Here is a 72,089-nt window from a genome sequence, read left to right on the forward strand (position 1 = left end):
AAAATCAGGTTGAGAGTGTGACCCGGCCCATGAGTCGGGCCCTGAATTACTTGGGTCAGGTCCATGGCTGTCATGGAAGCCATGAACTCCCGAGCTAACTCTGATGACTCTCCCAGGGAAGGCAGGTTGAAGAATTATAAGTCTGGGAAACTCCACCGTCAACCCTGAGAGGGTGTCAAGCAGCTCGGGCAGGGCCGTTGCCACACAGCTGGGTGCCAGGTATGTGAGCAACAGGCCCAACTGAGCCCGAGGGCCACATCTCATGAGGAGGGACTCACTCCCGCCTATCTAGACAATGGTGGTCTCCCGCGGACATAAGGTCTCCCGTATAACCACCGCCACCCCACCGCCCCTGCCCTGAGCCCGAGGCTGGTGTAACCCGGAGGGCACAATTCAACCAGAGGGACACCGCCCTCTGGGCCCAACCAGGTCTCCGTAATGCGTGCCAGATCCGCGTGTTCCTTTTGGGCTTTGCCAGTTACTACAAAGGCTTTATCGCTCAATTTGCCATGATCACTGTGCCTCTAGTCAACCTCCTAAGGTGGAACAGGAAGCTTTAGACACCCTAAAAGTAGTGTTTGCTTTGGAAGCTATCCTAAGACACACTGACCCAACACGACCACTGTTGAGACAGACATCTCAGATGTCACAGTGTCTTGCTGCAAACTACTACACTGTCCAGAACTTTATTGCCATGTTCCTATTACTCTTGCAAATTGAATCCTGTAGAGAAGCACTTAATGATCTGGGATAAAGAGTTTCTGGTGGTGAAAGTGGCTTTCAAAGTATGGAAGCATTTCCTTGAAGAGGCTTGGTACCAAACTGAAGTCCTAACAGACCACAGAAACTTGGAACATTTAAAGACAGCTAGAAAACTTAATCAACAGAACATCCAGTAGTCCCTGTTTTTTGTCTCTTTCAATTTTAAAGTGACTTATATTCTGAGTGGGCACAACCAGCAAGCAGGTGCAATGTTCCATAAGTTGGAATACACCCATGTGCAAGATAAACCATTGTCTTGGTTGGTAATCCCTCCTGAAAAATTTGCAGCTATTCAAGAGCCTGTGGACTTGAAAACACACAATTGGGAAGAGCAACAACGTAACCTGTTGATGGTGACACGGCGTGGCAAATTAAACTAAGGAACCAGAAGACCTCCAAGTGCTTGGTCCTGGAAGGACAATATACTCCTTTTCTGAGGGTGCTATTATGTCCCTATCAGTCCATTACAGGGGCTCATCCTATGACAATATGATGGCAACCTGGCAGCTGGCCACTTTGAGTTCTTTAAAACACTCCACTTGGTTTCATGGACTTTTTGGTGGCCTTGATGCTTCATGATGTGCTAGGGTATGTGGCTTCTTGTGCAAAGTGTCAGCAGGCCAAGAATGCCACAAGTGCCCTTCCCAGACTGTTACAGTCCACCCTTCAAAATCCCCAGGGTGCTGTGTTGTTGAATTTCCTCATAGATTTATCAGATTCCAAGGGAGTTACAACCATCTTGGCTAATTTCATTCCCTGTGCAGGGTTCTGACAGCATGAACACAAAAGAGTTCGTACAACATATATCCTGGTTGCATGGATTACCCAAGAAACTCATGACAGATTGTGGGGTTCACAACCCAGTTCTGGAAGATGCTTCTTCAGAAGGTGAATGTCCAGATGTGCCTGTTCTTTGCCCATTATCCTTGACACAGAGACATGGAAAATTTGAATGCCATCTGGGAACAATAACTCCAGTATTTCATGAACTTCCAGCAGGACAACTGGTCAGTCTTTGTGGTAGTGGCTGAATTTGCCTATAAAAATCTTTACACCTTAGGTGGAATGGCCCTTTCCAAGTGCTATTGACCACCTGCACATCAATACAGATAGAGGAAATCAAACCTGGATCCACAATACTCAAGTGAAAAGATCCAATCCAGCCCCTATAAAAGAAGACAACATTGATTTAAGGGAGCCAAAGTGGACTGTGGAACTGGCTGACCCTTTAAATAATCTAAAATTGTTTAAAAAGACAAAATAAGAATTGTTATAGAAACAGGCCTGTGTTAATAACAGAAAGCCATGGTAAAACAACAGTTTTCTGATATTTGTTTCGTGGGAATCTTGTTTTCTTGTATTGCTGTCAAATGCTACTCCTTACAGTGAAGGATCTGTTTTTCCTCTAGGAAATGTGAGGGAGAAAGGACTCCCATGAACATCCAATACTATTATTCTTTCAAAAATTGTGCAAAGCTTAATATTTTGGGAACCTTAGAAATTAATGCCAATGTGACTGCAGATGCCCTGATTCTATTATAGGGTGAAGTAACTTCTGTATCTCAGATGACTATTCAAATTGAACAACTTTGGATTTCCTATTGGCCAATCAAGGTGGCATATGTGCTCTGCTAATTTAAACTGTTGTACCTATGCTGACTAGGGTGTCAGGTCCTTACAGATGTCTGGACCATTTTATGACAATCCTCCTAACTTCTATGACATAGCCCAGACACGTTCTTCCATACCCTCACTTTTTAGAAGGCTAGTATTAAAAAACATTTTTGTTGCTGTCCCTAGAAACGAGGGATAAGCTGACAAAGATTTGGGGAAGATTTCAACATGGAGAAAGAGAAAATGCCTGAAGCCAGCACCCCGGCAGCAGCTGCTACCCCAAGGGGGGGGGATGACAGCCAGCGTGCCAGTGGAGAGGGAGTCTGAAGCCTCCCAGCTGGGGGCAAAACTAAAGCTAGGACAGGTGATCTGGTCATCGAAATGAGCCCTGCCCAGTGGAGACTCCAGAAGCCTTGAGATGGCCTTGCCACCCTCAAGTGCTTCAAAGTCAGACGAGGTTGAGCTACCGCGAAGGGATTCCCGCATATCATGTTCCCCAGACCAGTGGAGAGTTACCAGATCATCAGCCACTGAGTACTCATGTGAGTGGAAGTATCTGACTGCAGCTCGTAGTCAGTCAGTGGAGAAGTTGGTGGAAAAATTTGAGGGGCTAGAAATGAAAAGCGGAGAGCAACCTTCCCATTCCCCACATGCCAATGATCAGGATGATTGACGAGGCAGCCATCAATTCCTGCCAAGAGGAACACCCAGCCCCTCCTTGGCAGATCAGGTGAGCTTCCTGTCCCTGAAGCCCCCTACCAGGGCCTCCAACCCCACAGAGACAGCTCCAGTTGCTGCCCCTCCAGAAGCCCTGACTGCCACCAATGAGATGAGGGCCAGGGCAGTCACCGGGACAGCCAATCCCCAGACCGGTATCTATATCAATCACCCAGTCTGATAGGGAATGATAACTGTGAAGCTACCTATAGGGCCCAAGCCCCCCATTGGTTCAACAGACATTACAGGAGTGAGCACACATGGCTGCCTCATCACCACCAGGTGAGCCACTCGTCCCCAGCGAGTACAAGAACCTAGTGGAGGCATTTAGGGAGAAAGAATGTGATGCCCTGCCTCCTCACCGGCCCAATGATTGCTCCATCAAACTGTTGTCAGGGGCCAAACTCCCACAACCGAGAATGTACACTATGTGCCCCCACATAATGGAGGAGTGCAGTGATACATGGACAAAAATGTAGCAAGGGAATTCATTGAACAGGCCAAGTCTGCTATGAGAGCCCCTGTGTTGTTTAAAGAAAAAAAAGATGGGTCCCTTCATCTCTGCATGGACTATAAATCTCTGAACGCAGTGAGTGTGGAAAATAAATACCCCTCCCCCTCCTAAAGGACTTACTAACCCACCTAACTAAGGGGAGTGTCTTCACTAAATTAGACCTAAAAGAAGCATAAAGGAGAATAAAGGAGGGATATGAGTGGAAAACTGTCTTCAACTGCCCCTTGGGAAGCTACCAGTTCAAAGTCATGCCATTTGGGCTACAGGGGGCCCCAGCTGTATTCATGCAATTGATCATTTATACAAAGGGGTTCTGGTGTATCTTGATGACATCCTGATATACAACACGAATATGACTGATCATATAAAGCTGGTGAAAGAAGTGTTAAAGAAACTATTGAATCCCAAGCTTTATGTCAAATTGTCAATATGTGAATTTCACCAGACCCAATTAGATTATCTTGGCTATAGAATTTCCAACAAGGGCATTGAAATGGACCCAGCCAAAGTGAGATTTATAATTGAATGGCAGCCCCAAAAGACTCGCAAACAGCTCCAGAGCTTCTACTGTCAATTCATCCCCTCCTTAGCCAAGATTGCCCTATGCCTTACAGAACTACTCAAAACAGGCAAAGTGGGATAATAAATCAGATCCCCATGTTTGTTTTAGTATAGTTGTCATTGGTTCAGTCTTGTCTTCTTCCAGTCCCATCTGGCTTAGATAAGAGGTCATGTCCAGTGTTGTAGTTGTTGTTTGGCTGGCTGGATTCTTAATATAGTGTGCTTGGAGATCCTTAAGACTCTCCATCTTAGTGTTGCTTTCCTCAGCTTCTATTGTTTTTTGGATTGTAGGTTTTGTAACTGAGATCAAGGTTTGGGTGTCAAAGCTCTCAGTAGATTGTACTTGTTGTTCTTTAAGGTCCCCGGTTTTAATATTAGTTTCTTCCTCTTCTGTTGGTTTTTGGATTGTCAGTTCATCAATTGCAGTCAGGGCTTCATTTGGTAGGTTTAAGCTGGCATCTTTATCTTTCAGTCTGGAGTTCAATAATTCAATCACTTCAAGGATTTTTTCAAGTATAGGTTTATAGTTAAGTTGTGGATAGTATTCCTCCATTTCTATGGTGTTTACAGATAGGTCTTTGGTGCAGGCTATTTTGATAAGGGTCAGAAAATGTCCACCTCCACTATTCCTAGAAGTTGTTTTCGCTGCCAGGTGTTTCAAGTTCTTATCATTAAAAGTAATGCCAAGGACAAATCTGGGCTACAACCAGATCTCACAATAAAAGGAGTTTCCTTGCTATACCAGGCTTCGCCACAAGATGTCCACAATAATACGTAAAATCTTTTTCCAGACTCAAATAGAGCTTTTAACCAGTTTGGATTTTTCTGTTGTTGTTTTTTCTTTTCCAGCTTAAGGGGTAAATAGGGTAGTAGGTCTCCGTAGCAATAAGAACTTTTTGGTACCACAAATATTCCAAAGGTTGTTGTTTAGTTTAGTTATTTAGTTTAGTTTAATTATGTTTTTTAATTTCTTTTGAGGCTTAATTCCTCAAGTAAGCAGATGCCGCTCTTCCAAAAAAGGGGGCAGGGAGAAATTTTCAGAACACTCCCACGGGAAAGTAGTTAGGGAAATAAGAAAGGTAAGATCTCACCCAAAACCTCCTTGTTACTTTTGTTGTGCTTGGTAGTAATTTTGGTTTTTGGCAAGAAACGGCTTGATGATCGGCCATGTTAATGGCGGATCTTTTCTTTGACAGTCCAAAGGAGCTGCTCTGGATCAAATGGAGGGCTGCCACCCTTCCGCTATCACTCGGAGGGCCTCCTCCCAGTTTTCGCCCCTCCAGGGCAACTTTCAACCCTTTTCAGGGTCTCTCAATGGAGAAATACCAGATGGCAGAGAGAGTGCTCTCTCCCGCGTGTCCACCAGCGCTGTGAGCGCAAACCGGAAGCCCCATGGAATTACATATCTTGAAGTAATATACATATCTTGAAGTTTCTTGAAGTTCTTTAAAAAAGATGATGCAGCAAGTTGTGAGCATATTCCTTGTGAAACAGTCACTTGGATGTGCAGTTTTCTTGCTGGAGCAATAAAAGTTCAATTTAATTTTCTCTCATCCTGCATAGTAATTGGAGCCCCTCATAGCACATTCTTGAATCAGACTGGTTTTTTGGCTAACAATTTCAATGAAATGATCACTAAGTAAACCACAGGAGGGAGAAGGAGTGGGAGAGGAAGAGGGAGATGCTGCCAAAAATCACTGGTTGCTGCCATCACATTTCAATAAATTTACTTTGTAGCAAGGCAGCATTACTCTCACTCCAAGTGCATTATTGTCAGGACAGATATCTTGACATAAGGGTATACATTGGTCAGAAAATTATTTTTTTTAATATGGCTTTTTATCATGCATTTGTGAACAATCACTATCTGAAGCAATTGCTAAATGAGAACTACCTATAATTGTAGGGAAAAGGTTAAGCATACCATCTGCATCAGTTACCTTATCAATATTTTCTCTCCTAATTGTATCCTCATGGATCCATTTTACTCATCAAACACACTTTTACAAACTCATTTTTATTGTAGCTGCATTATAATGTTCAGTCTTTTTCTAATAAAAATATTTCATTTAATTGTCAATTTTTTATTTTAAGTTCAGGAGTTCAATGAGCATTAAAATGACCTTCCACAGAAACTTGCACCAAAACAAATGTTATCAATGTTATGGACTTTTTAAAAGAGCAAGAGGGAGGGGTATACCAACAATTCTTTTAAAAATTGTTATCAGTGAAGTTTTGTGTTTCCTTTTCTGAACTGCTAGGAACTTTTGCCCAAGCTGCTAACAAGGAAAGCTTGTAAAACATGGATGCTTTTCAAACTAGAAGGTCAACAAAACAATCAAAAAAGGTCAATGCTTTTTATGAGAACCATGCTAACCCAGGCTGCCTTGAGTAGATTTTTTAAAGCCTTGGGAATTGTTGGTCACTTTAAGACTGTTCCAATCAAAGGGCAGCACTAGCAAAGCTTAGCATTTACCAAAAAAAAAAGTACATTGCAAGCGGCTACATAACAGTGAAGCTTGAACCTGTATATACACTAGCAATTTTCTCCTTCCATACTTACAGTACATTGAATGTAGCTGCTGATATGAAAGGATAGACAATAATAACTTCTGTGATTATTATTACAATAATAATGCAACACTACAACACCACTGCAATTACCCTGAATAACCCAAAAATGAGATAAATAACCATGATTCATAGAATCATCTGTGCCTGGAGAAGAGTATTACATAAATGGATTCATAATGTTTCTGAATACCTTATGTTCAGAATGAAATAATACAAAAAACACAGCAAGGGAATTCAGTCTTACACTGTTCCTAATAGGGTTAAGAAAGGAAATGGAATTCCTCTTAAAAAGTTGGAAACAATCAAATGGGATTAAAATGAAACTGAACAGCTGTTTCAAATATGTTTATCTAAACTATGAAGGGAAATTTCTCAATTTTATTTTTTATTTTTATTTTTTTTAATATTTTTATTAGTTTTCCAATATTACAATATCTTTTAAAAGCAATGTGGTGTCCAGGTTACAATAGTTCCATTTCAGACAAATACATATTATTACAAATCTCCAAGTTATTATAACCAATACTTCCTCTCTCTTTTTTCCTTTGATATATACTATCTCTTATCTAAATTAACATATTTCTTATTGCTACCCATCAGTCATTTAATATATATTTATCAATCTTTTAGTATATTTCATATTTTAACATTCCATCTTTAAAACATCAAACACCTTATCTATTTTTCTAGCTTTAATTTTGCATTGATATTGAAATTAAAACGTTTAAGATTTCTCATTTTCATATTACTAAATAACCTCCTTTCCCTTTACACAATTCTCTTCAATACCTAGTAATGTAATCCAGTTCTTATTTATCTCATTTCCATATCCGTATCAATTATACAATATTTAAAATAGTAGTCATTAAAATACCAATCACAAGGAGGAGAAAAAAAGAAAAAAAAAGAAAAGAAGAAAAGAAAAAGGGAGGACAATATAATATTCTTGTTTCTCATTTATAGTTTCCATATGTTAAAAATTAACCAAAATTTATTCCATTCCAACATTTAATACATCCTTTCATGTCTCTACATCCAAGTATATTAGTTACATTCTATCATTTTTAGCATACCGTATATACTTGAGTATAAGCCGAATTTTTCAGCCCACTTTTTGGGCTGAAAAATTCCACTTCGGCTTATACTCCAGTCAACAAAAAAACTTACCGAGGACTTGTGCGCGGCCGAGGCTTTGGTGCTTCCGGGATCGCGCGCACCTCTCCCAAGCCACCGCCGTCCGGAGACCTGCCGAAGTTTGGGGAGGTTTGGGGAGGTGCGCGCCTCCCCAAACCTCCCCAAACGTCGGCAGGTCTCCGGACCTCCGCGCCCTGCCTGCCTGCTTCTTTCTGCTGCGGAAAGAAGCAGGCAGGCAGGGCGCGGAAGTCCGGAGACCTGCCGACGTTTGGGGAGGTTTGGGGAGGTGCCCAAACCTCCCCAAACGTCGGCAGGTCTCCGGACGGCGGTGGCTTGGGAGAGGTGCGCGCGATCCCGGAAGCACCAAAGCCTCGGCCGCGCACAAGTCCTCGGTAAGTTTTTTTGTTGACTGGAGTATAAGCCGAAGTGGAATTTTTCAGCCCAAAAAGTGGGCTGAAAAATTCGGCTTATACTCAAGTATATATGGTAATCAGTATTTTTATCTACTCATCAAAACACTCTCGTAATACCAATACAATCCTGTCTATTTTAATATTATTTATTTCAGACCTCTTATAAATGTTCATATTTCTTCAATCTTATTCTTGCTTTCTTCCTTTGCCATGTCATTTTACGCTTCTTTGCCTCAGGGTCATCAAAGCATTCTTGTATTACTATATCATATTAAAGTGGACCCCGTCTCCACCTTTGAAGGATTGAAGAATCTGCCAACAGTACCAAATCTTATTATTTTCACCTCTTGATACAATTCTCCTGGTCCAAATAAACTTCCTTCCATATTTTCTCCATTACAATTTTCAAAAACCTGTATTTGTTGAATATTTAATTCTTCTGCCAATGTATTTAATTGTTCAATTTCTTCTGTTCTGTCCCAGTAAAATATTAATTGTAGTCACAGTTTGAATTTGGGTTTGTTTCATCGAGATGCTTTCTAATTCTTTTCCAAAAGCTCTTATTTCATCGCCAGCTGTAGAAAGGAACTGATACGTTTGGTAAGATATTTCCCACAGAGCATGAATTTGTTTTTGAAACTCTTCCATCGTAAAATTTCACATCTGGTGTTCAAGGTTACTCTTATCTTGTTTTTCTTAAATATTTTCTTGTTTTTTTAAAAGAGACAATCAGAATTGCAATTTCAGGTTTAGCCACTGGGTGTCCCCCACGTACTTTGAGAATTATTTTCTTTTATTATTTCTTTCTTCAACATTTTTTTTCCAAAAAACACCCCTGGGCTTGTTCGCCACCTTCCGAAGGGAGAGTTAAATTTCCCCCTCCCTCTCCACAGGGGGGAAAGTACTTAGCAGCTTAATTAGGTGAAAAGATGATTAAGGTATAAGAGAGGAATCTTATGCCTGTTTCTTCTGCGCTGCTTTAATGTTGCCTGATGGTAAGTTTGACTTCGGCTGTCTGCAACCTAGTAACAGGCCATATTCCTATGGTCAGTCTTTCGTCCACCGGTACAAAGGGAATGCAGGCACGAATGGGGGGGTTGCTGCTCCACCGCATTTCTGCAAAAGCCCCTTCTGTCTGGACACCCCTCCAGGGCGACTCTTCGGTCCTTTTAGGACCCCCCAGCAATGCGAATCTGGACGTGAAAGACGGGAGCCATCCTCCAGACGTCCATTGTCGGCTGTTGGCAAACTGGAAGTCTTCTCAATTTTATTTTTCAGGTAGTCCAAAATACTTGAAGGTAAAATTCTAGTTGATTCCTCTAAGTCAGGGGTGTCAAACTCAATTTCATTGAGGGCCGCATCAGCATTGCGGTTGCCCTCAGGGGGCCGGGTGGGCATGGCCAGGGTGGGTGTGGCCTACTGTGTGGGCGTGGCTAGAGTGTGTATGGCCTACTGGGTGGGCGTGGCCAGCTCTACATCGTTCGCATCAAGGGTGCCTATGGGGGCCTGGGCAAGAGTGAGACAGATCTGAGGGTCTCTGGCAGAAGGAGGGTCTCTGGGCCAGGGCCAAGGCAGTGGGGACCGTTCCCTCACTGTTTCCAGATGGCTTCGCGGGCCACATGAAACCATTTCGTGGGCTGGATCCGGCCCCCGGGCCTTGTGTTTGACATGTCTGCTCTAAGTGATTTCTAAAAATGCCAATAAGTCTGCCATGAACCCAGAGATACTCTTATGAAATAATACAGGTATTTGAAGACTTCTCAAAACTCAAGATCACTAAAGATCCCAGGAACTGTAATTTGAAGGTCACATCCTACCTTTTTCTTTCCTTAATATTCTTGAGTAAATTAATTAAATAGTTTTGTGTTTTTTGTATTTTATGACTTGGCCAGGATAAAAAACCATGTTGTAATTATGTCTGTGGTGAAAGATAAAAGCTCCCTTGGCTCGAACTCCTTATGACTTTATGGACATTACCATACTTCTTTTATTTTAAAAAAAATACATGAGATTTAATTGCAATTGCCTTCTTCTACAGATGTTCATGAGATTTTTCTAAAAGTTCTATTATGCCCAATATCTTAAATGTCTAAATATATATATAAACTTTCTTTAGGGTTCTGCTCTACAAATCCACGTCCTAGGATAAAGTAATATTTTTCACTTTTTGAAGTTTTCTCCTACTAAATAGCTAAGGAAGAAGTAAATTACATGCTAATTGATTCATTAACCATTGTCTTATTTCTTTTAATGTTCAGATCTATCTTATTTATTTCAAAAGGGAAAAAATTCTCCCTAATAGACATAAAAATAAGAATTAACTTTGAAGTTGAACAAGAATCTTAATTTGTCAAATGTATGCAGTCAGTATTGGAAGGAAGAAATAGGAGATAGAGTAATCTGCTGGCAAATACTGTGGCTAGGATACAGCTGGAAAAGGTCACTCACTAAGGTTTCTCCATTCGTTCATAAACTATTTTTCTCCAGCCAAATGCAAAGAGATTTTACAGTATTTCATAATGACTAAACAGAACTAAAAGATCAGAATTGTGCATATAATGGTTTTCCTTGTGGTGATTTATGGAAGTGAAAGCTTCCATAAAGTATTAATGCTTTCAAACTCATAAGAATACCATTGATATATAAGAAAACATAAATAAATAAAATGGACCATTAAACAAATCAATCCAAAAATCTCACTCAAGGCACACAGTATTAGGTTCAAATTATTCTATTTCAGACACATTATGCAAAGACTAAGCTTTCTGGAAAAGCCCAAAAGGATGGAAAAAGTAGGAATAAGGAAGGAAGAGGATGACAAACAGCAAGATAAACAGCAACAGGTGCCCCATTGGAAGACCAAAAGTACTATTTTGGAAAGAAATCCTTCTGGAGAAGATCTATTTTTATAGTGGTTAAGAGTCTCTACAAACCGGATGGAACATATTTAATCAATCAATCAATCAAAATTAGTATTAAAACATACTTAATGCAGTGGACTGCTGAACTTAGACTTATTCTCAGAGTAAATATTCACACTTTAAAAAGTTAAAGATGCGGTTTGTGCACGCGGCACCAGCAGACATGCAAGAAGAGCCCTCTCCCCGCCGTCTGATCTTTCCTTGGAGGACCCTGAAAAGGGTCAAAAGTCACCTTGGAGGGGCGACCACCATGAGGAGACCCTCCTTGTGATCACGGAAGGGCAGCAGCCCTCCGTTTGATCCGGAGCAGCTCCTCTGGCCTGAAGAATAAGAGATCACAACTTGCTGCATCATTATTTTAAAGAACTTCAAGAAACTTCAAGATATATATATTACTTCAAGATATGTAATTCCATGGAGCTTCTGGTTTGCACTCGCAGCGCTAGTAGACACGCAGGAGAGAGCACTCTCCCTGCCATCCGGTTTTTCTCCGTTGAAAGACCCTGAAAAGGGTCAAAAGTCGCCGTAGAGGGGCGACGACCATTAGGAGGCTCTCCGAGTGACCGCAGAAGGATGGCAGCCCTCAATTTGATCCAGGGCAGCTCCTTTGGACCATTGAAGAAAAGATCCGCCATTAACATGGCCGATCATTAAGCCGTTCTCTGACAAAAGCCAAAAGCACCATCAAGCACAATGAAGCAATCTGGAGGATTTGAGTGAGATTTTACCTTTCTTATTCCCCTAACTACTTCCCTGTGGGACCTTTTTGAGAATCTCCTTCCCCTCTTTGAAAGATTGGCGACTGCTTACTTCGGGAACAAAAATTTTAAAGCCTTTAAAGAAACCAAATGACTAAGCTAAAAAATTAAGCAACCTTATTTGTACATTTGGAATTACTGGGCTATTAAAACGCTTTTATTTCTGCAGGGACCTAGTACCCAATTTTCTTTCTTTTTTTCAATATTTTATTACAATTTTTTAACATAACATAAGTCATTCAGTAATTTGTAAACAGTATGTTGTTTGGGTAACATTTATAAAACAGTCCTTAACAATTAGTTTCCATAATCTATATTCCATGTGTTAATTTCATTTGATTTCCCCTTTCCCCAAAGTATCTTTCTTTGCAAAACATTAGATTAAGACGATTCTCATTATTTTAATTAACAACAGTTAAGTATATAGTTTCAATAACTCATTTTAGTTGCCTTATCATAAATCCTGTTACCATGTTTATTTCAGTTTATTTCTCCCCCCAAATTCTAAATATCCTTACAAGTGGCGATCTTTTCAACATTTAACTATATTTACATTGGTAGATTTAATTCTATTTTTTCCATATAAACCCTCTCATGCTTTTATATTTCTTAATTGATAAGTGAAAAAGTAAAAAGAGAAAAGAAAAGAGAAAGAAAAAAAGAAGAAAAAGAAGAAAAAGGAAACAAAAAAAGAGACAAGAGCACTGAGATACAAAAAATAACATATAACTTAAAATATGTATCCCTCTTAATTTAATATATATTTATTCCCTCAATTTCATTATTCTTTTTAACCATAGCTAGGAATGTATTTAATCTATTTAAACTTTAAGCATTTCATTCAATAGTTCTAATCATCTAATCCTTTAACTCTCATTCAAAACACATTTTATGCTTTTCTTATCATCACATTTAAATAACTAAAACATTTGCTTTTGTTTAAATCATTTCAACTTTTTTCAGAAGGAAAAAAAACCAACACATATTATATTAGTTAAGGGGGAAAAATCATCCCTCTAAGAGTAGTATATTTCAAAGTTTTTCCATTTCTTTAGCCATATTCAAACAAATGTTTCTTTTTTAAGTATTCTCTCTGATAAGCTCCATCTTTTTTCCCCTGAAGTTCCATTTTAGTCTTTTTTCTCTGGCCATTGCCTTTCTTAATCAATATGTTTTGCTGCATCATTTGTTTCCCTGTAAGGAATTTTTTCTCATTCTTTTCCTTATCTTCAAAGTTGCTTAGACGTATTAAAATATTTCCCATTTGGATTAAATCATATTTTTTTTTATTTTATATGGTTCCATCTTCAAGTCTCTATTCTCAGAATTATGTTTAGTCATCTCTACTGTATTTTCCTGAAAAATTTCTTGGAGTGAAATTAAGTTGAAAATAAGTTGATTCATACTCTCAAGGTTGTTCTGCATTTCCTTGTAGTTTAAAGTCATTGTCCTTTGAAATTTTTGCCGCTTATCATATGTTTCCTTTTGTGAAGTGATCATTTTATATGGTTCCATCTTTAAGTCTCTATCCTCAGAATTTTGTTCAGTCATCTCTACTGTATTTCCCTGGGAAATTTCTTGAAGTGAAATTAAATTGGAAATAAGTTGATTCATGCTCTCATAGTTATTCTGGATTTCTATGTTATTTAAAATTATTGTCCTTTGAAATTGTTGTTGCTTATCATATGTTTCCTTTTGTGAAGTATTCATTGCTTCAGCTTTGTTATTCTCACTTTGTTTACACAGCTGCATTTTCTAAAAACTTTGAGGGTCAGAAAAAAAATCTTCATCCACCAGCAGGTGTCAGCATTTGCTCATTTTTCAGGTCTTTCTAGTCTTTTTTCTTTCTCTAAAGGGTAGGTTTCGCCGCTAACCAAAAGGGAGGGAGCAGAGTCCCCCTCCCCCTTTCCTTCTTTGGAGATCTCTTATTTTGGGGACTTTCTTTTTCAGGAAAATAGGTAGGATAGAGAAAATCAATATTCTTACCCAGATTCAAGCACGCTGTTTAAGATCCGCTTAGTTTAAAAGCTTATGACTTCTGTTTGTTTTCAGCTATGACTGGACATGAAGTTAGCCAGCCTTTTCTTCTGTTGGTTTCTGGGAGGCTTCTCCTGGACTGTTTGGAGAGACCGCCATCTCTCCTAAGTCCCTGGGATTTCCTTCCTTCATTCCACCCCTTCAGTGTGGGTTCTGGCCCCTTAGGGTCCCCAACAAAAAGAAATTTCAGCCGAAGGATTTGGCATTCTGAATCTTCCAACTGCTCCACTGAAAAACAGGAACTGGAAGTCCTAGTACCCTATTTTCTGCTTAAGCTGTGAAAGAAGAGGAAAAGAAAAAAATGATTAATTGGATAAAAGCCTCATATTTTACATCTTATTTTATATGCTTTTGATGACATCTTGTGGTGAAACCTGGTATAGCAAGTAAACCTTTTCTTTATTGTGAGAGCTGGCTGAAACACAGATTTGTCCTTGACACTATCTTTAAAGATAAGAATTGGGAACACCTGACATCAAAAACAATCTCTAGGAATAGTGGAGGTGGAGACTCACTGACTCTTATTAAAATAGCCTCCATGAAAGACCTACCTGTAAACATCAAAGAAATGGGGGATTATATTCCACCACTTAACTATAAACTGGTACTTGAAACAATTCTGGCACTGACTGAGCAAATGAAAGCCAGACTGCAAGATAAATCTGACAGCTTAAAACTACCAAATTAAACTTTGACTTTAAATGATGAATTGACAATCTAAAAACAAATAGAAGAAGAGGAAATTAGTATCAAAATAGGAGACCTTAAAGAACAACAAATACAATCTATTGAGAACCGTAATGCCCAAATCTCGATTTTAACTATAAAACCTACAACTGAAAAAACAATAGAAGCTGAAAAAAGAAACACTAAGATGGAAGATACCAAAGGCTCTCAAATACAGTACGTTGAGAACCTAGCCAACCAAATAATAACTATAACACTGGTCATCACCTCTTACCTAAGCCAGATGTAATTGGAAGAAGAAGAAGACCAGATTGAATTATAATGACAACTATACCATACCAAACATCGAGAATTGATCTATTAAAGCAGCATCTTAATGATTACAAAGGGGGCACTTTCTTTGCAAAACTGACAATTGGATGGTCTCCCTGGATTCAAACAATATGTGTAGGAAGAAAGGGAAACACATTTGAGAATCTAAAGGCACTGATATGGAAGCCTGATTGGCACAAAAAGAAGGCAAGAGTTAGATTTTAAAAATTGGATTTGTCTTTCTGTTTGGACTTGTAATGATAGAGCTTAAAATTTCTTTTAATGGGCTAAGGGGAATCTTTAAAAGATATAAACTGATTCTATACTTAAGTTTTAGATTTTTAAGGGAAAGCAAAATTAGCTTTGCTATCAGAACATAATTTTGAATTATATTATAGAATTTGGAATGATATAATAAAAAACATTAGTTTAATAATTGATGATCTATTAAGATTTTTTTTTCAATAATTGGTGAACTATTAAGATGATAAACAGAATATACTTGTATAAAATAATGCACTGAAATGAACAATGTATGTATTTTAGACAGGATAATTACTATATAATGAAATGGGGGAAATGGGGGTTACTCGAAAATTTAGTTTTCTTCTATATATTACAGGCTACTTTGAAATATTCTATTGCAATTAGATAAAAATTCAAAAACAAGACATGGATATGTATAAGTGAAAATATATTGAAAATTGTTCTAATTGATTGTGTCACAATTAGAAATGTATTAATTTGATTAATTTATGTTATCATAACTAAGGGAATCGGAGAGGGAATTCTTGTTGATGTAACTTGAGCTATCTACAAATGATTTTGTTATTTGCTATTGTTTACTTTTAACTATCCAACCACCGTATTGCTTCATAAATACCTAGATGTAAAATTAAAAAAATAATAAATCTTGTATTAAAAAAAAAAGTTAAAGATTTCCCCTGTCCAGTCGTATCAGACTCTAGGGGGAATTGGTCATTAATGTTTCTTAGCCAAGGGAGCCAGCATTGTCCGAAGACACTTCTGTGGTCATGTGGCAAGATGACTATATACCAAAGTACATGGAACACTTTTACCATTCCACTGAACTGTATCTATTTATCTACTTGCATTTGCATGGTTTCAAACTGCTAGATTGGCAGGAGCTGGGACAAGAACAGGAACTCATCATGTGGTCTCGAATTGCCAACCTTCCAGCTGACAAACCCAGCATCTTAACCACAAAGACGCTGCTTTGCTTTGCTTTATGTTGCCTATCAAGGACCATGCTATTCTCTGTTCATTTTTGTACCTTACTTTGTCTTTCCTGTTCCAGGCAGCTACCTTTCTCCCTTAACCCTTTTCAATTCTCTGCTTTTGCTATTTTTTATGGAAGAGAGAAGTGTGTATATTTGTAGGCATGTGTCTAAAAATGGTTGCATTTGAAAAAGATAAGTTTGTGAATCTATGCAGATGGTTGAATCAATTAATTTTATAAACACAATATCTTATTTCATAATCAGTTAATTTTAATCAGTGGCTCTTAATTCAATTAATATTAATTTATTTTATCCTGGCCCAACTCTTTCTTGAAAAGTGACTTCCGAAGTAGATCATATAGTAGGTCTTATTCTCAGATTTTGCTGTTATGACTCTTTCTAAGAATAATAGATCTAGTCTAAATGTTTTAAAATGTATTTAAACAGTTTGGGTATGATGTATTCCTTGCCTGGTGTTGTAAAATTGATCACCCTGTTTGATTCTGCCTTGTATAGAATATGCCTTATCTGTTTTCCCTTTCAAGTCACTAGAATTGGTTGGAATTAACATTTCTGATGCCCACCTTTCATTATTTAACTCAATATTGAATAAAGAAGCACTTCTGTTTATTGATCTTGAATTTCCCTATACTTATTTTCAAGAAGACAGAAAATTGGCTGTTAGTGATCACTTACTAATAAAGAAGAACAAGAAAAGAGAGAGGTATGGTGTAATGATTAAGGTGCTGGGAAGGAAGACCTAGGTTCATATCATTTTTGGTCATGGAAGCTTACTGAGTGAGAGTCATTCTTTGTCAGTTTAATTGTCTCACACTTTTGGAAGAAAAACTGTAAGAGGAGGTGCTATGTACCGTTTTGCTAGGCTCCTGGAAGAAAGGCAGAATATAAATCAAATGAATAAACAATAAAATAAACATATGTAACAATGGTGCCTTAGATCTGATTTTGTCCTGGAATTGAGCCAAAGTGAGTTTGACAAATGGTGGCTGTTTCTGTCTCTTTTACACTTTGATTCGCCTTGAGCAATATGGGAGTCTCATTCTAGTCCAGGTAAGACATACACTGACAGGAATCAAGCAGAAGCACACAGTTAGTATAAGCTTTTATTCCCTTTGAAAACTATTGATCTAATGTGCGGCTGGTTTTTCTCATCAGTTCTACATCTTCCGCTTACATGCCTGACATTTTAGTAGCTGCTGTTATTAGAGTCATGACATCCTAAATAGATTTGTTTGCATACTGTGCTATACTGCTCCCATGAAATGCAGAAAAGGGTTTGCAAATTGTGTTTCTAAGTGCAATATGCCATGAGATCCAAAGATGCTTTTCCTCCCAACACACTCAAAGAGAAATCATATATTTCATTAAATATGTCCTGACACAGTTTGATCAGCAGGCAAGCAAAAACAAACTTAAACAACAACCCACTTTAGTCCTGACCTCAGATCAATGACAGACCTGACATTCTGCTTCTCTGCTGGTAAAGTGCATTCTAAAACTGCAGGGAAAAGCAATGTGGTACAGTGATTTATAATCATAGTTCTGAACAAATTAAAGCCCACCACTTTTACACTCGAGTAAAAATTGGGCTGGGACAATGGGGAACCAAAAACTCATTTGGATACATGTGGAGCTCAAAAACACATCCCCTGGATCTTACAATCAATATGGTATCTAACTGGTAGGCAGTACAAAGATCTCTGTGCTAAAAGATGTGATGACCAGCTACTGTGCATACTTAAAATTACAGTAGTGAAATTACTCTCAATGCCATAGTCCTCAGGAGAGTGGGTCAACTGATACTTGCAAACTGTGAATTATAGTCATTCAAACAGTCACAACAGCAAGAATTAACATTTTGGTATCTCTGCAAGACAAAAGTCTCAAACTTGACACATTTCTAAGCTAATAACAGGACTTTTCTTCTCCTAGGATACACATGATCTTTAAAGAAAAGCCCTCAATTAAAGTTTACTCCAGAACAGATCCAGAATATAGCCAAAAGAGAGAGAGAGAGAGAGAGATGGAGATTTTCAAATAATATACTTGTAGCTTGGGTTTTAGATTTTGGCTGCGGTTTGTTCTCCAAGCTTGTTTCAATATAATTACTGAACATTTCATTACCAAACTAGATAACATCAGCAGCAGGATTTTCTTGTCCTATTCTCCTTAGCTTAAAAATGTCTTGATTGTTTGTTTGGAGCTATATTGGGGACTTTCTTTCTGATTAGCTGTAATCTCAGAATTTTTTTAACAATAAACATTTAATAAGATACATGCTTAAAGCAGTAAGAATAAATTTCGCTCAACACGGGAAGGAAGACACAATTCCAACAATATATAATTAGCAACAAAAAACTGAAAAATATGCAACAATGGAACCATATTTGTTCATATTTATACGTATAAGTTGGTATGTGTGTAAGTTGAGAGAAACAGAAAGGGAAAGAGAGAAATACAAGTTTAACTAAATTTAGGCAAGAATGTTTCCCATATATACAACACATCACACAGTACTTCAAATATACCGTAATCACTTCTAAAGGGGGACTCAGAAAGCCAATCGGGGTTTTTTTCTCTTTTTCTAATTTTTTTTGTATTTAATTATTGTTAAATATGCTTGATTTGTCTATTTTTTTCTTCCATTAACATGTGTGTGTGCCCAAATACACAAAATATATATTTTTATATTAAGTAATGTGTCAATATTAAATCGCTATGAGACCTGCTAACATTATTGCTAATCAACTTGCCATAGAAAAGCGGGGAGGGGTAGAAAACACAGGGAGGATACAGGATCCCAAGAAGCCATCTATGGACCGTGAGAGCTTGCAGGAATGCCAAGGTCACTAATGCAGGTGCCTGATGGAGAAGTGGGCCGTTCCCATAACAAGCTGAAATTCTATGATTGGACAATGGGAGCACTCGGTGGGTGGGAGCAGAGGAAGCTATTGTTTAACTAAGCAATCTTTTGCGTGGGGAAAACCAGAGCTGGTTTTGCTTCTTCGGTTCCGAGATGTGTATTCAATAAAGTTTTATCTTTTATGGCACTCCAAAGCCTTGAAGATTCCTTAATTTTGAATTCGCTAGTCAGACAATTGACATAATGTTTAAGATTGAAACTTCTATTATACAGCAGATATTTCAATGTGAGTAATACTGAACTTTTTTCAATTTTATACTCAATTTTTAATGATGAAGCCAAATAATTTTATTTTTGTAATAATAACATCCTAAATTGTAACTAGTATGGATATTTTTCTTTCTTTTCCTTGTTCTCAGTACTTTAAACTATCTGCATAATAGAATGTTAATAATATATAATCATATTATAAAAACACCACTGTATTGAAACAATACAATGTTTCAATACATTTCTAAGAGCATAATTATAATTTTAAAAAGCTGTTAAGGCTCATCTTTTCCTTTGCTGAGGCTATTTTCAGGTACAAAGAGCCTGAAGTAGCCAGTCTGCACAAGATAAGGGAACCAGATGCCACTACTACTTCTGTAGCAAAATAATTTTAACTATTATTTCTAGTACCAATGCCAACTTTTCCATTGAACTGTCCATATCTTTTCTTCCTTATCTGTCTCATCTACAATACCAAGACAAAAATATAGTAATCCAAAATTATAAAAAGCATGAAATGAAGGTTTCATTATTCACTATTTTTTCTAACAAAAGATAACAGCAATTAAATTATTCTGTGAAGTCTAGACAAAATGTCACCAGAAGAACAAATATTGAAGTGAATATTCCCTAAGCAAATCTGTATTTTGTCACTTTCTCAATCACATATACAAACTTACTAAAATGCATATACCTTTGCAGGACTGGGAAGATTTCATTAGGCAAGGAAAACAGACTTTTGACCTGAGTGCTCTTATATAGTAATTTATGGCAGAAACTATTTGCAAAATAAATTTATCTAGTCACATTTATTTGGCCCCAGTTTGCACACAAAAATCTCTCCTTCCTTCTAGCCAGGACAATGTGATCGGCGCTGATGAACAAAATGAGAAGCTGGGAAACGAGCTGCCAGAAAGGGTTTTTATTTTGCAAGCCAGAAAACTGTAGTGACAATATTGGGTTTGAGGCCAGCTGGCTGATTAGAAGGGTGAGTAGAATGACTGTTATACCCTTCTGGACCTTTGTAATTGAGATGCCAGATGGGGGATTTGATTAGTTTAATAATGTGTTTTTTGGTATTCTGATTGTCCCTATCTGGTTTTCTGGGTGGTGGACAGGGTCAAGTCTAGCCTTTGGGAAGGGAGGAGAATGAAAATCTAATGGATTTTTGTTTAATCTCTTCAATTCAGCCTGGCTCACTCTAAAGTGGGGAAGCCACTTCTGGTTACATTCTTGCAGTTTTGTTTCTAGTCACTGGATACAATGTATCCATTGGGTTGCCTGAGGCTATTCCACTTGGCTGGGAGGCAGGGCTTTTCTTAACCTTTGCAAATGGTTCTGTTCCCTTTTTATTTTCCTAGGACTATGAAATATGGGAGGGGGGTGTCTTAAAATTCTTTCTACACCACCACACCATACACCTTCTGCCTCTATATAACAAAATTGCTTTGAGGGAAGAACGAGTCTACGCTTGAATTTAATCTCATTATCATTATTATTATTAAAGGAAAGGCTAAAAACTTTCTCTCCTAATATCTTTATATTAAGGTAAAGGTTCCCCCGCACAGGCGTGCTAGTCGTTTCCAACTCTAGGGGCTGGTGCTCATCTCCATTTCAAAGCCGAAGAGCCAGCGCTTGTCCAAGGACGTCTCCGTGGTCATGTGGCCGGCATGACTAGACACCAAAGGCGCATGGAATGCTGTTACCTTCCCACCGCAGTGGTCCCTATTTTTCTACTTGCAATTTTATGTGCTTTCAAACTGCTAGGTTGGCAGAAGCTGGGACAAGTAACAGGCGCTCACTCTGTTACACGGCACTCGGAATTCAACCCGCCAAACTGCCGACCTTCTGATCGACAAGCTCAGCGTCCTAACCCACTGAGCCACCGCATCCCCTAAAGCTAAAATTTAGAAGCATGTAGGCCTTGATACTTAGTATTCTGCTAGTGTGTAGATGGTACTGTTGATGGAGTGCCCTTTGCACGGGCCTAGTGGGAGTCATTCCCTCTGCTTCATTTTTGTGTGCAGAATAAAGTCTTTTTAATCTCCACCTCGGGGTGTATTTCATTGAGTGTGGTACACCAGGTACGAACCCAGCTTTTTGGTAGGCATTTACCCATGTGTAGCATACCATGGCAAACTTGAGCACACATGCTTCATATGCAGGATATTATGATTGTAGCAAACTTAGTGCCCAAGCTGAGCTGTGCAGCAAGACCTCTTCTGCTTCCTTTATCACCAATCAAAAAACAAGATCTGTATTAAGGCTGATGCTCTTTACTTATTCAAAAAAGATTTCAGGTTTAAAGATATTTTTAGAATAGAAAAAAATGGAGAAAGCTCCATAAATCTGTCCCTCAACTGGGCAGATAGACAAATACAATAATATTATTTCATCTTTCTGTCTAGAGTAATGTAATATACAATTTAAGTACGTAGTGGTATACATGGGAATAGTTATCACAAAAACAGTCCTATTATAGATAATGAATCAGATGTGAGTTTTCATTTGGTTGCTCATGCTATAAGAGAGGGCATTAAATAACTAAACCTTTGGTATTTTCCAGCAAGCTCTGCTTAAGATCTTAATGGATTTTTATGGTTTACCTTGTCTTTCCTTCAAGAGTTCAAGACAAAATGCATTGTATTCCTTTTTTCAAATTAAATCCTCACATCAGTCATGTATGGTTAATCATTCTGAAACTGGCCCAATGAGCCAGGTAGCTTCTATGGAATTGAACTTAGTCCAACATTCTTAAACTCCATATTAAATATTATATCATGAATATTTTAAAAATGTAAAAATATTTACCATTGGACTGGAATTTACCAAGCTAGGAATCATTCAACATATACTTGTGCTTGGGATTTTGGTTTCCTAACTGAAGAAAATGTATCTTGTTTCTCTTAAATCTCATTCTACTAGTTTCTGTTCATTTCCTAATTTATCCAGATAACTTAGTTTAAATCTGTTGTTTAGGTTATAGATTTGTAATCAAGTTTTTAAAAGCCCACATTTTATCAGGAAGGCAGCCAAGTGGAGATATGGTCATATTAGTTTCCACTAAATAGAAGGTACATCATAGCATTCTAGCTTTATTTAAGACAACATTAACAGTACTAATAAAGTGTAAATCCCCTTCTCTTGAGATGATGTTTTTTAAAAAAATACAAGTAATCATCATTTAACCTAAGTGTCACTAAGTGACATGGTCATTAAGCAAATTGTCACTTAGCAACAGCAATCATGGCAATCCCAGTTGCTGTCATTGAGAGAATCCCATGCAGTCATTAAGTGAGGTTCTACCCAAATCAAAGTAGTTCTTGGAAAAAGGAAAGGGACTGCCTCTACTTATCTCCTGATCTCTCCCTTTTGCTCATCAACCTTCCCACTACCATCTGCCCTTACTTTCCAACCCTATCCGCCACCACACTCACCAGGTTATTACACTGTGTGCCACTACCAGCCAATTCTTTTGTGCTGCCTTTTTTTGTTGTTGTTCCAGCTTCCTCTTGTGCGCTGGTTGAGTCCTTCTTTCATACCCTGCACAGTCAGGGCCTTCTTTCATAGCCACCTTCTTTCATGTACTGTTTGGGTGTTTCTTTTGCAAAAGGAGGATCTGCCCAGCATGTGAAAGGAAGACCCAGGCGACATGTTTAAGAGGTTGGTGTACGAAAGAAGGACCAGTTGTGACATTTGACATGTTACTGAATGGACATTGAATGAGGATTACCTGTATCAACTGCTTTTTAGGGTTTACAGACAGAATCCACGCTGAAGAGTTTTGTTTCAGAAGAAGCACTTTAAATATATGATCACCATCAAAAATGGAAAACCTGCCCATGTAGACTGGGCTCAGCTGATAGTGGCAGGTAGGATGAGATTCTGCCAAATACCAGAAGACAAATTGTCATCCTCATCACCGTCATCATCGGCAAATTAATCTTTTTGACTGTACTGTGGAGAATAGAGTTCTCCACAAAGCACTGTTAGATTTTTTATGCTATTTTCTCATACATTTTTATTTATTCTTTTATCTCTTATTGTATTTAATCTGATCGTTTTGATATGCACGTTGGGTTTGGGACCTGTAATAAAAAAATTGAATTGCTTAGCTGGTTAGTTCCCTCATGGATCATCTGCACATCTGCTCAGCTTTCCATCTACCAAATGATCCAAGTTGTTAATAAAAAATATTAAATGGTACAAATAGCCATCCACATGCATGGTAATTTTACAGGGATAGAGGCTCCAGCTCCTCACAGGTAGTCATTGAGAAAAAGACATTTCCACATAATGTCAAGGAGCAGAACATCCCAATGGGTGATCTTTTATCACCCATTCAGCCCCACCCTGAGTGAATGAGGAAATAGAACAGTAGAGGGCCAATTATCATTCCAGCAGAGTGAGACCTCCTTCTTGCAACAGTATGGAAAAGGACCAAGAAGAATATTAGGATGTTTGTTTACTGATGTCATTGGACTGCTGAAAAAGTTTCCTGAGCCCAAAGGTAAGGTACCTTTGGAGAGGAAGGGTTTCCAAAGCAGGAGAGGGAAAATGCTAGGTACCATTTTAGTCATACATAAAACAGGGCAGGTACTATTGTGTATGACTGGTCTCTTTGTCCTACATCCCCTCCATCAATCCTGCAGATTCTATAGCTCACAGGAAGTGAAAATATATCTGTGAAGTTCTAATAAACCTTTTTAAGTTACTCTTCAGGATATTGGACATTATGGGCAAAAATGTTAGGGGAATTAAAATCCAGAGTACTCAGCAACTGCACAATTTTTATAAAAGGTTAAGTACAAATAGCTTTAAACCATTATATTTCTGAAAGAACTAATCAATAAGCACTAGAAACTTGATCATGTACCACAGGCCCAGTGTAACAGTAATTAAGGGGCCAGACACATCTGGCCACTGAGGAATGAAAGTTTCATTTGACAATTGCAATAGGGCTCAATTCACCAATGTAATATAGGCCTAATGGAAACAATTTGACAAAGCATTAATTCCAAACTAACACTGGGACAAGCAGAATGGAAAACCAATGTTCTAAAGTCCTCAAAATAGCTTCTAAACATAAACACTATATTTCTTTTGTCTTAGAATCAGAAATGTGTAATTTAAAACAACCTTTTAACCAGCAAAATCACATATTTCAGAAAACAGAAAAACAGTTACAGAAGCATAGGCAGTCATTTATTGCCTACAAATCTAAATTTAAAACAAAAATAACCTACAAACAATTTTTACATCTGTTGCTCCTGCAGCATTTTATATTATACATAATTTAAATGCGATCTTGGAAAATAAATCTGCACTTTAATGCTACAGTGTAATAATCTGGATTACTACTGAAGAGCTCAGGACATTGAATCATTGCAGTCAGAAGTTTTTTTATAAAATTCAAAAAACTTGATTTCCAAATGAGCGTATTATAATTATGGGATGGACGCACACTCACAACTGAATTACATTTTAGCCTGCTGTACTTCTTTTCCAGGACGTTCCTTTCACTCTACCCACAGTTTTATCATTTTTCTTCCTAACAGATACTATTCTTTGTTATTCACTAACCATGTGCAGCCTTCAACAGGTTATTTCTTTAGCTCAGTTCTGTTCCTTAAATATTACATACTTCTCTCTTGTTTCCCAGAAGTCTGTTTTTATAGAATACCTTACCCTGCCAGTGTTGATGGGGATGTGGTTTTCTCCTTGGTAGTTTCTTGATTAGAGTATTGATGTCCTGTTCATTGAATAGGGAACTGATTCAGTGAAAGGGGTATTAATACCCTAATCAATACCCTAATCAAAGAGTTACCAAGGAGTTATAAAACTGGCAGGGTAAGCTACTATATACAGTATAAACAGAGAGGTAAGTCTACACTCACTCACATTGATAATGTTACCTAGTTAGGTAGTGAAATGTCTGCATGCAAACAACCAAGCTCAAAGAGCATCAAGGATTTCACAGTTTCTTTGGTTCTTGTCAACTACATTTGTAATTAAATAAGGTAATTACAAGGTAAAAGGTGCAGCATAATTGTATAATGCCAAGGATGATCAAAGCCCTCAAAGGAGTCATCCCAGATTTCATCATTCTGGAGCACTTTGGTGGAACTTACCTAGAAATACCAACAACACAAGCCTTATATAATATGTGGATTATCCACCCCAGTGATAGAAAAAAATAGACAAAATTATAGCATAACATTTTTATTTCAAATGCTATTTGAACCAACCAAACTGGGGAGAAATTTCTAGAATAAGAGTAATATACTATTTAATAACAAACACAGCAAAAATGACTGAAAAAAATTCCATAGAAGTGTAATGAGCTTCATTGTATCACACACATTATACTGTCTCACATATGCATATGCCATACAACATAGCATTATGGTTATATGAATTTGGGTGTAAATAACTTGTACATATATAGCCTTTATTATTTTCATTAATGAAAACTAAAGTGATTTTTAATTCAGCAAGTTTTCCTTGTTATATTGTCCTCATATTTAAATAATCTAAGATTCAGTTCCAATGCAGAGCATTTACTCTATAAAAAGGGTAAATTTCCCTCCTTCCCCATAAGTAACATTTCTGAAGCAGAGTTGATTACTAAGTTTTTTTATGAACAATGAATGGAAATATTCAGCCAAGCAGAGATGCACTTTCTGTTCATATTAAAATGCCACTCAATGAGAAATCCCAGTGGGGTGATTTCAGTGGAATAATATGCACCCCTCTATTTTAGTTGTCATGGGTAGATATGAATTCAAACTCTCCAGCTGAGATTCAGTCAAGCAGAACCAGGCACCAGATGGTTATCTGTGTAATATCCTGACATATGTGTTCCTAGTTACACAGCTGTTCTTGAAATTTGAAAGGAATATTTAAAAAGTACAAATATAGAATATTAAAAAGGTAACTAAAGAGACAGACTAGTGGCTGTCCTACAAGTCCTCCATAATAATATACCTACTGGTCCTGTCTACAAGGCTATTACCCATCATAGAAGTGTATTAAATCTTAGTCATATACTACAGCTTCCATTTGCAATGGTCCCTCTGGGTAATCATTATGCTATGGTTTCCCCCACAGATGAATGAGAAGAGTGCTGCTTCTATTTTAAAGCCTGAGTGTTTTGAAAATGAATCCTAATAGATTTCAAAGCCAAGTTGCAAGAAGTGAGCGGATTTTTCAAAAGCAGCATATAGGCTACATTCAATGATTTTGATGAGCCTGTAGGCTTTTTCTGAATCCCTCATGATGAATACCCAATATGTATAGCATTATATTTAATCATTTTTAATCAACAGATTTTCTTGACCTTAGCTGCATAAGAAAATAGTTATGGATACAGAAATCCACTTTTGAATAAAAAGAAATTATTTGTCGTTTCTTTCAGACACATCCAAGCTGCTTTCCTTTCAGCAGATGGCAAAGTATGTTCTATACAGCATTATAATAGGCATAATAATAAATAAGTATTGCATTTATTCTGTCTCCATATGTACACACATAAACACTTTTATAAAGGGAATGAATCCTTCTAGAACCGTGGTGGCGAACCTATGGTATGCGTGCCACAGGTGACACACGGAGCCATGCCTGTAGGCGCGCGCGCCATTGCCCCAGAGGGAGGAGAGGGAGGTGGGGCCAGGCTGCTCCCCTCCGCCTCTCCGTGTGCACCTGTGCTCTCTTTCTCTCTGCACTGGGAGTCAGGGAGCAGCTGCAAGAGCTGGGCAGATCCGGGCTGGGTGGTGGAGGCAGCTGCCAGCAAGAGTCCAGGTAAGCCCTGGAGCTATTCCACCCCCCCTCCCCAGCCAATCCGGGCAGCAGAAGCGTTTTCCAAGCCTTTGGAGCTCACATCCATGGCTGAAGGGTGATTTTGTAGCACTAGTGGCCCAATCCGGGCTCCAGAGGCCTGGAAAAGGCCTCTGCTACATGGGTCTAGGGCTGCAGAATGATTTTGCGCCCCCCCCATTGTTGATCTGGGCAGCAGAAGCATTTTCCAAGCCTCTGTAGCTCACATCCATGACCGTGGGGCGATTTTGCAGCGCATCAGCAGCCCAATCCGGGCTCCAGGGCATCCAGATCGGCTATGAGGGGAACGCAAAATCATTCTGCAGCCCTAGATTTGGATGGCAGAGGCCTTTTCCAGGCCTCTGGAGCCCGTATCGGGCTGCTGGCGCACCACAAAATCACCTGGATTGGCGCCCATCCCCAGATGGCCACCGTGTGGCGTCAAGGAGACAACCTGGCTTCCCCTCATCACTGCTGGTCATACAGGCTCTGCAGCCCAGTGCCCCCCTGCCCCCGCAGCTCATAAGGGCGGGGTCATGGCTGGACAGTGGGTGTGACCACAGCAGCTTGGCCCTCCGGCTGCCTCCTCCCAGCCACTTTAAGGGGACAGGCCGTTCTTCCTCCCAACCAGGCGCTCCTCACCACTTCTTCCCCTGTGAACATTGGGAGCACCCACCCCACCTACTGCTCATCCTGGGGCAGCTACCACTGTCGCTGGCCAGGCCAAGCTCGGGCCTCGGGCGGATGGAGGCCGGGAATGAGAGCCACAGCTGCCCGCCTGTGTTCTTCTGCCAATGCCACAGCTTCACTTGCCTGGCAGGGTGGGAGCACACTTGCACATGGGGACACATGTGGGGTTGCTGCCTCACTTTCCGTGCCGTGCTGGGGCTGGGATGGATGCAGAGCCTCACTGCTTCTTCCCCTGTGGACATCGGGAGCACCCATCCCACCTACCGCTCATCCTGGGGCAGCTGCCACCATCCTGTGCTCTCCAGCCCATTGATGGCCAGCCAGACATGCCAGGATGCCTCCCTTAGGGCTCCCTCGGTCTCTACCCCACTCCAGGCTGGGACTGGTCAGATTCCCCCCCATGGGCAGCCCTGTGCTCGTCCCTAGCCAGCCCTCCTCCTCCATCCTTCTGCTTCTTCTACGGACGGACCGCGCCTTACTCAGCCAGGCGGCAGCTCTCCCCACATGCATCCTCAGGCGGAGGAGCCAGGCAGCCACAGCTCTCACTCCCCTCAAGCCTCCATCTGCCTGAGGCCTGAGCTTGGCGTGCCCGATTGGAGGCCCTGCGCCCAGTCCAGCCCAGTCCTGGCATGGCACAGAAAGCAAGGCAGCAGACCTATGGGCGCCCCCGTGTGCAAGCACACACACACACCCTGCCAGGCAAGCGGAGCTGCAGCATCTGTGGCAGAGTGCAGGCAGGCAGCAGAAGGCATGAGGAGCCATGATCTCAGCACAGGCCTTCTCCACTCTCCTTCTCCACTCCTTGGAAGAGCTGCAGGGCTCAGGAGCCTCCCCTGTGCCCCCCCACCCACTGAGCAAGACACCCTCCTGCCTAGTGCCCCACCCGCCACAGCAACATTGAGCTGGCCATGCCCACCCTGGCCACACCCGCCCAGTCTCCCATGACCACCGTAGCTATGCCCACCCAGTGGGCTATGCCCACCCAGCACCCAGCAATACATAAGTGGGTTTTGGGTTGCAGTTTGGGCACTCGGTCTCTAAAAGGTTCACCACCACTGTTCTAGAAGATACTTCAGAAACATGGTGCACAGCAAATTGATGTGATTACACTAAGCCTTTCGCTGCAATTCTAAGCATAGTTATTTAAGAATATTCCTCATTGCACTCAGTGACACTTAAAGAAAAGATGCTTAGAACTGAATTGTATCATTATGTCAAGTACGGTAATTGTACTGGTCTTAAAGCATTTTCCTTACAATCTATAAGCAAGAGAAAAAAAACAGGTGCCAGACCAATTTATCATTTATCAATTCAAAATACTCTTGTGTGTCAGATTTAGCCTTTTGATTTTGAGAGAGGGCAGAAAAAATCAAGCTTCATGAAACTAAATATCAAATATACCACCAGGGATAGGAAGATCCTCTGTAAGAGTTTTTAAAAAGCAGGACCATCTCCATTTGGACTCTTTTAGCCTTTTCTCTCATGACAGGGACTAAGGATCTTTTTCCTTTCCAATTTATAGGCAGATAAGCAGTGCCCTAGTCCCCTAGAACCAGAGCATGGAGATCTATTAAAAATATAGCAACCTGGGGAACAGTAGAGCTAGATGTGAAATACATTTGTGGGAAGAGGGATTTTTATTTTATGAAAATGATTTCAACTGTATGCTTTTGTTATGCATTCTAATTATTTATTTGCTCTGCCATTGTTTCCCTGATTTTCCCCCAATAATAGATCTTGGTTGAAGTGTTGTCTCTGAGAATTTCATTAAATATTTAACAGGCTCCAATTTTATAAAGGGGAGCTGTCCTTTTTGCCTACAATTATGATACTATAAAAGAGCAAGCTTCTGTTTTTCAGAAGAAATTAATGAGATGAAAGTTCATTTTACCAGTATAAATAAAAACTGGCTAGATCAGTCCAAATGTTTATTGTAACTCATTGCAAGTTTTATTAGACCCACATTATTACCAATACTACAGCCTCAGAAGAAAACAGACTGCGTCCATTATCACCTCTATACATATAGCAATTTGCTGTACAATAAGATTTATCTGTAGGAACTGCCTGGGCAACAGGGAAAATAGAAGATATTGTTCTTAGAAGATGAAGTTAAGACCTAAGTAAATATTTACACAAGCATCTAACCACAATACGATCAAGTCCTGATAGCCACTTTTATCTTCTGTTTCTTAATGACATGCACTTCATCTTATCATTGTCCCATACTTCAGACAAATCATCCTTAGATGGCCTGCTCTTAAAACTTCTCCCCCTTTTGGCATGAAACAAGCAGAATAACAGAGTTGGAAGTGACCTTGGAGATCTTCTAGTCCAACCCTATAGCTTTTCAGACAAATGGTTGTCCAATCTCTTTTTAAAAACTTCCAGCGTTGGAGCACTCATAACTTCCAGAAGGCAAGTCGTTCCACTGATAAATTGTTCTGTCAGGAAATTTTTCCTTAGTTCTAATTTGCCTAGTTTCCATCCATTGCTTCTTGTCCTGCCTTCAGGTTCTTTGGAGAATAAGTTGACTCCCTCTTCTTTGTGGCAACCCCTTAGATATTGGAACACTGCTATCATGACACCCCTAGTCCTTCTTTTCAATAAACTAGACATACCCAATTCCAGCAACTGTTCCTTTATATATTTTAGCCTCTAGTCCCCTAATCATCTTTGTTGCTCTTCTCTGTACTCTTTCTAAAGTTTCAACATCTATTTTACGTTGTGACCAAAACTGGATGCAGCATTTCAAGTATGGTCTTACTAAGTATTATAGAGTGGTATTAAGACTTCACGTGATCTTGTTTCTATTCCCCCTGTTAATGCAGCCTAGCACTGTGTTGCCTTTTTTGGCTGCTGCAACATACTGCTGGCTCATATTTAAGTGATTGTCCACTAGAACTCCAAGATCCCTCTTACAATTACTACTATTGAGCCAGGTACCACCTATCCTATAACTGCCATAGAAATTTTACTCGATTGAATCATATATACTTTACCAGCCGTTTTTTTTTGGGGGGGGCGCAAAAGAATCCCCTAAAATGTGGGTTCAGGCCAGCATCAATGAGCTATTTTAGGCTGTTATAAGTAGATATATTTTCTCCATTCTAGTCTCTTCCAGGGCCATTATGCTCTAGGTCAGGGGTCTTCAAACTTGGCCCTTTTATGACTTGTGGGCTTCAACTCCCAGAATTCCTCAGCCAGGCATGCTGGCTGAGGAATTCTGGGAGTTGAAGTCCACAAGTCATAAATGGGCCAAGTTTGAAGACCCCTGCTATAGGTAATGGAAGTTCAGCAGAGGTCTGCGTTGGTAAGGAGCCCCATTTATCCTTTCTCTGCCAATTCACAACATCACTTCCCAGGCTTTTGATGCTAAACAAATGATAAATAAACCAGAGATTAATGGCAATTCCCAAGTTCTGCTCTTTTGATCAGTTTATGCAGTATCTGCCAAAGAAACAAATTCCCTTCCTCCCTATTTATTTAGCATGCAAAAACACTCATCATTTGCACTGGGAATTTTCTATTCCTCATATTTCAGTAAAGCAGAGATATTCAGTCATAGGCTGGATGCAGCTGCAAATTCCTTTTATTTGATTCAACCTTACTCAGATTATGCAGTTCTGGTTTGGCAGAAAGACAGAAATTTATGGGGTATTAATTAATGGGTTAAGACTAATAGAAATTTAAATTTATTTCCCTAATTATTAAAAAATGATTAATAAAACACAGGTCCACCAAAAGCAAGAGTAAAAGAAATACCCAAAGTATTCTCTGGTAAGTTTACATTATAATTATCATAATTTCTCTAGTCCTTGTAGACTATTAAAAAGAAAGTGGCTTTTTTGTGGCCATAAAAACATTAATTTGCCCCAAGAAATATACCCAGTCTAGACGCTAGTGAATGGCTACGGCAACTGTATGCACAACAGACTTAAGTGTGGTTTGGAGAATATATATAATACATAAATTTTATATTTGGACAATGGTTTGCTGTGTTACAGGTAGGGCTTTATAGAAGTCTCTGATTACATTGCAATTTACTCTGGGTCTTAGAAGAAACTGTTATAGAGCTTACAGTAACTAACTGCTTTAAGCAATTTTGTTTTTCAATCAGATTTCAGGCAACACTTAAAACTACTTTCTTCATTCAAATAGTATATGAAAAGATCTTAACAAACAGAAGATCTTAATGGCAAATGTCCAAAGGCCAGAAGGAAACCTCAGTTTATACTAACTGGTATAAAATCAAGTTTAAACTTTCACTAAATATCAAAACTGTCTTACAAATATGAATGTATAAATTGGATGATTTGACTAGAAAAGTATTCTCCAACTTGAATAATAATTTTGAAGTCAGAAGTTATGAAACAAGTTGCAGCAACAGTCCAAAGTCCTTATTATTGTAATGGATCACATTAAAACTTTATTAAGTTGTAAACAACTGTAATAAAAAAAATCAGTTGCAGCAATGTAGACTGCTCCATTAGAAGCTGGGTATGAAAACTTTGGAATGAGCTATTCTTACAATTATTAAAGAGAAATATATTAAAGACTCTTGAAACAAAAAGGCAAGACACATTGACGTACTATGATAAAAACATATTTTTCTGAATATGTAAATAATTACACAGAACAGTTCTCTATATAAAGAACACTAGTACATAACATGCAGTTCAACATTTTTGGCTACAATCTTATATTCACTTCCCTGAAATAAAACTAAGTTGAACTTATGACTTAGTCAACATTACAAATTTTAAAATAATAAATATTCCAGTAATAAAATAAATCACGTGGCAGCACTTTCAGAATAAATATATCATTGAATTTAAATCATGTAGTCTTTTCTAAGTACCAGCATGGTAGAAATTAATGTCCCCGATACTTCTCAAGGAAAAAAATATTAATAAAACACATTATTGCTGAAAAGCTGTTATCCTAATGGAGATCACAAATTACCATACCTGCACATATTCTTATATAGAATGAGAGCTAGAGTCCACTGAATAATGAGCCGACGGAAGAGACTGGCCTAAATATTAAATTTCTTTCACCTCCCCCATTTCTTGTGACACTGGTTAACTCACGGATTTTTTTAATAACAAAATTATTCCCACTATTAGTTTAAAACAGTGAAATTCCCACTGGATCCTAATACAATTTTACTTCTTTGGAATAAATTATACCCAATATCTATCACAAAATATTAAGCTAATATCTAAATACAGCTATCATGACAATAATTCCCAAGTATGAATTGGATTAAGTTGCAGATTTGAATAACTGCTTATTGCTTAGAAAGTCAAACCTTACATTTCATTTTTAAAAACTATTATTTAGATCTCCTATTATCCATTGTTGTACAAATCGTTGTTTACGCTGAGAGGTAGTCTTCCGGTGCTTTGGTTTTGAGAAAACAGGAATGAAACAAAGGTCAGATATTATATACAGATAGCCCTTGACTGATGACCACTATTGGCCCAAAATTTCTGTTGCTAAGTGAGACATTTGTTAAGTGAATTTTGCCCCATTTTACAATTTTCTTACCACGGTTAAGTGAATCGCTGCAGTTAAGTTAGTAATATGGTTGTTAAGTGAATCTGGCTTCCCCATTGACTTTGCTTCTCAGAAGGTCACAGGTGATCACATGACCTTGGGGCACTGCAAACGTCAAAAATATGAATCAGATGCAAAGCATTTGAATTTTGATCCTGTGACAATGGCAATGCTGCAATGGTTTTAAGTGTGAAAAATGGTCATAAGTCACTTTTTTCAGTTGTGTTGTAACTTCGAACGGCCACTAAATGAATTGTTGTAAGTCAAGGACTACCTGTGTGCTATAACATCAAAGATCAGAGAAGTCATTACATTTATGCTTATGAACTTTCAGGAAATTTTATTAGGGTGTGATGCCTTGTTAAGTACCACATTCTTTATCTGAACCATGTTCAAACAGGAAATATAAACAAGGTAATAATAGCTAATAATTTGGTTGTATTTTTAGGTACCAGTTAATCAGCTACGAAATTTATTTTAGGGTTGTTTCAAATTGGTTTCTGTAAAAGGTATCTGGCTATTTCATCACATAGACTTTTGGTGTCTTCTCAATAATGGTTACTGTTTAAACAAGTAGATAATTTTAGTTGGTAAATGGTATCCTCAGCTAAAGTAATTTTTGAATAGAACAAACAATAGATCTTCGACAGAAATCACAACGTATTATAAGCCTTTTTTAAAGACCAAGACTAGAAATCTATGGATTAGGTGAAACTCTACAGTCAAATGGGATATCAAACTACTCCAGACTCTCATTAAGCTAATTCTGCACATTAACTGACTATAAAATATAACTAATATGCAGATAATCCTCATTTATCAACCACAATTGGAACCCACAAGTGGACAGGATTATGGGGAGGCTGAGCTCCACCACATGTTTATTGGACCCATGCCCTTCCTGGCTGGCTTATGCAGCTCGGGAGGGGACACGAGGCTGGTTCCAGGCGGTTATATCTGCCTCTTTGAGTGAGGGTAGTTTCCCCGCTGCCTTGAAGGAGGCGGTGGTGAGACCTCTCCTCAAGAAGCCTGCCTTGGACCCAGCTGTGTTAAATAACTTTCGTCCGGTCTCCAACCTTCGCTTTCTTGCGAAGGTTGTTGAGTGTGGTGGTGCATCAGCTCCCTCTGGTTCTGGATGAAGCGGATTATCTAGACCCGTACCAATCGGGCTTCAGGCCCGGGTACAGCACGGAGACGGCATTGGTCGCTCTGGTGAATGATCTCTGGAGGGCTCGGGACAGGGGATATTCCTCTGTCCTAGTCCTATTAGACCTCTCAGCGGCTTTCGATACCATCGACCATGGTATCTTGCTGCGGCGTCTCAGGGGATTGGGAGTGGGTGGCACGGTTCTTCAGTGGTTCTCCTCCTATCTCCTGGGACGTTCGCAGTCGGTGTTGGCAGGGGGGTAGAGGTCGACCGCGAGACCTCTCGCTTGTGGAGTCCCTCAGGGGTCGGTCCTCTCGCCTCTCCTGTTCAACATCTACATGAAACCGCTGGGTGAGATCATTCGTGGTTTTGGAGTTGGGTATCATCAATATGCTGATGATACCCAGCTTTTCATTTAGACCCCAAACCACCCCAGTGATGCCCTCGACGTGATATCCCGCTGCCTGGAGGCGGTTCGGGTCTGGATGGGGAGGAACAGGCTTCAACTCAACCCTGACAAGACCGAGTGGCTGTGCGTACCGGCATCTCAGGATATTCAGGATATCCCATCTCTCTCTATGGGGGGTGAGTTATTACCCCCCGTAGATAGGGCTGGCTCGCAACTTGGGAGTCCTCCTAGATTCACAGCTTTCTCTAGAAGACCATATAGTATCCTTCGCCCAGGTTCGCCTGGTGCGCCAGTTGCGGCCTTATCTAGACCGGGATGCCTTACGTATGGTCACTCACGCGCTCGTGACCTCTCGTCTGGACTACTGCAACGCTCTCTACATGGGGCTACCCTTGAAGACCACTCGGAGGCTCCAGCTGGTACAGAATGCAGCCGCGAGAGTTGTGTTGGGAGTTTCCTGACACTCCCATGTTACACCTCTGCTCCGTGAGCTGCATTGGCTTCCAGTTGTCTTCCGGGTGAGATTCAAGGTGTTGGTAATGACCCACAAAGCCCTACATGGCATGGGTCCGGAATACCTTGGGGAGCACCTGCGGCCGGCGTAAACTTCCCTCCGCCCAGTATGCTCCCACAGAGAGGGCCTCCTCAGGGTGCCACCGGTCAAAGAATGCCAACTGGTGGCCCCCAGGGGGAGGGCGTTCTCTGTGGGTGCACCGGATTTATGGAACCATCTTCCGGTCGAGCTCCGGATGGCGCCTGACCTCCGCTCCTTCCGGCGCAATCTCAAAACCTACCTTTTCGAACAAGCTGGCCTGGCCTGATGGGATGGGGGTTGGGTTTTATTAATGTGTTTTAACCTACTTTTAATGTGTTTTAACTTATTCGTGGGCATTTTGTTTAATCGTTTTTAATTTTTGTATCTTGTTTTTGATATGTATTGCCCTGTTCACCGCCCTGAGTCCTTCGGGAGAAGGGCGGTATACAAATTTAATAAATAAATAAATAAATAAATAAATAAATAAATAAATAAATAAATAAATAAATAAATAAATAAACTTGGTTCCTCACGACACCATCGTTTAAGTGGAAAATCAGATGTCAACCACTGTGCTTATGATTTTACTCACTCAGGTGGTTGGATAATTAGCAAAAAGGAAAATAAAGTTTGTATTTATATTCATTAAGAGAAAAGAATTACAAAAGAGCAGGTAGGCATATAGTGGGGAATACACGTAGAAAAGAATACTACTAGCACCATCAGTTTTTCTTAAGTGCTCAGGGCTCCAGATCCATTTGTGAGGCAAATAAAAGCTGAAAGAATGAAACTGATGAAAATCCTGTCAGTTACAGACAAACTAATTAAGGTTACAGACTGAGCTTGCTAATTTAATTAGCACTTTTTTGGGATTGAATTAAACACAAGCGAACCTGCAAACACCGCCAATAAGTTCTACAAATAGTTTAGAGCAACATTCTCTCAATTTCCTACCCCCACAACCCCTACAATCAGCTTCTTCCTTTCCGAAAGCTTGCTTGCCCCCCACCCTTGTCCCATTTCCGAACTAGGCTTCGCACAACCTCTCGCTGAGAAACATCAGAGGGAACCCGGCCGCGCTTGCGCTCTCCGACCTAGGCCCGAAGCGGCTGCCGATGTTAACATCCGAATGCTTAACTCTAGCGAGCTCTTCCTGGTCTACTGTTTGCGCATGCGTCCCTCTTGCTCCTGGTCACGAGAAGCAGGAGAAACAGAAAGGCGATACAAATTCGTTTGTCGCTGCGCGGCGGAGAGTCGGTGTTTCAGTCGAGTTGGTTCTTGCCATGGGACGTGACAGCCGATGGCGTGAATGTTACTGGTTCTTAGTGTTGTTGCACGGGGTGGGAAGCCTTGCTGCAGCAAGCGCTGGGGCGCCTCAGTTGCCTTTGGTTGTCAACACCTGGGCATTTAAGAATGCTAACGAAATAGGTGCTGCATCTTTTTCTTCTGTCCTTGGTTGGGGAGGCATCAACGTGGGTCGATATTTGTCACCATAATCTGGGCTTTCCGAAAATTTTGCATTCCTCGTTTACCTACTCGGAGCGAGTAGGTAAACTACTACATTTAGGTTCTCTCTGGGCTGTAGTATAACGTTACCAAACTAACTTATAAGGGATTACCGTATACTTCGGGGAGAAATATTTTTTTTTATTACTTGGCACGTGTTTGGTTTGCACTGAAAACAGATTTCAAGTTTAAGCACCTGCATCTTTACATGCTGAGCAAAATACTACTGATTATTTCTCTCTTTACAGCCTGTTTGGTTAGTGGTTAAGATATCTGGCTGGAAACTGGGAGACTGCCAGTTCTAATGCTGCCTTAGGCACAAAGCCACCTGAGTAACCTTGGGTCACTCTCTTTCTCTTAACCCTAGGAAGGAGGCAATAGCAAATCACTTCTGAAAAGCCCTGCCACAAAAACTGAAGAAACTTTCCAGGCAGTCTTGGGGGGGGGGAATGCTCTCTTTCTATTATTTATTTTTTTATTTTTATTTTTATTCCATTTGTATCCCGCCCTTCTCTGAAGACTCGGGGCGGCTTACAAGCTTAGCAGTAGCCTTCATTCTATGTATATGCCTGCTTATTAGGGCTTTCACACACACACCCCAAGCGGCATTATTACAAAGTCAGCTTAATTGCCCCCAACAATCTGGGTCCTCATTTTACCTATCTCGGAAGGATGGAAGGCTGAGTCAACCTTGAGCCTGGTGGGATGGTTTACAGATTAACAACTCCTAGGAGTAATGACCCCATTCCCTAGCAGTTGTTAAAACAATGTTGAATAAACCAACTTGCACATTAGATGTGTAGATGTTTTGGTGAAATAAAATTGACCTTGCTTATTTTAAAAAAAGAAGCAGCTTATAGAATGTGCTTAATACTTAAATGGAAGACTATTAGAAAATCTTATCATTGGAAGATTTTAAAACACATCTCAAGAGATAATGGCAAGCCATTCCATATACTTTTGTCAAGAAATAAAATTGCCAGGAATTTAGCTTCAAGAAAACTTCCTAAAGATTTTACATTTTGATGAATTCAGCATGTTGATTTCCAGTTTTTGCTAATAGTAATTAGTAGAGAAAGCATAACTACCTTTGTAAGCCTTAAGGCGTATAATGAGACCTACTTTGGGGTGAATATCTCAAGGATTGTGTTGTTAATATAAGTAATGTTGGAATGTTCCTGGATCCAAATTTAATTTAGCATGTCTTCTGTAACAAAGCTGAAAGAGAAAAACAGTGATTCCATAAAATCAAATAGCCCATTTTAATTCCAGTTTACTAATGCTAGATTTTAAAGAGACTATATAAGTAAGCAAGAAGTTATAAAAATTAATCTTTCTCCAATTAGGTTACTTTTTTATGATACAAGACTAAAGTGCTTTGAAATGGTTATTCCTTAGATTCAGAGTATAGGTTTGTGCTTACTTACCTGGGAATAGTACATGTCAATAGAAATGTACAAGATTCTTATAACTTTTGATGAATTTATATGATTTTTGACATGTACACATTTATTGAGTCAGTTGCATGGTGTAAGAATGGATATGAAATTTGCATGCATTTTTCTTGTTAGAAAAATAATATGCATTCAACCAGCTGTAATTGTTTACGTGCTTTTGATTGCAGCTTGGAATACCTTACAAGCAGGAGGTTCTGAACTTGATGCAGTAGAAAAAGGTTGTGGGCAGTGTGAAATAGAGCAATGTGATGGAAGTGTAGGATATGGCGGAAGTCCAGATGAACATGGAGAAACAACTTTGGATGCCATGATTATGGATGGGTAAGACATCCTACAAACAGATTTTCCCCAGTCCAGTAATTTCTGAAAGCAGGAGGGCTTCAGACTCTTCTACATGATGAAACGTTTTCCTGTCATATTCAGATGGAAACACTGGAAGGCTACAATGTAGGCCCTAAGACAAGCATATCTCAATTTTTTTTAAAAAAATGAAAATCCTCCATGGCCATTATCCATAAGAGTGATGTGGTCCCACCTACTTTGTGGCCTTCTGTAAACACTTGTTAAGCAAATGTTTTTTGTTCACTAATAGGTTTTCCATCTTTGTTTTACAGTTAATGGCCAACTCCAATAGTATGGTAGCAAAAGCTACTGACATAATGTGTTCATCTAAGAATCAGGATAATGTTCTTGATATTATGAAAGTTAAAAGAAAACTAGAGGACATTTGGATAGATGAGACTTGCTGCTATTTTTTGACATATGTCAAGGTGTTCTGCTTAAGCGAACATGCCAAGGGGAATATTTAGATTTTATTTATACTGTATAATAAACACCTACTCTTTTCCTAAACTTTGATTGATTATGTACCATCAAATTCAGTGTAGAGTCTTAATGACCACATAGATTTTTTTCCCATGACAATCTGTCCCTAACCTAGTCTTTTAGATCTTCCAACAGTGCCCCTCACTATAACTGAGTTAAACTTTGCTGCTGGCCATTCTCTTTGTCCTTCCAACTTTCCCAGCATTACAGCCTTTTTCAAAGTAGGAGTATCCAAAGTAGTCTAACATGAACCAGGTCATTTGTGCTTTGAGTGAGAAATTTGTGCTGATTTGTTTGATAATCCTTTTTTTCCCCTTAGCTATCCATGGTGTTATAATGATTTTTCCTCAATATCCAGATTTTAAAAGCATTGTTTTTCTTTGTCCTGCTTCTTCAAAATCCAACTTTCATTTCCATAGTGTTATAAGGAATATCATTGCCCATAATATTCTGATCTTTGTAGATATAAACACATCACGGTATCTATATTTGTTCAAGGCCTTCATATGTACTGTACAAAGTGCTAGTTTTCAAAATATTTGTGGACTGCTTATTCTTTTACGGTCAATAGTTCAGTAGTTCTTCCAAAAAGGCAGAGGTTATGTACCTGTTCCGTATCTGTCAATTCTGGTTATTCTACCTGTTTGGTCTTTATATTTTAGTCTCATTTATTCACTGGCCTCCTTGACTTATTATTCTGCAGATTACTTTCAGAGTTTGCAAATTCTTTGTATTTTTGGCTATTGGAGTAACCTAATCAGAAAAGTATAAGTTATTGAAGTTTCTTTCTTCAACCTTAAAACCATATTTACCTTTTTTAAATCCTGCTTTACTTAATGTATATGTTCAGTATATAGGTTGAATAAATAAAGAGAAAATATATCCATGTTTGACTCCTTTTTCAAAGTGGAATCTCAGAACATATCATTGTAATGCAAAACCTATATATGTCAGGGAGCCCAAATATGGGTAGACATTGGTGAAATATGGCCTCCAGTTTGGAAAAGTTTTCTTGGTAAAAATATAAGACTGATTTATCATTGACTGCTCCCAAACAGTATGAATTGATGACCTTGCAATTATCATTAAATGTGATCTTCTGCCTTCAGCATCTTCCTATATTGTTGCTACACTGTGCTTTAGGTACCTCCTTGCTTTAACAGTGCTGCTGGGTCGACCTCATGCCTTGGACGATTCTTGTGGGATTATATATTGTTGGCATGTACGACTGGCTTTCCTCACTCCTCCTTCCCAGGAGCAAACATCCTGCAATGATGAAATAGCACAGCAGGACTTGGGGGAGGGAGGTACCCCAAATTAAACATTCTTCAAATCTATATTCCCTCATACTATGCTTTGATCTGTGAAAGTGTAATAAGAATTTTTTTCTTTTTAAACAGTCATATAAAACTATATTGAAGTTACTGTCTTCAGCTTTTGCTATGTAAAGTGGTTTGTTGTTGTTGTTGTTAGCTGCGAAGTCGTGTCCGACCCATCGCGACCCTATGGACAACATTCCTCCAGGCCTTCCTGTCCTCTACCATCTTCTGGAGTCCATTTAAGCTCACGCCTACTGCTTCAGTGACTCCATCCAGCCACCTCATTCTCTGTCGTCCCCTTCTTCTATTGCCCTCGATCTTTCCCAGCATTAGGCTCTTCTCCAGTGAGTCCTTCCTTCTCATTAGGTGGCCAAAGTATTTGAGTTTTAGCTTCAGGATCTGGCCTTCTAAAGAGCAGTCAGGATTGATCTCCTCTAGGACTGACCGGTTTGATCGCCTTGCAGTCCAAGGGACTCGCAGGAGTCTTCTCCAGCACCATAGTTCAAAGGCCTCAATTCTTTGGCGCTCAGCCTTTCTTATGGTCCAACTTTCACTGCCATACATTGCAACTGGGAAGACCATAGCCTTGACTATACGCACTTTTGTTGACAGGGTGATGTCTCTGCTTTTTAGTGTGCTGTCTAGATTTGCCATGGCTTTCCTCCCCAGGAGCAAGCGTCTTTTAATTTCTTGGCTACAGTCCCCATCTGCAGTGATCTTGGAGCCCAGGAAAATAAAATCTGTCACTACCTCCATTTCTTCCCCATCTATTTGCCAGGAATTGAGAGGGCCAGATGCAATGATCTTGGTTTTCTTAATGTTAAGTTTCAACCCAACTTTTGCACTCTCCTTCTTCACCCGCAACAAGAGGCTCTTTAGTTCTTCTTCACTTTCTGCCATTAGAGTGGTATCATCTGCGTATCTAAGGTTGTTGATATTTCTTCCGGCAATCTTAATTCCAACTTTTGATTCATCTAGCCCTGCCTTTCTCATGATGTGCTCTGCATATAAGTTAAATAGGCAGGGCGACAGTATACAGCCTTGCCGGACTCCTTTCCCAATTTTGAACCAATCAGTGGTTCCATGTCCAGTTCTCACTGTTGCTTCTTGACCCGCATATAGGTTTCTCAAGAGACAAATAAGATGGTCTGGTACTCCCATCTCTTTAAGAACTTGCCACAGTTTGTTATGATCCACACAATCAAAGGCTTTAGCATAGTCAATGAAGCAGAAGTAGATGTTTTTCTGGAACTCCCTAGCTTTCTCCATGATCCAGCGTATGTTGGCAATTTGATCTCTAGTTCCTCTGCCTCTTCGAAATCCTGCCTGTACTTCTGGTAGTTCTCGATCCACATACTGCTGAAGTCTAGCTTGTAGGATTTTAAGCATGACTTTACTAGCATGAGAAATGAGTGCAATGGTGCGATAGTTTGAACATTCTTTGGCACTGCCTTTCTTTGGAATTGGAATGTAAACTGATCTTTTCCAATCCTGTGGCCACTGTTGAGTTTTCCAAATTTGCTGGCAAATTGAGTGTAGCACTTTTACTGCACTGTCTTTTAAGATTTTGAATAGCTCAGCTGGAATACTGTCACCTCCACTAGCTGGTTTAACCATCTTTAACTCCTATCTTTGAAAACTGTTTCCACAAAAAGTTTCATAGTAACACAGAGTTTCACATAAATATTTTGTAACGTTATGTGGTTTTATATTGTGTTTATATTACATACTGCATTCCATCACCATCCATGTTGGGACAAGATGGTTTTTCACTACAAAATGGTTCCTCCCCAAGTATTGCCTTCCATAGTATAAGTACTATAATAATCTGAATTCTTGTTTTTTGACCCAAACTTCCTTAAATTCTCTATAGGTATTTTAAGAATTTTGAATATTACCCCACAGGGCAAAACTCTTAAGTATTTTAAGGAGATAATCAACCAATAAGAGTATCTAGTTTAGAGTGCTTTGAAATGGATATTACATCTTGGGTGGTAAATTTATATGTGAGAATACATGTGGTGCATAGCAAATATTTTTTCCTCTGATATGTATACTGGTGAGTTTCTATAAAGTATTCTAGAGAGGAGAAAGATAAACTTGTTTCATGGAAGGCAGCCTTGCAATTTTGAAAAGATCAAAGAAACCTGCTGCTGATATTAGCAAAATACTTTTTAAGTTAAAGTTTCCAATCTAATATGGGCTTTGTATACTCTGCTGTTAAAACGGTTTTGGTTTTAGTTTATCCAAATGCTGCCATATGGTTAAAGCTCCTATATGTGTTTTTTACTTGTAGCAGATATCTGTAGCATGCAGTTAGCCAGATTGCAGCCTACAAGCACAAGCTATTTATTACGTTAGCAGTTTAGTAGGCTGAAGGTGATTATTGAATATCAATGTCTCTCTATATATTTTGCATTAGTACCTACAGTTTGACATGAATTGATTTTGTTTTCTGCATTTTGAGGGTAGCACTTTAAATATTTGTTCCTTGGGTTTTTTTGTGATCTAGTAACACAATGCAGGTTGGAGCAGTAGCAGATCTCAGACGCATTAAAAATGCTATTGGTGTCGCACGGAAAGTGATAGAACATACTAAGCACACTTTTCTAGTTGGTGAATCAGGTAATTTTTTTGTTATCCTTTTTGTAAATGTTAGCTACTATGTGGTGATGAGAGAGGCTCACAACTGGAGCCAAGAAGGCCTCACAACCCCAGTGGGACAAATGAATTGAATCTAATGATGATGATTCCTTGATTTTTGTTCCAGTTTTCTGGCCAGATGACACACACAAAAGTAACAACAACTGTAAAATACTTGTTCTTCTAGGTGAAAGCAAAATAATGAAAAAAGGCCACAAGTAGTTTGGGCTACTACTACCTGGTATTAATCTTGTTTGAATAATGATATTATTAAATTATTATTTAAAATGGAGCTGACAGAAGAGACAAGCTTCTCTTCCCAGGTGGATCTACTCATGGAGTGTGGCTTCTGGGATTTTCAGATGATTAGCTGGCTTGTGGGAGCTTTGAACTGATTGAACTGCTACTGGTCTCTCTGTACCAGGGACTTCAGGGGACATTGTAGGACTGCACAGCTGTAAGAATACTCAGCGTAGCATGTCTTTAGGGTGCTCCTCTGACTATTTCTTGAAATCTTTGGAATGTTTCATAATCTGGCCTTGGGGGACTCTGGGGCTGTGGGGGAAAAAGTTTGTGCAATTCAAGGTGCTGGTTGTCACCTTTAAAGCCCTTCATGGCGTGGAACCAGGTTATCTCAGGGACTGTCTCTTGCTGGTCACATTCACCCGACCCACTAGAGTGGGAAGGCAAGGAATGTTGTGGGTCCTGTCCCCTAAGGAGGTACATCTGATGGGATCCAGAAGAAGGGCCTTTGGATCATCTTTCCTGCGGAAGTTAGACTAGTCCCTATTTTGACAGTCTTTCAGAAGGCCCTGAAGACTTTGTTCTGCCAGCTGGTCTGGGGAACCCAGACTGCAATGGAGCCCATCAAATGGCTTATTGAATCATGCTGTCGCCGGGGGGTGGGGGGGTGGTTAGTATTGTTTTTTTTTTATTTTATTTTTTCTATAGTGTACTTTTATTATTTGTAAGCCACCTGGAATCACTATGAGTGAGTAGGCAACTATATAAATTTTCTAAATAAATAAAAATAAAAATTATATTAATAAATATTAAGCAATGGATGGGTTTAGTTTAGGCATCCATGACATCTCAGGAATGGTCTGGGTCTGTAAAGGGATAGCATATTACCTTTTGTTGTGTGTTTTCTGGGAGGACAGAACGTGTAGTCTCTCAGCCTCTATTAGTCTGTGACCAATAGGTGAGAAGAAAATGTACAAAAGTATAACAATTTAATTGTTAAATTCTTATAGGATGTACATATGATTGTAGTCAAATATTAACTGTCAGGAATACTTAACACTTGTTGTTTTTTTCTGTAAAGCTTCACTCTTTGCAGAAAGCATGGGATTTCCAAGTGAAGATTTAACTACGCAGAATTCTGTTTCAATGTATGTAAACTGGCTCAATCAAAACTGCCAGCCAAATTTCTGGAAGGTAAAATATTTAAAAATAAACCTTAGTGACTGTTATTTATCATTTAAAAATCTGCATATTTCATAAATTATGATCATCACTGGGAGACAAGATAACTGACTGCAATCCACTTTGCTGAATATAATATTTCTGAGTCACCAGATGATATATGATATAATTTAATATTAATATTATTAAATATATATATATATCAATATATTAAAATATATTAATATTTTGTAGTAGTTTTTAAAATTTCAAACACTGCATATGGGAAAGTATGTAAAAGTGAAGCTAGTGCATTTAATATTTCTTAACCATGTATCGTCTCACAAAATTATTTTGTATCAATTTTCAATGGTAGATGAAGGTGAGATGAGAAGGGGGCAGGGACAAAACGTTTATTTATTCAGATAATTGTGTATATGTCTAATACAGTTTGTTGTGCTTGGTATGAACCAATTGTCAACACTGCTAACATCAGATGTTCTTGCTTTGACAACATAGGGAGATGCAGCCTTTTTATTTCCTATGCTTTATTCTTAGAATTACATGATACTGGGGGAGGAGGAGGAATGTGATGGGAGTTAGTTAGACATAACAATATTGTAAAAGTGTATGAACTCGGGCTTTTGAAATAAGAGATGATAAAAGATGGTGGTTTGACGTACAAGGGAGGGAAAACCTGCAATTCAAACTAATTGGAGAATGTGATTTATCACTGCTAATTAGAGTAGGGAATTGTGTTTGATACTATGTGCTAAGGGGAGGAGAATTCAGATTTTGGCTTCGACCATGTATGTGCTGAAGCTATGCTACTCGAATAAAGATTCTTTAAGGTAAACAATGCCTTGAAGTTCTTTGAAGAGTTTCATTTGGAACCATGACACCAATATCATATCTGGTGTTTTTTTAAATATCATGTTTCTCCGAAAATAAGACAAGGTCTTATTTTATTTTATTTTTGCCTCCAAAAGAGGTACCAGATCTTATTTTCGGGTGGTGTCTTTTCTACTCACCTCTGACACCAACAGCCTCACCCAGCTGGTCCGCTTCTTCTGCAGCAGTAGAACCAGCTTCATTCTGCAGCTGCATTCTGGCCTGCATTTCACAGTCAAGCCTTTCCGGAAGGCCTATGCAGCCAAGTACTAAGCTGTGGATTGAAAGCTATGGATTGAAAGGCCCCTGACTGAGAAATGCAGGCCTGGTTGCAGAAAACACTGCAGAAGAAATGGGTCGGCGAGGAAAGGCCTGGCTGCAAGGTAAGTGGGTGCGGGGCACGTGTGTGCTTCACCCCAAAACTAGGGCTTATTTTCAGGGTAGGGCTTATATTAGGCCCACCCCCAAAATCAAGCTAGGGCTTATTTTCGGGATAGACCTTATTTTCAGGAAAACACGGTAGCAAGAAAAAGAAAAGAAAGAAAAGTATATTGGGAAATTTTAAAGACTGAATGCTGTAGAAGATTCCTACTGGACCAAACGAAGGCCTATATTAGTTTTCTCTTATCCTTGCCCTAAATTCTCATACTCTTGAGCTATCATGCTTGCTGATGATTTTGATTATTGTGATCCAGTGGACATATGACCCGAGTCTGTCCTGGCATTATCTTTCTCACTAATAGGTAAAACACAGGAAAAATTGGCATTCAAAGTTCTTTTATCTTTGATATTAAAGGCAGAGTTTTAATTTCCTGATGAGGGTCATACAAAGTGAAGTCAATACTTTAAGTTAATGAATGGGATATAAGTGGTAATTTAAGTTTAGGAATTTTTCTGTACCTGCTCCATTTCCAATGAGCAGGACAATAGTATCAGACCATTTCAACTCCCCAATTTGTCTGAAATGGTATAGGGTTTCCTGCCTGAGCAGGGGGTTGGACTAGATGACCTCCAATGTCCCTTCCAACTTTACTATTATGATTATGATTATGATTAAATATGGTTGCTTACAGAAATTCTGTTTTATTTGGCAGTAGTGAACAATGTAACCATATGGAAAGCACTGGGAGGTTAGTCTGTGTTCAAGAATGAGCAAACACTTTATTACCACTTTAACATGGAAATGTAGAATACATGAGAATGGATGCCTTGAAGTTGGCATCAATATCTCCCAGTTACTTGGCCATTGTGATCCTTGTAAGAGTTGCAGACCTTTACTAGTCTTTCCGTACCAAAGTAAAAACATTGCCCAGCAAAAGTATACAGGTAGTCTTCAACTTACAACAGTTCATTTAGTGATTGTTAAAAGTTATGACATCACTGAAAAAAGTGACTTATAACAATTTTTTCACACTTGTGACCATTGCAGCATCCCCATAGTCACGTAATCAAAATTCAGACATTTGGCAACCAACTCATATTTATGTTCTTTGCAGTGTCCTGGAGTTAAATGATCAACTTTATGACCTTCTGTCAAGCAAAGACAATGGGGAAACCAGATCCACTTAACCATGTTACTAACTTAACAGCTGCAGTGATTCATTTAAAAACTGTGGCAAGTAAGTTTGTAAAATGGGGCAAAACTCACTTAACAAATGTTTCACCTAGCAACATTAATTTGGGGGTCAATTGTGGTTGTAAGTTGAGGACTACTTATAACTAAAAAAAACTCCCTAGATGCATAATGTTTCCAAAGAATTAAGCAGATTTAAAATAATTTACAGGAGCCAAAGTTTTGATTGAAGAGGCTTTTTTTATATGATCACGTGAGAATGAGTGGAGGAGCTTTAGATGCCCACATATATTATTTTGCTAGAATGACCATTTCCAACTAGAGGGCAGCACTTAATTGACTTTTTGTGTACTCAAAGAGGGCTGGATGCTTTTAATATTTGAATGGGAAACCAAGAGGCAGCTAGAGGATTTAAAAAAATCCAGAACAAAACAAAATTCACCTGTATTGCTCCCAAGAAAATAACATGAACATGTTTAAGAAATCAGTTTTGAAAAGTGAGCATTTCTGAGTTTTTATATCTCTACCCCAACCAATCTCTCGTTCTGTATAGCTATTTCAGCAATGCCAGCATCATTAGGCCCTGTAATGCAAACTCAGATTTGGCAGTATATGCTGTGCTGTACATGTATATGTTATAACTATGTTTAGTGGATGAATTTTGACATACCCTTATGATCCTAGATATTACTAGGATAATCAATACCTGAGGACCTTTTAAGGTCTTGAATTAGATGTCTTGCAATTAATAAGCTCCATAGGTAATCTTAGTCAATATTGTTGAGGATAACAAATGTCATGGCCATTTTCTGTAAGTTACCCTTCAAAAAGCAGAAAGCAGTGCTGTATGGTAGAAATCTGGAAGTTAAGACACAACAGCTTATAAATGTTGCAAGAGAACTTTGTGATTAAGCTAACCTCTTCATTACCTTCTTTATGAAAGCAGGAAAGTGGGCCATTGTATTTTGCATTTAGTACCTGAATTGCATGTAAAGTGAGAATAAAATATGCTGAATTATGAGGTTTAAATCTTTCAGAAACTAGCACTGTAGTTATATATGAAGTTGTCTCATCACAATCAGTAGGGATGCTCATAAGGTCTGGGAGGAACTCATTTTAAATTACCATTGTAGGAGCAAGACATATCATGCTGAGGTTTTTTTGCACATAGAATCTTGATATATTTCATTTCTTTTCTGGGTATTCATCTTAGGACATATTTGCAAATCACAAAACAACATGAGATCTGAGCGTTTTTGTAACTGAAGTGTTTTTAATACTGAGTTACTCCTATGGAGATATATGCTTTTATCTGTTCCTTGTTTAATGCCTCTGAACTGCAATAATTTGCTTTAGATGAAAGTTCTTTGTCCTTGGCATATACAAGCCTATATTTTTCTTTTAGCAAGGTAATTTAGTTCTTTTCTCTTTTTCAAAGTCTAGGAAAAATATCCATAGGTTTTTTTTAAATATCTCTTCAATTAAAGATTTTAATGTGAATAAAACTTTGATTACAGAATGTTACACCAGATGCTTCAAAATCATGTGGTCCCTACAAACAGACTGCAGAGTTCAGTAAAAAAGAACAAAGTACTTCAGACAGAAGAATTGAAGTTCATAACCACGATACTATTGGTATAGCAACTAGTCATACTTTAATACTTGTGTTTGTTGCAGCTAAAATCCCATACACAATTAAATATCAATTGTGTATAAAGTAATGGACATAATACAAAGGACATCTATCAGGAAATAGATGGTGTTACTGATTTTGCTATTTATGTGTTGAAATCTGCTTGATGCTTATTGTACGCATCTGGCATATTATTCTTCAATTGGTTTTAGAGTATTATATTCATTTTTCAACCCTTAGCCTTTTCTCCTCAAATATAGTGATAATGGACTTTAGGTCCACTTATTGGGGTATACAGATGCACACAGCCTAAAGAGAAGCTTTTATTAGCAAAACTGGGCTGTGATCTTGAAATATGAAATGTAGGTTCATTTTGAAAAGCAATTTTGGTTTTGCCTGCTTAAAACATTCATCAAGAGTATCCTTTAAAACAAAATGAAAGATTTCTTATTGGATGTTCTGAAACTCTGCAGCCAAATGAAACTTAGGGATTTGGACAGAATTAACTTCACATTTAAAAAAAAAATCACTCAAATGAGTAGGAGGGGAACTATCTCTGTATTTGGATTTAGTCTCTGCCATCTGCGTAGCAATTAAATATGGAATTTACAAAAACACTGGAGTGACTTGGGAATGTACATCTCATTGCCAGACACTTAAGGCAACACTTCAAGTGTGATGATTACATTCGTCATCATTTAGCAATTAGCATTTTTAAAATGTCAAGTTTCTTACCAAGCAAAAGGTATGACCTCGTAAGCACTTCCACTTTGGCAGCTTACCCGAGCCAGACATATTTTTCACTAGGCACAGCGATGTGCAAGAATGGGGTATGCTAGTGTATCTTAAATTAGATATTTTGTCTACTGTAGGCATGTTGCCCACTTGGCAGATAGGATGTGATTAGATTCTTGTATTCATTTAGTAGTAAGACATGATGCTCTCACTGCTTGTTATATGAGCAATATAGAAATATTAGTAGAAATGAAGTAAGTTCCTTAAACTCTGTATTTCCACAAGGAAAATTAAAGAAAATTATTAGAATGGCTCCTTGAAAACAAAATCATGACTTAAATCTAATGCAGGGACATTGGCCACAATGTGAATTTCAGTTGTCTGTTAGAGGGGAAAATATCCAAGCGCTAGACTCATCATCTCGCGTACACTTAAAAACTAAGTATAGAACAGAAATAAGAAATATCAAATGTATTTGAATATACAAACTATCTTCAGATAATCTTCATGGAGCTAAATGTTTCTAATGTAATTGGGCAGAATTTGAAGACAGGGAACAATCTTAATGGTCATGTCTTCTCTGATGGAAGATTCCCTTTTGGCTAATGGAATGTCCCTTGAACAAACTTGTTTCAAAAATGAAATGTTTTCTTCTTTCTTTTTCTGAGAGGCCTCTGGAAGAAAGATAATTTCCAAGTGTAATCGATCCAATCAAACATTGAAAATTTTTTAGCTGCCATCTAATGTTCTGTTGTATAGCTCATAACCCATTTTGAAGGATGGGCAGCTTGGTATCCTCATTAAATGAGGAAAAGCTTCCTCAAAATGCTTCTAAATGTCAATTCTTTTTCATTTGTAGGCATGATTGTAATTGGACAGAGTGGAAATATTGCTGTAGGGACATCTTCAAATGGTGCAAATCACAAAATCCAAGGGTTTGTATAATTTATAAGTCTTGGCCCTATAAATGTAAAATATGATTTATTTAATGTGATGCAAATAGTGTTTATCAACTATTTGTGTAAGAAGGATCACTTATTTGGTGATCTAAGCTAGAGGTTGGGTTTGTCCTATGTTGTTATCTTTTATTTACTTCTTGCTAGCAAATTTATTTTAATAGTGAGCATTTTGGATAAAACTGTTATTTCCTAATGATGAATGAATACTTGAACTAAACATCTCCAGTTCTCAAGCCTTGGCATTATTAGATCAGCATGACCATAGAAGTGTTATTGTTTTTTATCACAGACCATCCACCTCAATATTCTTTTTACTGAAATATATATATTTAAAACTTATTTATGACAATTGGATTTGAATTAGAAGTATACTGCTGTCAGGATTTGGTATTGCTGTTGTAAAATAAATTGTGTGATATAGTCAGATGATGATACATTATTATTTATTTATAAAATTTATTGGCCACTCATCTTACAATAGGGTAACTCTGGGCGGCTTACAGTTACATCTAACCTAAAACATAAAAAGTTAATATCATACCTTATAGCCAACGATACATTGGGAAGGGGGGCAGCGTAGGGAGGGGGGAAATCTGTTATTACTCACTTGACCACCTCCATTGCACTGTTCCCCCACTGGGACCCCAAGCTGAGTGGCAGAGCCATGTCTTACAAAAAGATAGGAGGGTTGGAGCCAATCTCACATTGGGGCAAAATGTTCTACACAGATGATACATCTTAAATCACAGGACCACATATGCTGCTCTGACCTCCTTCATGAGTCATAGGAGCCTTCTGTGACCACACTTATTAAGTGATTAGATATTTATAGATTTGAAAGATGAAAGGTTCTCCTTAAAAAAATTATTTTAGAATATACTGTACATTGCAAAATGGGTTGGAATAATATGAATAAATATCCCCAAGCGCTTTCTAAAATCTTTTCATTATGGCCCCACCTCCGTGATTTTTCAGTACACTAGTTGTTTCTTTGCTCAGAATAAAGCTGCTATTATATTTTAAAAATGCACTTATTGCATGTTATTTTCCTCTTTAGACGTGTAGGAGACTCTCCAATAGCTGGAGCAGGGGCATACGCTGATAGTACAGCTGGAGCTGCAGCTGCTACTGGTAATGGAGATATTATGATGCGCTTCTTGCCCAGGTTTTTATACATTATTAACTTTTGAATATAGTTTTGAATATACTTGAATACTTGAATACTTTTGCATTTGACTACCTGTGTGGAAAAATAAATAAAAATGGAAAGGAATCAATCATGTTAATTTACAAACTTGGAACATTTCAGTTAAGATTTGTTTTTAAAATGGCATTCTTTATTGATCACATTTATATCCTGCCACAATCTAAATTAATTTTGGGGTATGTTTTAAAGTGAAGCCAACCTAAATTGTCTTTATTATAGTGCTATCTCTGCACTATTCATCTAATTCCCTATTCTATCTTACTTTGGAAAGAGGCATATTTAATGCAATACTTGTGATAGTTACATCACTATTCTTTTTCATATTATATTGAATTATTCCTTCATTTTCAATGCTATACCACCATTCTTTTTCATATATGGCCTATTTTGTATGGATACAATATTTTGGTGTATTGCAATGAATGAATTACCCAGTTTATATTACATTAGGACTATAGATTATATTAAACACATCATAATGACAGTTTAAACTCCCAGAATGTTCCGTTCTCCTATGCAAAATTTTGGAAATTGTCCATATGCCTGTGGAGAGTTTTCATGGCATACAGTGCTTTATAAATGCAATCGCTGAGTTTCAGCTATTCTTCAGGAATTTGTTTAAAAGCAAGAGGCATTTTAAAGAACATTTAGAAAGCAATGTTCAAGGGAAACTGAAAATTATGCATATATCACTGCAAGTCTTCTGGCATTTATTTATTTATATCCCACCTTTATTCATTTTGCCCTGTTCCAAGCCTTCTCCTTTTGAGGACAGTTGTTGAGAAGTGGAAGGAAACAAATATAAAGGATAATTTCCTATAGGGACCTATTGGTCCCTTCCAGTTGGTATTCAGGCCTAGAGAAGGGATAGAAATAGCATTAGTTTCTTAGTTAGATTACCTTTATCAGATTCTTGGTGAGGGAGTTCATGTCTTCTGGTCATTTTAGATATCTTGGCAATGTTAGATAGCCTATATTTCTAGACTATCTACAAGGGTTTGGAATTGGAGGCGCTATTTTATGGCAGTTTTGTTCCTTAATAAATGAAAAGATTCTGCCAGTATTCAAGGAGGGAAGGCCTAGAACCCTTGATTGTTCCATTGTAGGTTTAAAAAGATTGGTGCTTTTCTTCATATTATTTAACTTCTGTATTAACTTCCTGCAAAGTTGTCATTGGTTTGGTGGGAGATATTGGCAGCAGCTGGATGACCTGGAGATTATTAGAGATGGGAAGTAGTGAAACAAGATTAAATTGTAACAAAACTGAATTGCTGTCATCATTAAACATCAATTTAAAAATTGGGTGCAGTAATGGGGCCCCCACTAAAAGAGTTGGTTTAGGATATGTGATCTACCTAGGAGGAAACTGCTGCAGCAGGTAGAAAGCAAGGCCAAAGGTCCCTTGCCCAGCTTTTTCCTGGTGTGCCAATTATGATCCTAACTGGACTAGTCTGGCAATAGTACTTAATGCCATGATAGCCACTCAGCTATAGTACTATAAAAATTGCTCTCCATAAAATTGCCTTTGACTTGGAATAAACAACTAATACAGAATGTGTTAATAGATACCAGGTTCTTACCAAACAGTGAAAAATGAAAATACCGGTATAACAAAAACTAGTACAATTGTATTTGTACCTTAATATCCTTAAATAGAATAATATTAAAACAGTTACACTGAATGGTTAAAAATAGGGCAGATAAATACTGTTTATCGATTTAAATACTGGTAACAATAAGGTGTTAGTTTATTTAAAAATAGTTTGGAAAAAAATACACAGATTTAACAATATTTCTTTGATGCCAAAATGGGTGGATGTTCCAAGAATAGAATACCCGTGCAAGTTTAGGTGTAGTTCTGATTGCTATTGCTTCATATTTCAGAAAAGCAGAGGATGGGAAGAAGAATCTCCTTAATATAGGGGGAAATTCTCAATGAAGAAACATTTTAAAATATTCTTTTGTCAGCTAAAAGGCATTTATTTGGACACTGGAGGATGTGGATTGTCAGTTCATTTTTTCTGTCTTTGTAGTTATCAAGCGGTGGAATATATGCGAACGGGAATAGACCCAACGATGGCATGTCAGAAGGTTATTTCTAGAATCCAGAAATATCATCCCCATTTCTTTGGTGCTCTTATTTGTGCCAACACAAGTGGAAGCTATGGTACTTCTTTTTGTTTTTCCTGCATGTTTTTCTTAGCATAGAAACAATTCTGTTCATATAGGTATGATTCTGTTTACAATATATATATTGGTCACGCTAGCATTGATATGAATATCTTTCATATGAAAGTGGCTAAATGAAAGGTTCACATTCTTTTTCAGAACATATCATCAGACCGAGGCCCACTTCAAAGCAATCAAAGATCAGTCATGCTGGGTCTCTCATTAATAAACCCTTGGATCACTGAGAAGTGTAATTTTGCTAATCAGTATGGCCTGTTGGGCTAGGTTGCTTAGTGCAGTTCTTTTATCTCTGGTTTCCCACAGTTCATATTTAAAAGTTTAAATATACAAAGGTTCATTAAATTCACCAATATTAAGATGTAAATTGAAATAAAGTTGCAATTATACTTTTAAGAGATATGAAGTCTAACGAACTGCTTTGAGGTGGATTCTTTTTTTAAAAGGGAAAAGATTTATAAGAGAAAATTAAATGACGATATAACTAAGTAGTCTATAAAGAAATCATTACATTACTGTAGAAAAGTAGAATCCCTAAATGTTAAAAGTACCAGGAGGCAGATTAATGTAATAGCCATTGTTTATTCTCTCAACTTTTCTTTTTCCTGCCACAGGCGCTGCCTGCAATAGAGTCCCAGGATTCACACAGTTCCATTTTATGGCTTCTAACCCTATTCTGAAGCAGCCATCTGAGCAAATAGTAGACTGCATTTAATTTTTTTCTCCATATTTTCTCTTAATGGAAATCCCTAAACTCAACCCAGCAGAAGAAATGAAGACTCACAATTTAATCCTAATATACTCTTGGAATTAAACTGCACTGCATTCTGTAGAAATTATTTCTAAGATTGTTATACAAATAAATGAGTAGATTAGGTTGTCAAGTTGAACAAAACCTACTACAACTTTTCTCAATGACTTTCTGAGCTACTTTTTGCAATAACATTCATTTTTAAAGATAAACTTTGCAAATATTAGAGATCTTAATAATTTTTCCCTAAGTTAACTCTCAGTTCTCTATTTTGCATAATATTCTAATGTAAAAGAAGCTTATACTCAAATTCACAAAATATAGCCATTGCTTAAGTTGTTTACTATTTTATCCTTAAAATAAATCCAGGTGTAGACTTCAAAAAACAAGATTCAATAAATTCTGGTTTTTTTTACAATACTATATAAAATATTTTTTCTGCTGTTGAAGTTGGACCATGAGCTCCATAGCATCCTACCTCATTCCCACTCCTCTCAAATAACTATCAATGTTTTCTTTAAACATGGTTTTACCAAAATCTATTTAATTACCATAATTGGTGTTGAGTAACCATGAACCAGTAATTATCGCTCAGCCTGACCTAGACTACAATAATGGGCAACATCAACTATGTTGGCTTGTGGCTTTCAAAAGAAAAGTATAGCCTAATTGTGAGAGATTATGGGCAAACCAGAAAACCCAGGAGAAATCAATTGAGATATCATAAATGGTAAAACCTCTAGGAGATGTCTGAAAAAAATACTCAGATTCAACCATAATTCCAGACAGATTAGAAAATGGGCTTTGGTCATTCTCATCCAGATGAGAAGGCCAAAGTACTAGCTTTTGTGTCACTCACCAGTTATGAGCTAAACCAGACGGATCACTTTTTCCCAGAGTTTCTACTCATCAAACTAGCATGCTGCAGATCCTGTCAGCCGAAGAAGGTTGGGCTGATGGAGACTAGAAGATGAGCTTTTCTGCAGCAGCCTCTGCTCTATGGAACATCCTCCCTTTGGAGATTAGAATAGACCCAACTCTGTTAGCATTTCATAAAGCTTTAATAACCTGGCTATGCTTCGTGCACCAAGGGCCCTGCTTCCTGCCTATATTATTAATGGCTCTTGTATGTACTTTGAATTAGATCTATAAATGTTCTCTACTGTTTTTAATTTTTTTACTGTTCTTACTAGTTTTTTAAAAAATAATTTTAATAGTAATATATGTTTTGAATTATAAGCTGCCCAGAGTCATTTACTGAAATAGACAGCTGTAGAAATCAAATAAATAAAAACATTAGATTTAATAGTGGTTGGATTTCTGTTTTTTCTTTTGTTTTGTCAATCAGTTGAATAATATATTATGAATATCTGCTGAAACAAAAAATAGAAAAGAGATTGCATAAGCGTCTTGTAGGAATTTTTTTTCTTCATCTCCTGAAATCGATCTTTTAAGATAGGCTTACCAATATTTCAATAGAAGAAATTTTATTCTAAGGTCCTTGGGGACTATCAACACAGACACTTGGAAACATACCTGCTAAAAGACAGTACAAGATTTTGGCCCAGAGTGCAGCTACATCAATGGGATAATTATTTTTATTTTTTAAAAAAGTAGGATCACATGCTTATAAATAAAGAATTGTCAAATATTGAATGAGATTGTAAGGTATAAATAAACTGCATGCTGCTTCCTTCAGTTCTTTCCATTAGTTGTATTTATTGGAGCTGATATGGGCTTAAGTGAAAATATCTGGATAATACCCAGTTACTGTCTATCTTTAAGACTACTAAGTTGGAGTTGGAAATGTGGCTTCTGTGGCCCAATTATATCTCTAAATTGTTTCCGCTAACCCTCAACATTAAAAATGTATTAAATGTTCAGTTGAAAATGGCTGAAAAAAAATCACCTTTTACAATTTAAAGAAAATTTAGTTGATTGTTACATTTTCCCTTTCATCAGTATTATGTTTCAATGAGATCGATTCAGTAATTTTAACTGGGAGTTTTTCTGTCGGATAAAGGGCTTCAAAAGTCAGTGATTCTACTATATAGCTGATAAGTGAATCTTCTGTTCTAACTCCGATTACTATTCACAGAGAACAGTGTAATAAATTGTAAAGAATGAATAGAGAATTTTACTTTACATATTTATTTAGCTAGCAAACCAAAGTCATGATTTCCTGAAACAAATTTAATTTAAAAACTCAAATTCTTATAATAAAAAGGTTGTTTTTCCATGTTTCAAATTTTTAACCAGATCCTGAGCAAGTAATCACATTTTATTACACCAAACTTTAAAGGATACATTCAGATTTTAAAAAGAAAAAACACCATGGTTCAATATATGTATATTAATATTAAATGTAATATTACCCAGCCTGGCATTCTCCAGAAGTATTGAGACCACAACTTCCATTGTGTTAACCTTTTGACCATGACCTGATAAATGCATCATTTTCAATGATTTTAGACAGCATTGTTCTAAATCGGGTCGTGTATTTTTGCTTTTATGCTGCAATTTTATAGTACTTTGACGCCTTGGGGGATGAAAAAGGTAATTTTGAAATAATTTTTAATCAGTATAACCATGTATTGACTTCTTGGAAGTGGTGAATTTTGGTGAATGTTAGCACTTTAATAGAGACATTGTAGAAATAGATCATAATAGCCTTTATACATTTCTTGGAATTTTTCCTTTATGCCACTTATTTACAGCAAAACTATTTGTAATAAGTAAGCATAATCTTACTTATTCACTGTATAGATTTGCCCTAAGGAGCCAATCTTGTCACTTATTTTGAATCTCAATTTTTATCTATTGTGGAATGGTAAGGGTTTAGGTTCTCTTGCATTAAAAAAGAAAAATAATAAAAAAATAATAAAAAAATAATAAAATTGCCCTGTGTAATATACTGAAGAAAATTGTTCATGAAGGCTTTTAGGATGAGAAACTACCAACTATTAATTACCTTATTCCTTTTAACCTTTCTGAAATAAGTACTTTCCAAGTAGTACTTCATATTGTGAAACAATACAAATTTCTATATCTCTTAATGGACTTTATGCCACAATTTTCGCAATACTACAGTGATAATAATTTTGTCTTTGCACCATAATTACTTACATTAGAATTTTGCTGCAGTGTGCTTTAGGGAACCAATTAAAGGAAAATAAGAATGGCTACTGTATAATTTGTTTTTAATACTAAAGAAAAGCAAATGTTTTATAACTCAGTGGTAGAATACTTTGTATAAAAGAAATGCAGCCCTCAATTTGTGTTATTCCCATGCTGGGCTGGAAAGAAACAGAAATGTACTTATTTAATGTTGCCAAGAAAACCTAAGGGACTTATCCAGACAATCATCAGGAGTCAAGCCTGATTCAAAGATACAATCAATTATCCAATCTCATTTAGTGTACACAATTATTTGAATCATTGGTCTAACAGTGTGATGTTGATTTTCATAATAAAAATATTTGATATGTACTAAGTACTGTGTATGTATATGCATACATAGTTAATTTGTAAATACATTTTAACATGTTCTTCAAATATGCATAGTATTTCAACCCTATCCACCATAACAAAATGAGATTGTGCTCGTGGCTGTCCAAGGTTTATGTTAAATCTGAGAATTAATGGAGGTTTGAACCAGTTATTCTTAGTCCTATTCCAACTTTGAAAGGCATTGCCAAATATCATGTAATTGAATTTAGAAAATGAAAATTATTTGATGAAGCAAAATATTCATTTCTGAATTCAATGTATTCAACACTAATACCTACTGTACTTATATAGATTTCCCTTGAATCCATTGAGACTGAGGTTTAAGTGTTGAAAAAGCTTGTGAAGACAAAAGGACTAACAAGGTTTCAGTTATGCATGACTAAAATTGTAGAAATCAAATCTCAAGATATTTGGAATGTTATACTGGATCCTTTCATATTGACTGCAGGTAAAATGATTAATATGAGAAAGAGACAAGATTTTTCTTCAGTTGAAATAACAAGCTTCTTAAAAAAATGAATCTTCCTCAGACTTTTTTTCTGAAGCTGTTGACATTTCTAAACTACTTTTCAATACTATTTGAGGAATTTGGGAGAGTAAGATTGGAAAAAAATATATAATTCCCATTTTAAACCTTATAATCCCACTATCATTTTCCAGACAGTATTTTTTATAAAGCTTCGGTAAACCAAATATCAAGAAAATGTATCACCGAATTTCAACAAAAATAATTCCAGCTGCTCCAGAGCCTCGAGGGAACTCATACTTTCTTAGATTTTTTGTTTTGTTTTGTTTCATTATACCTTTAAATCAGTGTTGACTCTTGGCTAAGTCCTTGCAGTTTTTGGAAGTTTCTTGCCATTGCCTCCTTCTTAGGGCTCAGAAAGATCAGCCCAATCTCACCCACCTAAGGCAGGACTCACAATCTCCTGACTAATGTGTTTTAACAACTCCATCAAACTGTCTCACTTATCTTAGTTCCTTAGATTTATTTAAAGCTATAACAAATATGATCTTATATTTCTAGAAACCCTGGCTAGATGTTATGAAATGCAATTGCATGTATGCTGTTGAAGGAGTGACATCATTGTCTCAGACCTCTCTTCAATTTAAAGGCATAGTCTGTGGGATGCAAGAACCAGTACATATTTTAATTCCCCTTTACCTTTCAATATTGAAGCAAAAGAGATGTTTTGTCAATTGTCACTTGTATGTCTTTACCAGTGATTTTATGCAGCTCTTAAAACTGAAGAAAGGTGTTCTGACAGGCAACCTCTATATGATATGATTCATTTAAAAAAAATAAGTTACCTCACTGGATAATATGTCTATTGCTTCCTACCTCTGATTTTGGGTAGCTTTTCTGAATTCAGCTCCAAAATGAACTTTAAATTAATACAACTTTTACTAGCATGGTTGTCCTTTATTAGGCATAATATAGACCTATAATAAACTATAGGAGCTTAAATTCAACTTGTTCCTAGAAAATTGGAAGGGACTTCACAGTTGTTTCCTGGTTAGTATAGATTGCACTTATGGATGGATGGCATGTTTATTAACATGTCTTATTAACATTTTTAATAGTACTTGAGTGTTTTCATTTATAATAATTTTATCACATTTAAAATAGCAATTTAGAAAGGCAAACTTAATTTTCTTGGAAATAGCTTTCTTAACGGAAAAAAATCTGAAGGAAGGGGCTAGAAATACTCTAAACTATAATTGAATCAATCATTTTGCATAGCTCAACAGGCATTTTAAGCACAAAAAAGAAAATGGTTATATTTTATGCCAAGGATCTCATTTCTAGCAGTGATTCCTACTATTTGGGTGGCCCTTGGTAAAATCATACTGGTATTTTAGGATGCCCCATTGTGGACCGAATGCACAGGTTGATTGTACAAAAAGATAACTGTTTTCCTTAAATAAAACTAAAATAGCTCCACCTAAAATATACATTTGTGAAATTCTGACTTTTTAAAAAATTCAAGTTATTACAGTAATTGAACTTAAAAATCTCAAGGCTGTATTTTAGAAATTCAAGTATGATAATCCTCATCTTATGACCACTTAACAGTTTACAATTATGATGGCCTTGGAAAAAGTGACTTACAATTTATACTTGCACTTACAACCACTGCACCACCTCTGGTCACATGATTGCAATTTGGGTGCCTAGCAACCAACTTGCATTACAAGTTACAGCATCTGGCTATCGTGATTTCAATTTGTAACCTATTTTGCCTATTTCTGACAAAAAAAGCACAAACCACTCATTGTTGAAGGTGGATTTGCTTAATGACAATGGGGATTTGCTTAATGGCGACCATCAATTTTGTAAAATCAGATCTGACTTAATTTACAATTGCCACAAATTATGATGGAAATTCCAGTGCCAATTGTGGTTGTAAACAGATGATCACCTGTACAATAGACAGCTATGAGCATTTAAGATTCTCTAACAATTTCTGAAGTTTGTCTGTTTGATACAAAGACAATACTTGGGGATTTGTGTTTGTTTAAATTTTTTTTGTCAACTGGCAAAAATGATTTACAATGATGTCAAGCATTTTTGCAAATTTGGTCTGTAAGCTTTTGAGCTCTGCAGAAAACAAATGCTAAAATGGATGTGCAATTAAAATGAAAGCTAGTCCCTGTCCTGGAGAAAAAGTTGATAAAGCAAATTGATTTGGCTTCAGGGTGTGCTGTATATGTATTATTATACTTCTTGGATTTTCCTTCCTAAAAGAAAACAATGTGTCTAAAACAATTTGAGTATGAGTAAATATCTGCTTGCAACCTGCTTTTCTACCAATAGAGTTTTAAAATGGCCAACATGCATTTTTCTGCCTTTAAGCCACAATATATAATCCAAATACCATGCATGTGCCTTGAAAAACTTTGAAATTTGCTCCTAATCCTTTTAAAAATTGTTATAAAACATATTTTAATAATATGATAGAAATACTCAATACATGGAGCAAACATTTGTTTTATTAACTTTATTCAATCTAAATCATAGATTATTTTTACATAATCATTGGCAGGCCACTATATTGCAGATGGGGCTGTTGACCCAAAAAGGTTGTGCTAACTGCTTCAAAGTATTAAAAAAATAAAATTCCTCCAACAGCATTTATGTATAGCTACCATATGAGGACAAATTATGCACTGTAAAGATCACTTGGAGGTGGGAGATACTTCCAATGTAATCTACCATCCCCTGCATGCATTGCTCCTATAACTATGTAGGACCACCAAACTGCAAGAACACAAGCGAGTGGTCAGACAAGGAGACCCAAACTCATTGGTAGCCTCATATTGCAATAAACAAGGACATACATTTAATTTTGTAGCTACTAAGATTGTTGGAGGAGCAGGGACAAAAGCAGCCAGTGAGGTGATTGAAGCCTGGGAAATGGGCCCCACATCAATCGGAGTGCTGATTTACCCCCAGTTTATCAAGTATTTAGGAAGTGGAGGCTTGGCAGCACAAGGAAACAACCAATGACTGAATAGCCAAACATCAGCACACTAATCTACATCTAAAAAGCTACACACAACAGTCACCATTTAATACATCGAACAGCCCAGAACACAGAGATAAGTTCCCTGAGGATGGACTCCAGCATGAGTCTGAAAGCTCAGAAGAAAACCTCTGGACCCCTGCAACATCTTAGGACATATATATTTGCCTTCATTAGTTACATCTATTTTCAGTACAAGAAGAGTGGGAGAGAAAAACAGGAAGGGTGGGAATATATTGGTAGCCATGAGTATGAAACTCAGAAGCAGTTGAGCTTATGAAGTGCATAAAAAGAAATAAAATTCTCTTTGGCAAACATTGAAGTTTTTTATAATCCCAGTAGGATTGATTTGGATAGCAGGAAAATAGTTCAGGTATTCTCTATGCTAGGAAGATGGCTTCTCTTATGTATTTCTCTGTAAGGAATATTTTTCCTGGGGAGCTGTGGCTGGCCTTCTCTTCCAGTAATTAGAAAAAACTTGTAGAGTATGTGTAGAACCTGTTCTAAAATTATTTCTTCTATTTTTTATTTGCTCCTTTTATCTGATTTCAACCATTTCTTGTTTAAGTCTTTCAATCTTTCCACAATTCACAAATTCCTCCATGTTTGTCATATATGTAAGCTCCTGAATGTCTGCTATAGGTTTAGGGAGAGACATACCCGTTTAGGAATATTTTTTTAACATAGAGTAATCCCTTATCTCTTTTGCTAGATTACTAAAAGTCTCAAAGCCTTTCACATTAAACATGGAGTTATTCTGGCTAACCACCCACTCTCATGACATTTACAAGTGGCAGCAATTCTTTCAAACATGATAAAATAGGCTTCCATGTCTCTGACAATTTAGGGATTTTTATGTCTTTGGGGCCACCTCCCCTCTCTGTGTGCCTTCTGGTAATTGGACACCTTTAAGTGCGTCTATCAATCCCTTAAACTGTTTTCTTCTTGCCTCTCTTTCACTCTTTTTCCATTCCAGCCTCTCTTTCCTCTCTGGCACCCTCCAGAGCTGCTCTTCTTCCTCTTTAATTGAAACTTTTTGTCTCACTGTTCCTTTAATATTTCTGTAGTGATATCTGAGTCTAGCCCCTTTTCTGGCTGGACTATCATTTTCTTTGGTTTAACTGCAAGCATAAGGAGAATATATCTCTTCTGCCTTTTCCGTGTCCGATTGGTGTAGGCTCTGCAAGAGGTCTGATTTCTGCAGCCAGATGTTGGCTATTTCCTGTAAAGCAGACATGTCAAACACAAGGCCCATGGGCCACAAATGGCCTGCCACATGATTGAATCTGGCCCGCACAACTCTCCCAGAAATTACAAAGGTCCGGCCCCCACCACCTTGGTGCCGGCCCGGCTGAGCACTTGCTCAGTAGGAGGCAAGTGCACGTGGGCTGGTGGAACCCAGCACCATTTGCATCTCATTAGTCTCCTGCGGCTCCAAAAAAAAGTGGAGGAGGAGGAGGTAGGAGGTAGGAGGGAGTGAGGTGGGACGCCGGGGGGGGGGGAGGACGAGCAACACCCAGCCGGTGAGGGGGAGAGATACCCAGGCAGGAAGGCAGACTTGAGGTAGCCAGAGAAAGAGCCACAGATGGCTCCTCTGCCGGGCTTCTTTCACACACGGGCTCCTTTGCCGGGCGCTGCTGAGAGCGAGCAGAGGCGCCCGACCCGGATCCTGCAAGGCCCGGCTGAGATGCACCCCCAGCAGCAGAGCCGCTCCGGTTCTTCTGCCGGGCTTCTTTCACACACGGGCTCCTTTGCCGGGCACTGCTGAGAGTGAGCAGAGGCGCCCAACCCGGATCCCAGCAGCACCAAGCAAAGTAGCTCGCACGAGAAACAAGCCCAGCAGAGGATCCTGTGTGTGAAAGAAGCCTGGCAGAGGAGCCGGAGCGGCTCCACTGCTGGGGGCGCATCTCGGCCGGGCCTTGCAGGATCTGGGCCGGGCACCTCTGCTCGCCCTCAGCAGCTCCCGGCAAAATAGCTCACATGCGAAACAAGCCCGGCAGAGGAGCCGGAGCAGCGAGCAGAGGTGCCCGGCCTGGATCCTGGAAGGCCCCGGCCGAGACACGCCCCCAAGCAGCGGAGCCGCTCCAGCTCCTCTGCTGGGCTTCTTTCACACACGGGCTCCTCTGCCGGGCTTGTTTTGCATGCAAGCTACTTTGCCGGGTGCTGCTAAGGGCGAGCAGAGGCGCCCGGCCCGGATCCTGCAAGGCCCAGCCGAAACGCGCCCCCAGCAGCGGAGCCACTCCAGCTCCTCTGCCGGGCTTCTTTCACACACGGGCTCCTCTGCTGGGCTTGTTTCACGTGCGAGCTACTTTGCCGGGCGCTGCTGAGGACGAGCAGAGGCGCCCGGCCCGGATCCTGCAAGGCCCATTCAAGACGTGCCCCCAGCAGCGGAGCTGCTCTGGCTCCTCTGCCGGGCTTGTTTCGCCTGCGAGCTACTTTGCTGGGCGCTGCTGAGGGTGAGCAGAGGTGCCCAGCCCGGATCCTGCAAGGCCCGGCCGAGACGCGCCCCCAGCAGTGGAACCGCTCCAGCTCCTCTGCCGGGCTTCTTTCACGCATGGGCTCCTGTGCCGGGTGCTTGAAGTGCAAGGATCACATCCAGGCAAGAATGTTCAGCTCACAGAAAATGAGATTCTGGGCATATGCCTGAAGTTACGAGAGATCTTCCTGAGCCAGCCCATTTTGTTGGAACTAGAAGCCCCACTCAAGATTTGTGGTAAACAGCGGTATAACATAAAATTATGGAAGACCTTCACTGATTGCTTCAACTGCCTACCTATCACTACCGAGGGCAGAATCCTTTAATTCCAGGCTGTGTTATGGGTAATTTTGCAGTTGCTGAGTTTCTGCTGCACAGGGTAAAGCTGTAAAATGGAAACTGAAGTGGGATCCCCTGCTGAAAAGCTGGCATGGGTACAGAAGTGAGATTATGTGTTGAATTGCTGTTCAAGTGTGTGTACTTCAGGGGCACTCCTAGCCTGGGGAAAGTAAGTCTCTGATCCTTTTTTAGGAAGGTTTCCTGAATTTGAAGCCCTCTACCCCACCAAAAAGGACATAGAAATACAGGTAGTTCTCATTTACCGACCACAATTGGAACCATCCACTCGGTTGTTAAGCAATGCAGTCACTCAGTGAAACTGCAACTGACTTAGGATCTTACTTCAGCTGCCATTTTCCACACAAACCTGAAAAAGTTCTAAATGCAAGGATTGGCTGCAAAGTTACTTTGTCACCACTGTTGTAACTGTACTGTTGCTAAACGAGGACTACCTATCTTACGGCTATGCAATGCTCATCAAGGTGCCTGCAATGAGCTAATATCCGGCCCCACCCCACTAGGCTTTTTCAGGGGCCTCGAGGCCGAAGGGGGAAGTTGGCCCTCTGGGAACCAGGTTGAGTGGCACTCTGCCTGCTTCAAGTGCACCTACCTACAAGGGTAACCCTGGTGTGATTGCTTGATTTGCTGGTATAGTAGAGCTGAGCGCTAAAAACTGTTTTTGCCACCCTGCCTGCCCCTCAGGGGCACTGCTGCCAACTTTCTTTCATTTTGAGTAAGCTGCGCTGAGTGAGCAGCATTGAGCTGGCCATGCCCACCCGGCCACACCCACCTGGCCACGCCCACCCGGCCCCCTGAGGGCAACCATAATGCTGATGTGGCCCTCAATGAAATTGAGTTTGACACCCCTGCTGTAAAGTGTGAGCTCTGTGAGGACCAAGCTCCATTCCCTTTGCAATTGGAGTTTGTTTTCATGAAATATTTAATGAACTCCTTGTGCAGTTGCCACCCTAGATTGGATGTCACACTATTGCCAAGTACTTTTGTCATAGTTTCTTTTACCTATGAATTACCCAATTCAGTGGGCTCAAGACACAAGAGAGCCAACAAAACTCTTCACATGTTATTACTCATTGCTCACCACTATTCAACTTTTCCCCACTGCCACTCCTACTGCCTTATGAATCCTACTAGTTCTATTTCTTATAAGTATTACTATGGAAAATTATCTCTTTCTAGCTGCTTTATTTGCATCCACCACAACCACACCTAGTTCTCTGTCAGCACAGCTTTTATAGCTAACATTGTCATGGCTTTAAGATATCTTAGACAGGACAACAGCATAGGTGCTGGCCATTTTCTGGACACTGTTCTCTCACAATATTATACATGACATACATAAAAAGAAATAAATTTCTCTTTGGCAGACATTGAAGTTTTTTTATAATTCCAATATAGGTTTCCTACACAATATGCAGGTGGTGGTATTGAACTTCAAGCTTTAAACAGCTCAGAGCTTGACTTTCTCAAGGACCACTTTTGCTGTTTTGCATTTGTTAACTTAGATGAGCAAGAAAAGGAGAACTCAGGTATTCAAGGCTAGGAAGATGGCTCCTCTTATGTACTTCTCTATAAAAATACTTTTCTTGGAAAGCTGTGTTTGGCCTTCTCTCTTTCATCAAAAGAATGGCAAAAATGTATATTTTTCACCAAACCTACTGACTTTAAGGAAACATCATGGTTCCGATAAATGAGACCAAAAGAAATAAGAACTCTGAGGTAATTGCTTTCCTCAAAGAACACATATAATGGCTACATAATATCAGCACGAACAAAGGTGAAACCAAGACTGAAAGTTAACCACCACCCCCAAAAGGTTACAAAGTGAAAGTTGAACTCCCCACCCATTGATGCATCATAAATCACAATCCCCAATTAACACCTTTAGCGGGCTTCCTAACGATAGCTCCAGCCCACCAAACACTTTAGCTGCTTGACCTTGGCTCCCACAAGAAAGTTATTGTTTTGACTAAACTATAAGAATGCAGTCTCCCGTTGCTGTGGCAGTCGAAAAATGAAGTATCCTGACTGTATTCAGAGTGCTTGAAGATCTGACAGCCGACTCCCCTAAAAAAGAGAGAAGTCCTGTTGAAGAAAAGATTTAGAGTCAGAAATCAACTCTTAGGCTTATTTGGATGCTTATCATAAAATTTACATATTAATCTATCAGCTTTTACATCAGTACTTTCCACCCAGGTGGCCTCTGATAGTGGGTAACCTTTCCGTTGCACTAGATATTGCAACCTTCCCTCATACAACCTAGAGTCAAGGATTCGTTTTATTTCATAATGAGTCTCTCCCTTCACAAGAGGATCAGGTGCTTGCTTGGGAGGAGGTTTCAATGTGGATTTCCTGTATGACTTCAGTAGGCTGCAGTGGAACACAGGGTGAATTTTCCCTAAGGGAAGGAAGCTTTAACTCCACAGTCACTGGATTTATAATCCACATAATGGGGAAAGGTCCAAGGAATTTAGGTCCCAATTTTTTACTAGGCAATTTGAGTCTTAGATATTTTGTAGAGAGGTAAACCTTTCCCCAAAAAGGGACGCGGTGGCTCAGTGGGTTGGGACGCTGAGCTTGTCGATCAGAAGGTCGGCAGTTTGGTGGGTCGAATCCCGAGTGCCGCGTAACAGAGTGAGCGCCTGTTACTCGTCCCAGCTTCTGCCCACCTAGCAGTTCGAAAGCACGTAAAAATGCAAGTAGAAAAATAGGGACCACTACGGTGGGAAGGTAACAGCGTTCCGTGCGCCTTTGGCGTCTAGTCATGCCGGCCACATGACCACGGAGATGTCCTCGGACAAGCGCTGGCTCTTCGGCTTTGATACGGAGATGAGCACCGGCCCCTAGAGTCGGAAACGACTAGCATGATTGTGCGGGGGAACCTTTACCTTTACCTTTAAACCTTTCCCCACCACCACCACATGAAATGGTCTCTAGGGTGCCCTCCTCTTGTCTGTGTGTTCTTTGTAACTTTTTGAAGCTATTTCCAAAGCTGCTTTTGCATTATCCCACACAGTTTTCCAGGAAGTTACCCACTGATCTATAGTTTGAGAAACAGAAGAATCCTGAGGGAGCTCAGGCATGGGAATCAATTCTCTCCCAGTAGCTATTTTAAAAGGAGTGAGTCCAATGCTGCTATGGACTGTGTTATTGTAAGCCACCTCAGCGAAGGGGAGGAGGTCAGCCCATGTGATCTGTTGGTAATCTACATAGTACCTAATACAGGTAATCTCCCAGATATGAACATTTATTTAGTAATATTTCACAAAAATAAGGTTATTCAGAAAGGATACTGTTATGTAGTGGGTTTTTCACGCAGGAAAGAAGACAAGTCAAGTGAGTTCAGCAAAGCTCATGGTTTATTGTTTGCAGAATCTGAACTGAGAATTGGGCTGCAACTGGCAGCAATTTATAGCCTAGCCCCTAGGCAGCTGCCAATAGGTTTAAAGCAACCATTGCCACCTAGGGACAGCCAATAGCAGCACTGGAGACCTGGAGTCTGGGTTGCTGGAGAGCCATTAGCTGCTCCAGCTAACCACGTGGTATTACAAGTGAGCCCAATACATAACACCCCTCCCCTCTTAGATCAGAAAACATCATAGCAATAGTTGGCCTTAATACAATTAACAAGACTAAACATCATAGCAACCTTAAGTAAAAAACAATACAAGTTACAAGGGTTAACATTATAGCATCTGAATGAATAAGCTTTCATTGACAGTACACTAGTCAGTTAACATCATAGCTCCAGTTTTTTCAATACAGTGACAAGTTACAGTACATACAACATTATAGTGCTTTATTTTACAACGTAATCAGCAAGATAAGAAGGAGGCTTGCATGCCCTTGTGGAATGCCTCGGAGTTCCAGTCACTTTGTGGTCTACCAGCTAACCCAGCAGGCCAGGTAGACCATTGTCCCTTGATGCACCTGAGTCAAAGGAATTAGATGCTCTCTGGCTGGCCTCTCCAGGTTGGCCCACCCCAGAGTCAGACTGATCAGCAGAGTAGGCACAGCGGCTGTTGAAGTCTGGTTGGCTTGCTCCTTCAGGGGATCCATGTTGCATTTCTGGACTCCCCTCTTCTATGCCCAGTTCCTCATCGGTTATGAAGGAAGACTCTTGAGAGTCCATGTATGGGTTGGCTTGACTGCAAGTTTGGGGACCTTGGGAGGGACTTATGATGCAGTCCTCGCTTAGTGGCCATTCTAGAAACCGTTTTCTGAGTTGATCAATGTGGCATCTGACAACTCGCCCTCCCTCCAGCCCCACTTCGTAAGACAGGGGCCCAGATGATTTGGTAATTTTACCAGGAACCCACAGATTCCCATGTCCATAGTTTCTGGCCCATAGCCAATCGCCCATTTGCAGCCCCCTAGGGGGTTTAGGTCAAGAGGCTTCTGCTGCCACTCTATATGGATGCAACCTGTCCAGTTTAGTGATCAGTCGCTTCCCCCAACGCAGTTCTGCAGGACTTTTGCCTGTAGCAGTGCAGGGCGTAGAATGCTGGCAGAGTAGAAAATCTGCCAATATGTGTTGCCAGTCACCTGTTACAATGCGCTTGAGTAATTCCTTTGTTGTCCTCACCATACATTCAGCTTGACCATTAGTGGACGGGTGAAAAGGGGCAGACATTGCATGTCTGATAAGATTTGCCCTGAGAAAGGCCTGAAATTCAGCAGCAGTGAATTGGGCCCCATTGTCTGAAACTAAGACATCTGACAACCCATGTGTGGCAAAGAGTTTTCTCAGCACCTGGATGGTCCTAGCAGTAGTCATGTTAGCTACTGGAATTACTTCCAGCCATTTGGAGTGGCTGTCCACCACTATGAGGAAGAGCTGTCCCTGAAAGGGCCTAGCGTAGTCTATGTGAATTCTAGACCAGGGAGTGTGTGTCTCCTCCCATCTCAGGCCTAGATTGCTGGCATGTATAACAACCATGGACTTGTGCTTCAATGTCCTTGTCAAGGCCAGGCCACCAAAGGTAACTTCTTGCTAAAGCTTTCATTCTGACTATGTCTGGATGGCCTTCATGTAATGACTGTAAAATCCTGTCTCTCAGGGAAGAGGGAATTATGACTCTGTTTCCCTATAATATGCACCCCTTGTGGGCTGATAGCTCATGCCTTCTGACAAAGTAATCCTGAAACTCAGAACCTGGGCTTTTATCCAACTACCCTATGTGTAGCCATGAAAGCACTCTACTAAGTGTTCTATCTGTACCTGTTTCTGCAGCAATGTCCCCAGCATGGAGGGGAAATTCAGGCAGGTCCTGTATGGACAGAATCCCAACAGAGGTTTGTGGTCAGTAAAGACCGTGAAGTCCCTGCCATATAAATAGTCATGGATTTTTTTTATTCCAGCAACAATGGCTAGGGCCTCTTTGTCAATTTGAGCGTAGTTACGTTCAGCAGAGGACAGTGTACTCGAATAAAATGCTATAGAGACCTGTGTTCCATTCTTTTCTAAATGACTCAAAACTGCCCCCACCCCATAAGGAGATGCATCACATGCTAAACAGACTGGTTTAGACTCTCTAAAATGAGTTACAGTGGATTTATCTGACAAGAGTGCCTTTAAATCCTGGAAGCTTTTTTCATGAATGCCGGTCCATTTCCCTGGAGCTTTCTTATCTAAGAGCATGTGAAGAGGCTCTGCCAATGCAGCCTTGTTAGGCAGAAAGGCATGGTAGAAATTGAGGAGGCCCAAGAATGCTTGTAGCTCTCCTTTGGTTTTAGGACTAGCAGCCATTTTAATGGCCTTCACTTTGGATTCAGCAGGGTGAATACTGTTAGCGTCAATTCGAAATCCCAGAAATTCTGTTGAAGGGACCCCAATACTACATTTGCTCTTTTTTAACTTGAGGCCTGCTTTGCGAAGCCTCTGTAAGACAGCCCTGAGCCTGCTGGCTAACACTTCTGTAGATTCCCCAGCAATAAGAACATCATCAAAATAAGGGCAGATGCCCTGAATGGCTTTAAGTGTGCGTTCCATGATCCCCTGGAAAATGCCTGGGGCAATGCTGACTCCAAATTGTAAAAGCTTTACTTTGAAAGCCCCCCTATGAGTCACCATCGTCTGAGCCACAGCTGTGGCCTTATCAACCAGCAATTGCTGATAGGCCTGTGCTAAATCTAATTTAGCGAAAATAGTACCCCCTTGCAAGGAAGCTAAAATGTGGTTGACCACTGGGACAGGGTAAGCGTGTTGCTTAAATTATTGATTGTACATTTATAGTCTGTACAAATCCTAATTTCCCCGTTGGCCTTCAGTGGGGTGACTATAGGAGTTTCCCACTCCCCACCGTCAACTGGTTGTAAAATGTCCTGTTCTACAAGCTTGTCTATTTCTGAGTCAATTTTATGCTTGAGGGCAAAAGGAACCCTTCGTGGCTTAACCCTAATGGGAACTACACTGGGTCTAGCTTGAATGAGATAGGAGGGCCTGTGTATGTTCCTAGGGCTGAATCAAAAACATCTGCAAAGTCCTCGCAAACTGACGAAAGGTTTGCAGCTTGCGTCCGGTTGATACCAGTAATCTGAATACCTAAGGCATCAAACCAATCGAGTCCAATGAGACTTGTTCTCTGCCTCCCTACTACTATGACATCCAGGTGCCCATAAAACCCCTTAAATTTTACAGCCAAGGTGGCTTCTCCCTTAACTTTAACTTGAGCATTTTGAAAGTCAGTTAAAATTATGTCTGAGGGCCTCAGCTTGGCCCATTTGTTACTGCACCTGCACACGAAATTGAAGGCGTCCTGGGAAATAATGGAGATAGCAGAGCCAGAGTCCAACTCCATTTTACAAGGGACTCCTTGTAGCTCTACTTGCAGTTTGATTTTAGGTTTGAGGGGGTGTCGGGCCCCTGTGTGGCATACACTTCTACGGCTTCTACAAAGCCCCATACTGAATGGACCCTGGGTCCCGGTACCTCTCCTGGTCAGATCTTCCGACTGGTGTTTGGGCGGCCAGTCCCTCTGGCAAGCCCTGCAAACTGCTGCAGTGTGGCCTGTTTTGCCGCACGTGGCTGACTGGAATCTGCAATCGGCGTGAAAATGGTTGCCGCACCCTTTACATCTAGGTAAGAAAACTGCCTTGTAAGTGTTCTCTTGCTGTTTGCTGCTGTGTTGCTGCGCGTTGGTTTGCTTGTGAAGCTTGTTGACTTCAGGATCTTCTTCCTCCAAAGATTCCTCTAAGTGTTTGGCGTCCTCATGGTGGACTATTTCTTCGTGTTTCGTTGTCTTGGCGGACTGGACCGTTTCGACTGCACCCCTGGTGGCTTCATCTGCCATAACTTCATTTTGAGCTTCTGAGAATGTTAAGTTCGGTCTGGCAAAAAGTCTCTGTTGGAGCATTCGGTTCCTCAGGCTGCAGACGAGCCGGTCTCGCAGTCTCTCTTCAAGTTTTAAGAATTTACAGAGGCGTGTGGCCTGCCTCAAGGCCGCAATGAATTCTGAGGCTGTTTCGCCGGGTTGCTGCACTTGCTGCTCAAATGTGAAGCGCCAGGCAATATCTGACATCTTTGGCTGGAAATGTTCAGCCAGCTTCTTCTTTAGGTCCGTGTAGGAAATC

General features: G+C 39.2%; 1 protein-coding gene across 1 annotated transcript; it reads left to right on the forward strand.

The window, feature by feature from the left end:
• Positions 1 to 36,758: 36,758 nt before the first annotated feature.
• On the forward strand, positions 36,759 to 58,121 carry AGA (aspartylglucosaminidase). Its single transcript, XM_081332606.1, has 9 exons — positions 36,759 to 36,985; positions 38,688 to 38,841; positions 43,177 to 43,289; positions 44,632 to 44,744; positions 48,693 to 48,810; positions 50,403 to 50,478; positions 51,560 to 51,667; positions 53,743 to 53,876; positions 54,511 to 58,121. The coding sequence occupies exons 1-9, from the start codon at positions 36,841 to 36,843 to the stop codon at positions 54,609 to 54,611; spliced, it is 1,062 nt and encodes a 353-aa protein (XP_081188732.1). The 5' UTR covers positions 36,759 to 36,840; the 3' UTR covers positions 54,612 to 58,121.
• Positions 58,122 to 72,089: the final 13,968 nt, after the last annotated feature.

The sequence above is a fragment of the Vipera berus genome (genome assembly GCF_964194415.1).
Source record: "Vipera berus genome assembly, chromosome: 7".
NCBI lineage: Eukaryota > Metazoa > Chordata > Lepidosauria > Squamata > Viperidae > Vipera > Vipera berus.

What these genes read in the sequence shown, in the direction of transcription:
- AGA (XM_081332606.1), top strand. Translation starts at nt 36,841, where the DNA reads ATGGGACGTGACAGCCGATGGCGTGAATGTTACTGGTTCTTAGTGTTG. An exon ending in GCCAGCCAAATTTCTGGAAG is followed by an intron (nt 44,745 to 48,692) that starts GTAAAATATTTA and finishes CTTTGATTACAG; the next exon opens with AATGTTACACCAGATGCTTC. An exon ending in ATGATGCGCTTCTTGCCCAG is followed by an intron (nt 51,668 to 53,742) that starts GTTTTTATACAT and finishes CTGTCTTTGTAG; the next exon opens with TTATCAAGCGGTGGAATATA.